The sequence below is a fragment of the Gracilinanus agilis genome, chromosome 1, assembly GCF_016433145.1.
Source record: "Gracilinanus agilis isolate LMUSP501 chromosome 1, AgileGrace, whole genome shotgun sequence".
Lineage (NCBI taxonomy): Eukaryota > Metazoa > Chordata > Mammalia > Didelphimorphia > Didelphidae > Gracilinanus > Gracilinanus agilis.
In genome coordinates this window covers 712202900-712264460 of record NC_058130.1, presented here as the reverse complement: position 1 = coordinate 712264460, position 61561 = coordinate 712202900, and the positions used below count along the sequence as shown (strand labels likewise).

Genomic DNA, 61561 nt, shown 5'->3' with positions numbered 1-61561 from the left:
CAAATTGATTATCAAACTAAATTCTGAGCCTATAATTTCTATTTTCAAAGAAATAAGTTCTCGCTACCATATGCAGACATATTTGAGATGAAACAGCATAGAGAATTAATCCCCTGATTTTCTATAGTTGAATGCCTAATGCAGCAAGGGACCTGCTCAGATGCCTTTTATTTCCCTCTAAGTTGTTGATACACGTCTAGAAGAAGAAGACCTCAGAGTTCTAATAGAGTCATTGCAAATGTGAGCCTTCTTCCTCCAGATGGTTCAGTAGATCTAATCATGTTTGGTAGAATAGGACAGGTTCACAAATTGAACTGTGAAGGGATCTCTAAAAGCTATGTTTTCTAAGGATTTAACAGCAAAGCAAATGCAGAATACATTGGGTCTTACCAAGTCAGTCCTTCTCAGCAAGCAAGACTTGTTCAACCACAGGAATGACATTTTATTCTAAGCAGATTTCTGATGCCTATTCATAAAATTTACATGAACCTGTCATATCTCCTTGGAGAAATTACAAAAGGATCCATGGCCAGTAACTCAAGGGATGAGACACTTGCAAATCATTAGTGTTGCTTTGTCTGTTGCTATTAGATTGCTGGAGCCAGAAGAGCTGGTATGATAGTCAGAGATGAATTAAACATTTCTTTTCATTCCTGGCATGACTTAGAGAAATAAAAAAAAAACTAACTTTTTATTTAAAAAAAATCAAAGGGACATCTGGATCAATGAATTGAGAGTCAGGCCTAGAGATGGGAGGACCTGGGTGTAAATCTGACCTGAGACTCTCCCTAGCTGTGTGATCCTGAGCAAGTCATTTAATCCTATTACCTAGCCTAGCTCTTACTACTCTTCTGCCTTGGAACTGATGCTTAGTTTTGATTCTAAGATAGAAAGTAAGGGGGAGAAAGAGATAGACTAGCAGGGACAGAGAGAATCTCATTTGATCCTCACAACAATCCTGTAAGGTAGATTATTATTTTTTCATTTTACAGAGGAAACAACTGAGGTAAACAGAGGTTAAGCGACTTACCAAGGATCGCATAGCTAGTATCTGAAACTGGATTTGAACTCAGATCTTCTTGTCTCTAAGCCCTCACCTCTATCTACTTCCCCACCTAGCTGCCCGAGCTTGTGACAAGTGATCTAAATTTTGTGGGAGAGTGGTGGAGAGTACCATTTCACCTGCAAGAGATAATGGAAGTATGGGATATAGTTGAAGATTTGATGAAATATGAATCTTGCCTCATGGGGAATAAAGGGAAAATGATGTTGTGGGGAGGTTTGAGGAGAGAAGAGATGGTCTGGAATCAGGACAGTGGGTAGTTGGATAATCAGTTAGAAAAGAGTAAAAAGACTTCCTTGGGAGGCAGCTGGATGGCTCAGTGGACTGAGAGCCAGGCCCAGAGATGGGAGGTTCTGGGTCCAAATCTGACCTCAGATACTTTCTAGCTATGTGACCCTGGGCAAGTCACTTAACCCCCATTTACCTAGCCCTTACCACTCTTCTGCCTAAGAACCAATACACAGTCTTGATTCCAAGACAGAAGGTAAGGGTTTAAAAAATTTTTTTAAAAAGACTGCCTTGGGTGGTGAAAATCCATTTATTGTTGACTCGGGCAGCAAGAGGTGCTATAACTTCTCTTGTTATGAGTAGGAGTAGATGAGGTGTATGATTCAGTATAATTCAGAAGTAGAGTTTGCCAAGGCATGAATGGAAGATAGCACAAGGGAACAAAGAACACAAGAGTAGGGATTGGTATAGAATTTCACCGATTTACTAAGGGGTCAAGACTATAAGGGAAAGAAATGAAAACTAGGGGAGATGAGATAACCTAGGGCAGAATTAAGAAGGGATAGAGAAATTTTAACTTTAATGACAATTGTTAAACACCAAAGAACCAAACACATATCCCTGGAGCACTATAGAGACTTCCCTCCAAGCTGTCATGGAACTATTAATAACTATTTTTTGTTCATTCAATTGGTTCCAAATATGTGTAATTGACCTAGGGTCTAATCCATATTCTTTCTTTTCCTTTTTTTTTTTACACTAGATTTCCATATCTTGCCCAAGTAGAAAAAATGTAGCAACAGTCACTCATAGGCCTTATTGCATTACTAATCAGCACATGAGCTTTGGTTTGCTCCATTCCTGACCTCGATTGGTTTACCTCCTCCTTAGGCAGCCTAATGTCCCTACTGTTCCCAAGGAACTCACCATATTGGTGCTAAACAGGACATATATCTAGTTGGCTTTTAATCCACTGCACCTCAGAACTTCCTAGCTCAAGAGACAAGACCACCTCAGTGTCTCCAATGGTAGGGTTAACATTATCTCTCAATTTTTTTCCAGCAGGAGAGCATGATTTTGTCAAATGCTTTGTTAAAATTAGGTACAGGTAAACCAACCCTAAAGCATATTCCAGTCTAGTAATGCTGCCAAAAAAGGAAATGAGGTTACCTTGGCTATGACCTGTTCTAGCTGAGCTATGCTGGCTCTTCGTGAAAGTCAATATGCAGGAATTCATGATTTATCTCACTAACTAACCCTTTACTTACATCTCCTACAAACGTTGCCAAGAATCAGAGAACATAGAGTTCATATTCTTTTCTCCTGCCTTTCTCAAAAACATTTATCCATCTCTAATTTTAGAATATCATCTAGTCCAACCTTGTAAATCTGAAGCTGAGATTCAAATTTCAATCTGAGTACTGAAACCCAAATCCAGGGCTGTTTCCACCATTAGTGTCTTTCTCCTTGTCTGAAATAATTTTTTCAAGCATCATAGGCACCATCTATGTAAAAATTTCTTCCTATAATTTTCTAGGTACATGTTATTTATTTTGTAAATATCTACTTTTGTACATCATGTCCCTCCCTAACTCCCACTACTCCATGAAAAGTAGCTATCTATCTGTGATGGTAGGAGTATAATAGCCAGCAACCCAGCTCTAATTGGTTCACAAAGGAATGTTAAATTTTCCTTTTTTTTCTCTTTGTACTACATGGGAATTACTTTTTAAATTTTTTTATTTGTTTGTTTGTTACATTAAAGTTCCCAGGTTTCTCCCTCCCTCCCTTCACTAAAGAAGGCATCGTTTGACGAAAAAAAAATTTATAAATAAAATTGTCTTGTTTGTATCAGTTCTGTCTTTTGAGGTGGACATATATAAATTATTTTTCAAGCAATATTTCTGTTGCTGTATATAATGATCTCTTGGTTCTGCTTGTTTTGCTCTTCATGATTTCATGTAGGTCTTTCCATGGTTTTATTTTTTCATTGTACCCTGCTAATCATTTTTCACTGCACAATATTATTACATCACAATCATATGCCATAGTTTGTTTAGCCATTCCCCAATTGATGGATGTCCTCTGTTTCCAGTTCTTTGCTTGCACAAATTTTCCAGTGTGAGCATTTTACTCCTTAGAAATCTACTCCTTAGAAATTGTAAAGACTAAACCATTATTAGCAAAGCAAGTCTCCAAGATAATCATAAGGGATTTCAAAAGAAACTGTTGGAGTCTGAATGCAGATCAAAGCTCTTTATTTTCTTCATGAGATATTTATTGTATGTGGGATAATGTCTTTCATGACACTCTACCTTACTCATGGTCTGGAAGAACTGAGATACACTTGGACACTGATAGGCCCATGAACAGTCCAGGGATGCCAATTCAGGCATTGGCAGTCCAACAAGCCATTTTTGAAGGAGACTTACCATCATTACACTCACAGAATCCTGGGCCAGCACAGACAGAAGTCCTAGAACAAGATCAATGGGATTTGGGGGACATAGAGATAGAAACACCTTTGGTACCTGTTGACCAGACAGCTAAAGACAGGGAACCTTTGGTTATGGCGACAATAGGAGATCAAATCTATCCTGCTCTTATTGATACTGGAGCAACCCGGTCTGTGTTGACATCAGCACCAGAAAATTGTGCACTAATGGGGTCTGTGAGAATAAAAGGAGCCACTGGGCAAATGGAGTTGGTGCCCAAGCTAAGATCTAAGATGGTGAAAATAGGCCCAATGACTTTAGATCATTCTTTTTTTGTTGATACCCGGTTGTCCATCCAATCTCCTGGGGAGGGAGGTTCTTTGTAAATTAGGTGCCACTATCCAGTGTGATAGGACAGATATTCCTACACTTACCCAAACGGTCACTCAAACACCATCCCTTGCTATTCCTAGGGCAAGTGGAGGGTGATGAGGAGGAACAACACATAGGGAGTATCTTTGAAATACCGGAAGATATCCCAGAGGCAGTTTGGGCTAAGCATTCAACTGATGTGGGAATTTTAAAATCTGCCACCCCAGTTAAGATCGAGGTGAAAGAGGGTACTCCACCTAGAATCCCTCAGTATAAGTTGAGCAAAGAGGCCACAGAGGGTATCTGTTCTGAAAGCCATCTGAAATGGGTACAAGCCCTCCCCATTGTTCTTTTTTATTTAAGAAGTCAACCCTGTAGTGACACAAGATTGTCACCGTATGAACTCCTGTATGGGCACGCTCCATGGCATAGTTCATCCCAGAAATCAGCTCTCTTGTCACACATTGGAGCTGAGTGTCAGTATATAGATATATAAAAGCTTTGAAAAAGAGACTGGATGAATTACACAAACTTGGTTTGTTAACCCAGAGAGTTCCTTTGGACTTTAGCTTACATCGGCTTAAACTGGGAGACATGGTCTATATAAGGGACTTTACAAGAAAATCTGTTCTAGACCCTAAATGGGTCGGGCCTTTCCAGATGCTGTTAACTAGCCCAATTTGTGTGAAAGTTGAGAATAGAGACCCGTGGTTCCACATCACACATGTGAAACCTGCTAAAGAACATCATGAAAAACCTCCTGACTTAGAGCAAAATGAAATGAATGCACTGCCAGATCCACAGCAAACAGACAGTTATGATGAAAATGAATGAACTGCTTGAAATTCTAAAAAGGAAAAAACAAGAAGAAAAAACTGCAAAAAATTTTTTGCAACACAAAACAACACAAAGTTAACACAATTATATCACAACAACTAATGTTCCTGATTAAGAAGGTGACAAGTCAACCATCAGACAAGACGATAGATGGCAGACAAGTATGCATGCAGTACAGAGGAAGAAATGAAGAACACAGAAGCTGGAAGCTGCAGAAATTTACAGCAGAGGTGGCAACAAGGAATGGACAGAGTGTTGTAATCTTTATTAAGTATTGTTCAGGAAGAGGACTGGAAGGAAGAAATACGTGGAGCAGCAATATTATGTTATTCACATTGCACATATGAAACATCACACAGTAGTTGCATGCCACACCACATATGGCCACACAAGGAGGATTATGATTCTCCAGTGGGCCAGGAGATCCTTGCAGTAGGGGTAAGTATGTGCATACATCAGTATTCTTTAGTTCATTGGATACAACACAAACTGTTCATTTTTTGATATAGACCTCATGTAGATAAATGAGAGTCTCTTCTGTATATATGTATTATATGTACATATGTATTATATATAAGGGAAGGGTATTATCCTAGGATCTCTAACATATCAAAAGATCCATTGTTTGTTTTTTGATTTGGTAAACATCAAGGTAACTTCCATCTGTAAATAGGCATTGTGGATAGCCTGAATTATAATTACTAACCCATAGAATAGAATTACTAACATCGTAGGGAAAGATAGCTTTAGGGATCTTTGAAATACAAGAGTTAGTCAGGGAGAGTCACTATAGTCTATAAGAATAGGTAATGTATATAGTGTACATATATTAATGACTAACAAAATGAAATTAATATATTAACAATTTAGAATTTAGGATTATTAATACCATTAACTTAGCTTAAGAAAGGTACTAACATGGAAACTTAGTTCTATGACATTTTGCATATAGAGTTTTACCATATTTCTTTTGTTATGAGTTAGGAGCAAGTTTTAGAAGATCTGTAGGTTCTTACATTTTTGCTTTGGATGTGTTTCAAAGATGTTTGCATTGCATGCTTTAGGGATAGTGCTTGCAACTTATAATTGTTGCAGTTTTGGAATTTCTGTTTGTGATAATTTGTTGCATGTGTTATGATGCTTGTATTTTATTCCAAAACCTGTTTTTTCCCTTGTTTATACTTTCCTTTTTCCCTCCTTAGATAGGGGTAGATAGTATAGAAAGCAATAGCATAGCAAGACTGTTAAGGGGTTTGGAATAGGACATTTAGGAAGTGATTTAGGTTTAGTGTAGACAGGGTAATCTAGGCTACAATATCTTAAGCCTGCAGAATTTCCAGTGGAAATTCTAACTAGAAGAGGGGGAAATTACTGTTGTGTGGAGATGGAAAGCATGGAATCCCTGCAAAGATACAGGGACAGCCTCACCCAGGATTCCAGGGGACCCCCCTGGAGAACTTTGGGTGAGGGGGCAGTTGAGAGGAATTGGCAGTTACTTGGTGGAGGTTGAAGTGAGCAGACACCCTGCTTACTACTCCACACTTGGGGGTTCACTTGAGAGGCCATAGTGGCATAGCCAGTGTGGTTACTACATAAGGATTAACCTGTTTAGTAGGGTTAGTTTATATCAACTTCAGTACAACAAATATTTATTGATTAGAGAGTAAAGATATTCATTAATAGCAAGAGAGCCAATTTTAGTTAAGTGCCTCATCCCCTCCTGTGAGGAGGGAAGGGCAGCTTCAAACTAACAGTTCAGGGTCACCTTTCATTATCCTAAAACCCTCATTAACCTCTCTAGTTTACCTTGTTATTTCCTAATATAACCTTTACCTTCAATATCTGTGCCTGGTAATTATTTGGGGGAATACTCACAACTCAGTCTGGACATCTAGTTTGAATCCTGTCTGCTGCCAGTTTTAAGGAAGATCATCTCTGTCCTCAACAGTTATATAGCTAGCTTCCATTTACTCATCTAACTGACCTGTGAGGAATATAAATTAAAGAAAAAGGAACATCATTGGAGTTTCAGCCATAACAGAAACTTACCAGAATCTGATCCTGTCTCTATACCCAACTGAAGCAGCAACTGTTAGAGGGGGAGGGGTTTGAGATCCAGGAGTGTTTAGCCCCTTCCTTTCCTCACTGAAGCCTGTCAATCTGTGACTCTTGACTTGAAACTTTATTTGGCCCTGACACATTTATCTGCTTCTCCAAATTATCTGTTATCATCATAACATAGCACATCTCTATATTATTCTATAAACATCATTTGGGTTCCCCAAGAGTGCAGTAGAATGCTCAGAGAATGAATTCAACGTCAGACTGGAGGCTAATAAAAATAGCGACATTTACTGCTTTAAGGTTTGCAAAGTGCCTGCCATCTATTACTCATTTGAGTTTTACAAAGCCCTTGATAATAACCATCATTTGGTCTCTCCTGGCAGAATGTAAGCTCCGTGAGGGGGGGACTATTTCATTTTTATCTGTATCCTCGACACCTGGCATAGTGCCCAGGCTATACAGAGTATACTACTTCATATGTTCGATGATTTATTGATGACTTGTGTGCATGCACGCTGATCGCAAGCAGTAATTGTTTCCGTTTTGCCCAACCCCAGCAGCTTACACAAAGGCTTGAACACAGTGGGCACTTAATGTTTGTTAGGCGGTCTCGCTGTCTGTCTCAGTCCAACCCCATAAAGAAGAAAGGAAGAGTGTGGTATGATATATGATATGATATGATGTGATGTGATGTGTGTGACGTGATGTGACGGAACGCGATGCGATGTTCTCCAACCCGGCTACAACAGAGCCTACTGACCACCTCTTATATAACTAGGTTTGCGCACGCGCCTGCACTAATGCCTGTCCTGGGCCCCGCCTCTCTCCCAAAATTTTCAACTGATTGCTTCCAACGTATTCCGCAAGAGGGCGCAAGCGAAAAATCTTCCAGTCCTCACACCTCTATAGTCGGTAACGAACAAAGCTGTCCCGGAAGTGGTTGGGCTCCCAGCCACTGAGCTTCCGGGGTAGGAGGGGGAGGCTGAGGTGACCCCGGGAGCCGACGCCGAGGCCGAGGCCCGGGCTTCGGAGGCAGCAGTCAAAAATGGGTGCGCACCTTGCTCGGCGCTATTTCTGGGACGCGGAGGTGGAGCCCGACCCGTTGAAGATGCCCACCTTTCCTCCGGATTATGGCTTCTCGGGACGCAAGGAGCGAGGTGAGGGCACTCGCTGAGGCTAGGGGAAACCGAGGGACGGCGACGAGGGAAAAAATCTCCCGAGAACGGGCCCAAGATGCTGCCGGGGGTGTGGTGCCTCCCGCGGCTGATAGGGGAGGATCTGGGACCCCTCCCCAGGTTGGGGGAGCCTGGAGGCGGCGCGAAATGCCGGCTCTGCCACTTCTACCTCTGTGACCTTGGGCAAGTCTCTCTACTTAATTAGTGATCAGTTACCTCCCCTCCTGTAAAATGAGGGACTTGGACCAGATTACCTCCGAGTCCTCCTCTTGTCCCTATTTGCCTTCCTTTCTTTGGACAGCCCTGAGCGTAGTTTTAATGGGTGCTAACGTGTACCCATTGCTTCTGGCTCAAAAACAAGACCACCCTACTCTTGCCTATGACAGCTATTTCCTGAGTGTTTACTATGTGCCAGGCATTTTAGGAATAGAAGGGGACTGGAATAGCACCTACTATGTGCCAGGCTTATGAAGCCCTTTTAACAGTTATCTTAAATAAGCTTTACAGCCCGGGGAGGTGAGTTCCTTTTTTTTATCATTGAGGAAACTAAGCAGGCCAGAGGTTTATGTGATTAGTCCATAATCATACTGCCTGCCAAATATTTAATTGCTATCCCGTATGAACTTTCTCTTTTTCAAGCTAAACAGCCACTGTTCCTTCTACTAGTCTGAATCACTTTACCTGGCTTGGTTACCTGGCTTGGTTGCCCTCTAGCTTCTGTCTTTCCTAAAGTGTGCCCAGAATAGTTTTGATAATTCATACATATGTATATATGAGGCTTTTATATAAATTATTTCATTTATCCTCACACTAATCTTGTGGAAAAGTCACTCGGTGTTATTGTTCTCATTTCAGATGAGGAAATTTAAGATTATAAATTAAGTGGCTTGCCCCATAACACAGAAGGACAGAAGTAATAATAGTCAGTCCCATTCTTCCTGACTGAATACAGACCACTGAAGTGATCTGTCCAGAATATAAATCAGTGTAACTGTGATATCCCCAGCTACTTCTCTTAATTCAACCTAATATTGCATGTTCTTTTGGCTTTCCTATTACTCCTGATTTGTATTGATTTTGCAACCCCCTAAGACATTTCCCCCCCCCAGTTCTCACCTGACTGAAGTATGAAAGTGTAGTGGCTTTTTTTAGTCTTCAAGTGTAAAGCTTTTGCATTTCTTTTTTTTTTTTAAACCTTTACCTGTATTGATTCCAAGGCAACAAGGGCAAGACAGAGGAGGTTAAGTGACTTGCCCAGGGTCACACAGCTAGGAAGTGTGAGGCCAAATCTGAACCCAGGACCTCCCATCTTTCCACCAAGCCACCTAGTTGTCCCCTTACATTTATTATTATTAAATTCCATCTTACTATTTGTAGCCTAACCTAGCTCGAAAAGATCTTTTTGGACATTGTTATCCAACATCTTAGTTCTATTAGTTGTATATCATTCACATATTTAATAAAAAATGCCTCCATCCAAGTTACTGATAAAAAGTGTTGAATGAGGACAGATTTCTTTGAGCATTCACCCTACAAGTTTATATCAACTCCTTAAATACAATTTCAAGTGGACCTAAGTGCCTGCTGCCACCTAACATCTCATCCACAGGGATGGTGTCAGAGGTGCTATCAGATGCTCAGCTCACATCTGACTAGACTTCATTAAAAGCTTTGCCAGCCCTTCCTATTTTTAATTCATTTCCTTTAATATAATATGTTCCAGATTTTTTACTCTACCCTCAGTTTACAGGTTTTGTACTTTTTCCTTTTTTGGAAAATTATGATATTTGCTCTTCTTCACACCTATAGCACTTCTCCTATCCTCCAAGATCTTTTAAATTTCACTAACAGTAGCTCCGAAATTTAACTAGCAGTTTTGTGTATCCAGGATAGCCATGTCTGATGTCATGAACTTGTTGAGGGCAATCAGTAGCTCTCCTGTCTTGTGTTTCAAATCCCTTTTAGCCATTTGGGGTCTCTTCTAAGCCTGAAAATCAACCAGGCACAACTTAGGAGCTTTCTTTGATACTCCTCTCCACTGATATAACTTCTTGAAAGCCTTCTTTTGCTATCTTTACTATCCATCACCAGCCTCAGTATATTCTGGGCTTTGGCACTTCTGACACTCTTCTTAAAGAGTATTATAGCATTTTCTTTATTCATCCATCCTCTGTCCTTGGTTCTGTTTCCTATACATACTTTTTTTTCTTTTTTATAATTCCCAGGTATCTCATCCCCTCCTTCCCTCCCTCCCTCCCTGAATGAGAAAAGGCATCCCCTGATAAAACAAATATATATATATATATCTTTTGTGTTTCTTTTTTATCAGTTCGTTCTTTGGAGGTGGACATTCACAAACAAGTATTAATAAAGTTCTCTGGGTTCTACTCATTTCACTCTTCACTACTTCATGTAGATCTTTTCAAGTTTTTAATTATACATGCCTTTTTGAAAAAAGAAAAATCCTAAGTCCATAGTGGTCTCTTCAGACAGCTCCTCCTTTCTTCTCCCCTCAGAATTGTTTATGTTTTAACACTGAAATACTGTCCTTCCCCAGATCTCTTTTAAAATATGCTCTTCCAGGGGGCAGCTGGGTGGCTCAGTGGATTGAGAGTCAGGCCTAGAAGGAGGTCCTAGGTTTGAATCTGGCCTCAGACACTTCCTAGCTGTGTGACTCTGGACAAGTCACTTGACGCCCATTGCCTAGCCCTTACCACCCTTCTGCCTTAGAACCAATACACAGTATGGATTCCAAGTTGGAAGGCAAAGGTTTAAAAAAATCTGCTCTTCCAGCATCTAGAGAACATGTTTTTTTCTGGTTTTTCTGTTTTTTGATTGTTTTATAAAGAAGTCACTTCCTCAACAAAGTTCCCATCATTTCTGTTTCCACAGCCTGTGCCTCTGTGTTATTCAGTTGGGTCTAGTTCAGTTCTCCTGATCATTTTCTTTGCAGGGGATGCAGATTCCAGTTTGCTATACCCAGTAAGAGAGGAGTAGTGTACAGAGTGGTAGTCAAGGAGGCTCCCTGAAGGAAATGAGGGAAGAGGGCCTAGTAAGGCAATGAGAGATAGTGGCAAGACCCCAGCCTATTTTTGTCTTTATCCTGGTTTTCCAATGAGTGCAGAGATGGTGGCCACACAGCAAGAAATGAATGATGCACAGCTGATGCTGAAACATCGGGATTACTGCGCACACCATCTCATCCGACTACTCAAGTGTAAGCGGGATACCTTTCCCAACTTCCTGGCCTGTGGCCATGAGAAGCACGTCTGGGACCTCTGCGAGCACCAGGAGTAAGCTTCATCTCTATTATACCCCAAGCCCATCCCATTCATATGCTTTCCACAGCTTTTCCTTCTCAGTCCAACCCATTCCAACCCCATGCTTGAAACAAAGGGTCAGCTCACACCCCCACACCCCCAGGATCAGGAGTAAAGCCTCATTCCACCCATCACATCACTAAGCACAAACAATTCTCATCCCTCCTTCCTACTTCTTTTCCCTGCCTCCCCCCTCAAAAAACCCTGATGTTCTGCACTGAGCACCAGGAATAATTCCCTGGCTACCCCACACCCACCACTCCTGAGAAAGGATATCATGAATCATGATATTTATGGGGAGAAGGGAATCAATAAAATCAACTTGACAAGCACAGAAGGATCAGTAGAATATGAAGTTGAAAAGGAAATTTGGGACCAAACTGTGAAGGATTTCAGTTGTCAGGCTTATTGGTTTGAATTTGATCCTTTGAACCAACAGGAGCTATTTTCTGCCCAGACGAGTGGTGTAATCAGAGATATGCTTTAGGAAGGTGCCTGGTGGACTGTGTTGAAGAGGCACTGGAGGTGGGGAAACCAGTTATAATGTAGACTTTGTCAGTAACCCAGGTGAGAGGGATGAAGTCTGAGCTAGAGAGGTTAGTAGTGCAGATGAATATTAGTGAATACAGATAAATCTGAAATAACCGATAATTCAAATCCTAGGGTAGAAACCTGCTAATTGATTATCGTTGGGAGGAAGATGAGGAACTCAGCTTTGCCCATGCTTGGCAAAATGCCCTGGCAGAATTCTAGGAGAAGTCCAAGAAATAACAAGATGCAAGTCCCAAGCATGAGGAAGTCAAGGCTAGAGATGAGATTAGGAAAGCCTTGGGACAACGGTATAACTCCTAGCACCTATCCATCATTCACAATTCCTAGCAAATCCAGCTTTGCAAGTGACATGATTCCCCTCCCCCAACACATGATCAGGAATAAATAGGAAGACGCTGCCAAACTAAGGAAAGCCCAGAACAACACTTGGGAGGTGAGGTTAGACCCAGTAAGAAAGAGAGCGTGTCATCTTAGAGATGGGAGAGGTTGCTTTAAATTGGACCTTTGGGCCTTAGGCTTCTAACTCCTAGGGATTCTCTCATCCATGAGCTAGGGGCGGTAAGCTGGGCTTAAAACATTGTTTATCCTTGACAGCCTTTTCTGGTTTCAACACCAGCTCCCCGCACCCCACATCCCCAACTCTAAAGAGAGCTAGTTGATTGGTTCCCAAGTTATCCCACATACCACAGACTGGCTATTTTATAAGAGAGAGCTGCTGCTGCCATCTTAGTAGGCCCCAAAGAGACCTTTTACCCTGTGGGAGAAGGTGTATTACAGATCAGTAGGGGGCATTGGCAATTTATGGGCTTGAGGGTGGAGGTTACCTTAGTGATGACTAGACTGACCCATTCCCATCTTTCTCCTAGCTATGTGGGCCGAATGAAAGAGTTTGAGCGGGAACGGCGTTTATTGGCACGACAGAAGCGTCGGGCAAAGAGTGAATCTTCAGCATCACAGTAGCCACAACCATACTAGGACCCCAGCTCTATCCCCATAACTATGTACCAACTGAATAAACATTTTTTGGCCTTCGAAGTCCACTCAAAGGCCTATGTTTGCCATTATAAGAACCACCCATCTACATAGTGGGGGCCTCAGGTATTCCCTGCCTAGCCCCTACCCCAACCAGGCTCTCTGGTTTCTGAGATCTTTTCAGAGGATAACCACATTGGGTATGGATGGCTCCCAAATCCTGAGCTCTCCCTAAGGACTGCCCTGAACTTTACAGGTTTCTCTGCTTTCAGGTACACCATGATTAGAGAGCCCTCCAGCCAGCACCCATGTTTATACTTATAACATTGATGTTTCCTTTTAAACTTCCTCAAGCTGGGTAGGCATTTTCATGCTTATTTTCCATGATATACCATGTAAACACCTTCCTTGGGGAAAGCTTTATTTGAGAAAGGAGAATAAAACAGGACCAGAGTTTTTGTTTTTGTTTTTGTTTTAAGAAGTGCTGGATGAGGCTTGTGTGTTAACCTTATGTAAAGATACAGACAGCAGTCACACAAGATGAGGTATATGTGAGTGTCCACAACAAGTTTGGGCTTATGCCTGCCTCAACACTAGGGCTCCTTTTTAAGCCTCCTATTTACCCCCTTCCACAGTATATGCCACCAAAGAATCACTCAGAACTGCTGGAATTAGGATGTCTTTTATTCCTGTAGCCAGAAAACAAGACCTGCATCCCTCCTACGGAGCCCATGTTATGTTTCAGTCAGAAAAATGTGAGGGCCAAGCCCTCTGCCCAGGCAACAGCTGAACTGGCCCTTGGGTCAGTGGGGGAGTAGGGAAGGGGAAGGGGTCCTGGGCACCCCTGGGGCACAAAAAGCTGAGGCTGAGAAGCTGCCCAATAATAATAATCACCAAGGGAAGAAGCCACTCCAAGAGATCAGTTTAGAGAATAAAGGGGATAATGGGAGAGCGTAGTGGGGGATAATCCCGGAACTCTTTCAGGTAGCTCCGATGCTTTCCTTTGGCCCAGATGGTCATTTGGATGAAGCCCACGAGGGTGAAGAGAGCCACTGTGGAGAAAAGGAAGAAAAGAGTGAAATCCCTGCTTGTGGTACTTCAGGAAGGCCCTTTTAGGTATCTTAAGATTTAGAATTGGGAGGGTTTTTAGTTCTTCCATTCTGGTCCTGTCCTTTCATTTTACAGTTGAAGAAACAGGTTAAGAGAAAGTGACTACCAGTGACAGAAAGGCAATAACAGGACTCAAAACCCAGAGTTTTGACTCCTAAATCTAGTACTTTCTACCATGCTGGTGAAGAAAGACCAAATGCCAAGGTTTCCTTTGTTCCCCAGGCCCAGCTTAAGTTTATCCAAGAGGTAAAGAAAGGAAGTTAGAAGTCTCACCTGGGAGGCACTGGGTCATGATGGCAAACCCAATCCAGGACCCCACCTATGGAAGAAAAAGGTTAGAGTACAATTAAGGACTGGTATACCTGGCCAACACAAACTTCTCCAGATGTAGGCAGGCTGAAACAAGACAGTGACTCTTATACCTGCCTACCCTCCAAGGTAACTGGAACTTCTGATCTGGGTGATAAAATAACATAGAGCTCTTGGTTTCTGATGCAGGCCAGGAAATCATGGCCTGATTAAGGCCAAGGCAAGAAAGGGAATGGACACTGTTTGGTCCTGGTTTAGAATTAAATATCTACTTGTTCTTGGAACCCATAGGATTTCCCCCATTCTACTGTCCAGGGCCTGGGGCTCCACAAAGGAAGTATAATGCAAGCAGAAGATAACCCTAAATCCAACAAATCACAGAGAAAGCAAATACAGAAGCTAAAAAGGAGAGGCTCTTACCTCATATGTGTAATTGGGACATGACACCAACAGAAAGAGCCATGTGAAGGGGTTCTTGGTTGGGTAAGGTATCTTCCGGGTCTTGGAACCTGTAAATGAGTAGATGAATAACATCAGTATTGTACACCCTCAGCTCTAGAGATTTAGAACTTGAAGGGTCATTGGAGAACATCTAGTCCAGTCGTGCTTATTTTACAGATGTGGGAACAAGCCCCACAGAGGTTATAAGATTTGTCAAAGGACACAAAGATAGTAGCAAGTGTCACATACTTTCTCTTAACTATGCTCACAGTCCCAACAAACCTAATCTGACCTTAGCAAGCCCACCTACTACTGTGTGCAGACCAGCACATACCTATTTGCTATGAATCCTATCACTCACCTGCTGGCCGCAGATTCCGAAGAGCGATGTGAATGGAGAAGTTACCTAGCTGACAGAGCTGGGAAAGGGCCATAATTAGAAAAGGTCTTAGCCTCCAAACTACCCTCTCCAGATGGATTCCATCCCAACCCACCACCACCACACACAATCCCCTAGACCAGTGATGGGCAAACTTTTTAAAGAGGGGGCCAAAGGAAAAGAAATGCTCATCTGTCAGTCTGTTTCTAAGGCAACTCTTTCGAAGTTTCATTGTATTGTATCCTACTCACTATATTCATCAGATTAGGAATAATGTCAAATGGCTGAATAGAACATTTCAGGGGGCCGCATCCGCAGGCCTTTAGTCAAAGATCAACTTTATTTATTATCCAGAGACCAGCTCACTCTGACCCAGGGCTACCTGCCCTGGGTCAGCAGAAGAGCATCCAGACAGACCTATTAGCAACCCGAGTCAGATAAACCTTTCACCCTTAGTTTTCAGTATGGGAACATTTCAGGGGGCCGCATCTGGCCCACAGGCCATAGTTGGCTCATCACTGCCCTAGACCACCATCCATTCCCAGGGGCCCCCTTACCGCAAAAATGGCAAGTGCTAGTTTCACCTGCTGTCCACCATATGCTATGGAGGGAAGAAGAGTAGAAGAAACAGGATGAATGTCAGCTTAAGGTACCAGCAGATCCCCGAGGGTGCCCGGGGCAGAGCAGAGACTGGGTCACTCACTTGGAGGAGTATACAGAGGGTGGTTGATATAATAGGCCATCCAGGCAGCAAAGCCCCAGTAATAGGTGCAGTTCTGAAAACAGGAAAAGGCAGAGAAATTAGTGTAAACATTTGGAATCTCAATCCTATAACTCTCAATTCATCTATAAAGATAATTATTCTTGCACTATGGGAAAATTGTCATACAATTACTACGTATCTGAGTTGCCCCTTGAACCCAGAAATCACTTGGCTAGTCCAACCCATTCACAAAAAAGAATTTCCATCCCCACAGACAATGTGCACAACAGCTACTTATGGGAAGATATTCCCACACCCCCAGAGGCAGCCCACTCCTCCAACTATCCAGAAGCTCTCTCTGACATCATGTCCAAAACGGCCCCTTTGCAACTTCCCCCATCGCTCCTAGTTCTTCCCTATGAGGCTAAACAGAACAGATCTAATTCCTCTTCTACGTGACAGCCCTTCAAATATGTGAAGGCAGTTAGCATGTACCACTTAAGTCTTCTCTCCTCCCATCTAAACAACCTCAGTTCCTTCAACTCATTTTCATATTCAGGGCCCTTTGGCAATACTAGTTGCACTATTCTGGCACACACCAAAGGGAGTCAATGTCCTTCCAAAACTACACAATATTCCAGATGGTGTGACCAGTGGGTGTATAAATGAGACTATCACCTCATTATTGCAAGTTATGCTTCTGTAAAAGCTATCCAAGATTACAATAGCTTTTGACTACCACGCCAAACTCAGATCAGCTCATATTGAGCTTATAGTCCACTAAATCCTCTGATTTTTTTCAGAAAGACTCAACCAAACATGCCTCCTATCTCGTACTTGTAAATTATGCCACACTGCTTCTTTCTCAAAAAATGAAAATACAACTAGTTGCATTTTAAGATTTTAAAAATATTTTCCTCACAATACTCCTGTGGGGTGGACAGTTCAAGTATTACTGATATTTTATGGATAAGAAAGCCAAGCACTAAAGAGGCTATAACTTCCTGAGGGTCGGGTCATACAGCTAGTTATATGTCAGAGCCAGGACTAAAACTACATCTCTCAGGTTCAAATCTGACCTCAAACACTTCTAGCTGTTTGACCCTGGACAAGTCTCTTAACCCTATTTGCCTAGCCCTTGCCCTCCTGTCTTAAGAGTTGTTACTAGGATAGAAAAAAAAGATTAAAAAAAAAAAAAGGTACATTTTGACTCAACTACCTTATGTCAAATTAATGCTGCCCCTCTTAATAAATCCCACACTGGCCTAGAGCCAGGGAAGTCAGAATAACAGTGGGAAGAGAAGGAAGCAGGCAGAATGACTAATGGCTTCATCAGTCTCCAACAATAGGATCCAAGGGATCAGCAAAACAATGGCACTTCAGGTCTGGGGAAGGGAGAGCAGACTTTTCCTAGAGACTCATGCCAAGTCTACCATGAAATCTCAACCTTTGATGAACAGGATCATCATCGTCCCAAGAAATCTCTGGGAGCTTCAGGACAATAACTGGGTCACCGAATTGAGTAAGACCAATTAACAGGATATCCTTCAACATGGCAGAGCCCTAATAAAGTCCCCTGCTGCAGGGCCAACAGATTACTATTTATCCAACTAAAAATGTGAAGCCCTCTCACACCAGAAAATCAAGACACAGCACAGTACCTACCCCCTTCCCTCTTTCCTCTACCCACCAAGGGCTAACCTTGAAAATGTTACGTAGGGGCATTGTCCCATGAGAGAATCGGTGAACAAACAGTGTCTCCAGTAAGCGCTTGATGTAGTGGAATGAGTGACAGATACAGGCAAGACTGGGAGGAGAGGAAGAAAGAGAACTGCTCAGAACTCTGGCCTCCTATACCTCACCCCACTCCTATACACCACCCCTGGCCCCTGCCAATCACAATAGGGAGGGAAATCTTAGAACTGGAAGTAAGCTCTGAAGTCCTAAGAATCATAAGATCAGAGCTGAAGAAAATTTCAAGAGATTATCTTATCCCATCCCCTCATTTTACAGATGATGAACTGAGGACAAAGTGAATAAAGGACTTGCCCAAAGTACCAAAAGTGGAAATAAGTAGAAGAGCTGGGATTAGAACTCAAACCTAAATCCAAATCCATTCCACTGTATGACCTCTCCAATTACATCATCCGGACTAACCTATTAACTGAGCAGGAACCCCTTTCTCCAGCTGCCCTGACAAACACTCATCCAGACCCTTTCCTGCAGCTCTCCAGTGATGATGGCATGGGAAACAGGGGACAAGGGGGGAATGTGGCAGGGCTGGAAATGTGTCCAAGTTTGCCCATTCCCATGCCCAAAGGCCATACTCACTGAACCACAGTGTGCCGACTAGATGTGAAGTCATACTTGTGACCATAGATGAAGGGTACTCGGAAATAAAATAGCAGGTAAATGAGTAGAGGGCCAGCATACTCTGTCAGGAATACCTGAGTGGCGAGGAAAGTAAGTGAAGGGAGGGAAGGGAAGAAGGCCACACATTGGGGCAGGGGCTCTAGGGAGAAAGAGTATGGATCTCACCGTCACCCAGCTGATTTGGGCTCCCAAATCTCGGAAGTAAAGTGTAGCTGTGGTCCCCACTGGTAGGTTCTGCAGAATGTCCTCATCCTTCAAGGACTTGCCCTCTACATATGAGAAAAGGGGGAAGAAAGGGCAAGGAAAGAAGGAAAGAGAGAAACCCACAAAGATGAGTCCTGGTGAATACCAGATGAATCCTCTGTCCCAAAGTTACTGTGTGAAGAAGTTAGAGCACTCAGTTTCTGGGTCCTCTATCAAAGTGTTTACTCACTAGGATCCAGCCGCAAAGACTGCCGGGCAGCATACCACTGGGGATCTAGGAAGAGAGAAACAGAGAAGATAGAAGACCCTATCTTTGTAATCTCTCACCTCAGGGAACATGGCCTTAAGATGGCCCACCAAAACTCATCATAACACCACACATCCCACCCCAACCAACTGGTCAAACTCTCTCCCCTCTGTTGCTTAAACTCCAGAGACAGCATCATATCTGAACACATTCATTCCCTGTCTAATAGGGGGGAAAATTATTCTTTTTTTTGTTGTTGTTCAGTTCCCAGTGCTTCTCCCATCAACGATTTATCCCTTTGCTTAAATGTGGAATATTTCAAATCAACCCACTATATATTTTGAGGGTTCTTAGATTCAATTTCTGTATTTACTTCATGAATATCCTTCCATCACACTACACTAACTATCATGAAAGTAAAAATTGTCTTTAAAATAACTGCTATGTTACTAACAACACAGGAGGGAGCTCCCATCAACCAACAGTGAAAATCCATTTTCACAGCAAGGGTAGGACTTGGTTTGGTTGTTTCTTTCATTACTGTGCTCTTTCTCTATGACACTGGTATATTCTGACTCTTGCTCTTGGTTAGACTACCTATCCCAGCATAAGCCTGAATGTCCCAAGGCTGCCATTATTTAGCCCAACACAACCAGCAAAGGAGAGAAAGGCCAAGAGAGCTCATACTCAGTGCCTCCCATCTTTTCCCCTTCTCTGGAGTCAGACATCAGCAGAAGGGAAGGAGTAGCCTCTTAGTTTCCTCATCTGTAAAATGGGTCCCATCCAGCTCTGAGAGACATTCTGTGAGATTCCTGAGAGGCCCAGTGCCCCCCACTAGGGCCAAGATACATACGTGATTTTGTGAAGAGGTTCTTGATCTCGGCAATGGTGGCATTGGGTTCCACCTGAGAAGAAGTGTACCAGGGGAAGTGTTAGCTCTAGCAGGAGGATAGTCCTAGGAGCCAGGATCTCTTACTTCTTCTTAGGTTGGAGGTTGTGGGTAGGGGTAGAGGAAAGGGGAAATAAAAGGGTTTCTTTATGCAGGAGGATGGAAGCAGAGAGCCAGAAAAAGGGAATGTCTCCTGGTAGGAGGGTGCAGCTCAAGCCACTACCACCACCCCAGCCCATCCCAGGGAATTGCTAACCAGGAAGGTATCCTACAGCAGAACATAAGAGTATCTCGCCCTCATCGAGGAAGCCAAATCTGAATGGAAGGAATCTTAAGCCTCAAAACAAAAACTCATTAGGAGATGAAGTTTATAAGATACCGACAGTCCTAAGTCAAGGTCAGCAGACAGGTGGGAACCCCACAGTATGTGGCCCTCAAAGAAAATTTGATCTAATTCTTCTATTTCCTATCCCAGTCCCTCTAGTACTGGAGTCATCTTAAGAAGACGTCACACATCAGCTTCCTTTCACAAAATCCTAAGAAGTGCAGCAAATCTTATTCTTCCCAAACTGGAAGCTTGGCAGGGAAAGAGAAATAGAAGGAAGATTATGCCTTTCTTGCCTGAGGTGAGGTTATGCTCACTATTACTACCATAAAAAAAGAGAAAAATCTGCCCTCCAAGGGCACAGACACTCAAAAGATATAAGAAATAGGCAAAGTAGCCAGGCAAACACCTGCAGGTGGCAGACTTGCCATAGACAGAGGAGTGAGTTTGGCAAAAAAGCTCCAAACTCATCAACCCAATAGGGGAGAATCTGTCCAATTTATAGCTGTTAAAGGGATTTAAAGGTGAAAGCTCTCGGTAAAGACTGATAGAGGGGACTAAACACCTCAGGAAACATGGGACCTCCTTAGGTCTGACATAAAAGTAGAAAATGGACTTTGAGATTCTGACAATGAAACCTTCAAAAAGCTGGGTTTTCCTTGAGAAAATGTAGATTATTGTGTAAAAGTCTTTAACCTATACTCAAACCACTTCCTCTTCCTCCTGACAAGCTATGGATCTCAGCCAAACCAAATCCTCACTCAAGGCTTAAATAAAGGAAAAGATGTAACTGAGTACCTGTATTTTCATGCTCATCCACCTCTTTCCCAGAGTTCAAGAGAGCTCCAGGGGTAGGTCATACACCATCATACCTAGGGATTTAGACCTGTCCCATTTTCAGATGTGAAAACAGGAGACAGAGAACCTACTAAGCAGGTCCTCATTTACCCATCACTGAGAATGGCCAAACCTACCAAATACTCCCTAGTGAGAGACTATGAAGTCAATAAACATTTAGTAAGTACCTACAATATGAAAAACCCACAGCAGAAGAAGGAAGGAGAGTCAGTCTGGAAAGATGATATAGGATTTTGGGTCAGAGGACCAGGATTCAAATTCTGGCTCTGCTATATAACACCTATGACCTTGGAAAAATCACTTATCTAGTTTCCTCAGCTGTAAAACAAAGGGTTTGGATTAGATGGTCCATGAAATTCTCTAGCTTTAAATTCTATGGCTTATCTATTTCCAAATTTCCCCACCCCCACTTCTTGTGGCCAGGCACACAGCTCAATGAAGCACCACTTTCTCTATACCTAGGGGTGTGGAATGACTTTTACAAATGAGGTAAGAATGAGAACTCATGCATTTACATTTCTATTTAAATTGTACTCCAAAATATTCTCCCCTCCCCCTGCCCCACTCACTGCCCTGGGAGATTGTCCTGTTACTTTGCAAGAGTCCACATTTTGAAATATGGATTGGGCAGAGGGTGGGGGAAGGTAGTCTCAAGGGGATGATATAAGAGAAACAAGAAAAGGTGCTGAGGAACTATGCTGCAGCCAAGTCTGGGCCAGACTTTCCAAGACTTCTGGGCCAGGGTTCCCAAGACACCCACCAAATGAGCAAGACTCAAGAAAATAAGTCTTTACCTTATCCAGGAAACACAGCTTCTCCCGTGTCTTGGCATCCAGAATCTCCACCTCAAAGAAGAGAACAGCTTTTTTGGGTTTCTTGGTGGCTTTTGGTGGAACAGGTCGGGGGAGACTGTTTATGCTGGGGACCATCACCTGACTGGCCTCTCGGGCCACCATGTTCATATCCATGCTGTCAAGCCTCTCCACTCTCTGCCACTGGGGAGTGCTCTAAGGCAGAACTATTCCCAAAAGTATTGGGGGGAATTGAGGTGTGGCTAAACCCGGACACCAATGAGCTTTTCAAATCAGCCCCCCAAACCAATCTTCCCTGCTCGGAAATGCCTCTTGTATGACCTAGCCCCTAGAGTCCGATCAAATTCTGCCACGGTGCTGGGAAGAGAGCTGGTCCCTGATCCCAGCACTGCCAACTCTCCTCCCAGATGTAACCTGATCACACTTAGACATGGACCATTACTGTTTTCAGCTAAATATAAAATGAAGCCCTGATAAGTTCCAGGGACCTCTTTTTGAGGGAACCCCCAAAAGGATACACATGGTGGGACAGTTTCTATGTTTTCCATGGGCATCAGAGTAAGCAGCCTTTGGACCTCGGGAAGGAACATGTTGGGGGGGGTGGGGAAAGTACCAGTGTACTACAGAGACCTGAATAAGTCATAAATTTTCTCCTTTTTGGATTGCCAAGGCAGATCCTATTGTGTTCAGGTTGAGATGTCAGGTATAATTTATAAAATACTATCCGTGCCTTGCCAATAGTAGCTATCACAGCACAGCTAAATGTGAGAATGAAGGTTAAGGAGCACAAGCAGAACATCTTTGGGTCAGTAGAAAGAATACTATATGTGGAGTAGGACCCACCACCTCTGATACTTCCTAGCTATATATATCCTAAACGAATCAATTTATGTCTTAGTTTCTTCATCCCTAAAGAGTTGGACAAGATCTTTAAATCTATTATATCTGAATCACTTATCACATTCCCAACTCTGGACCCCCAAGACTCTTTGCCAACCTCACACCCCAGGCTCTTCTTCCTCGTGACTACTTGTGGAATCAAGACTCAATCATACTGCAGGCCCAGACAGGGGGTGGGAGGCTGCAGCACGAGCCAAGGCTCTCCCAGCTGCTGAGAAATCCCAGCTATTCTGAGAATCTTTGAGATGACAGCATCCATTTCCCCTTCAGAGCTCCAACAGACACTTTGGATTACTTTACTTTAGCATTATGTTCCCAAGAAGGTGACAGATTCCTGCAATTACAGGTCAGAAACACTCTTTACATATAAGGAAGAACTAGGAAATATCATATAGAGACCAACTCTTTGCAGGAAGGTTTAACTAAAAATCAACCTCATTCCTTTAAAGACATCCCAAGCAAGTCCAAAGTCAAAGTCAACCTGAATTTAGCAAAATGTATCTTGTAGTAAGAAGACACCTGAGTTTGAATCCCACCTCTGACATTACTAGTTGTGGGGTTGTAGTCAAAGTCACTTGACCTCTTCGAGGCTGTACTATCTGAAAAATGGCAATTACATTAATTTTGCACTACTTAATCTCATAAGATTAGGTAGTTAGCCCTTTTGTTAACTCTTAAAACACTACATATGTGAGCTTATAATTACTATAAAGACCACTTTTATCCAAAACTATTAACAAAACTCACCAATGCATATGGGAAAAGGCCCAACTCTATCCAAGCATCAAGGCTTGGCACCATTTCACATTTACTGTCTCCTAATTATTGATCCAAACACAGGATCAATAAAAAACAGACTTTTCAAGGGCAGCTAGGTGGCTCAGTGGATTGAGAGCCAGGTCTAGAGGCAGGAGGTCCTAGGTTCAAATTTGACCTCAGCTAGCTGTGTGACCCTGGGCAAGTCACCCTTACCACCCTTACCACGCCTTGGAAACAATATACAGTATTGATTATAAGACAGAAGGTAAAGGTTAAAAAGAGGGGGGATAGTATGTATTGGGGAGTTATATTTAAGAAGATTCTAAAGAGAGTGGGGAGAAAGCTGGGTTATACAGGGCTCTGAATGCTAAAACAGAGCATTCTGTATTTGATCTTGGAGGCAATAGAAAGTCTCTAGACTTTACTAGAGAACGGTCAGCAGGATTTGACTTGCTATTTAGGAAAATCATTATAGTGGCTGAATGGAGGATGGACTGGAGCTGAGAAAAACTTCAGGCAGGAAGATCCCCAGCAGGTTATTACAATAATCCAAGCAGAAGTTGATGAAGCCCTATACCAGAGTGATGGCTAGACTGGATATTAGATATATAAATGTTTATTAATTGATTAACAAGTTCTTAGTGAATAGAGTGATAGCTAGGGCTGGAGGATTTATAAGAGAGACAGATGGATGACTTAAGATGAGGTCTCCCTGAAAGAGAACAAATTTGAGCTTTACCTTGAAGGACTTCAAGAATTTTGAAAGGAGATGAAGGGGAGAGTCTATCAGGTTGAGACATGGAGGCAACAAAGTGCAAGATTTTTTGAAAAGGCAGTAAAAAGATAATAAAGACTCCAGAATGACTCCTAGGTTGAGGGACTGGGAGATGGTATTGTCTTCAACAGTAATAGGGGAAGGAAAGAGGGTTTAGGAAAAAGATAATGAGTTCTACTTTGGACATAATGAGTCTACTTTTATCCTTCATAGGTTTTTTATTTTATTTTATTTTATTAAATTTTCTTTTTTTACAATTACATTAGAAATAATTTTTGACAATTGTTTTCTAACATTTTGCAAATGGGATTCTCTCTCTGTCTCCCAGAGACAGTAAATAATCTAATATAGGTTTTACCAGTGCTTTCACACAATATGACATACTGATGAGTTTAAGATGTCTACTAGATATCCAATTTGGAAAGCCTGGAAGGCAGTTGGAGATGTGAGCTCGGGAGTCAGCTGAGAGATCAGGGAAGGAAAGATATATATATTTAAGAATCATCAGTATAGAAAAAAATGTTTTTAATTAAAAAAAGAATCATCAACATAAAGATGGTAGTTAAATTCATGGAAGCTGATGAGATCACCAAGTGAAGTAGCATAAAGGAAAAAGAGAACCCGAGACAGAATCCTGAGAGACACCTACCAGTTAAAAGGTGTGATTTGGAAGAGAATCCCAAAAGCCTGGAGTAAAAAGTATATAAAGGAGGAAAAAATGTTCAACAGAGTCAAAGGCTTCAAAGAGGTCAAGAAGAACAAAGACTGAGAAAAAAAGTCACAGATTTGTCAACTAAGAGATCATTAGTAACTTTGGTCTAGTATGGCTAGTAGCCATGTGTATATGTCTTAATATCCCAACTCTGTAGAAAGCTCTATGCCTTATATAACTTTGCACCCATCTTGTACAAATAAGATGCCCAAGAGATAATTACTGATTGCTTTTTTTTTTTAAATCAGTACTCTGAGACACTAAGACAAAGGAGGGTCAAAACAAAGTCATCTAAACTCATACAGCTTGTTCCCATGCTGAGGGTTTCTTAGGGCCTGACACTTCCCAAAAAGTACTTGCATAATAGGCTGAACCCTGTGTGAAGAAACCTTGAATGCTCAAGTAAGGCTTTTCCTTCTCGCAATAAGGACACTATAGATCCTCCCTTAAAGTTTAGATTGACAACCTGACACTTCCCAAAAGGCAATGAATCATGAAACCTACAGAAAAAGAGAGTCTCAACAAGGCCCTATATATAATAGCATAGTGAATGCCACACATTCCTACATCTAGGCCTGGCATTCACTTCTGGAGGAGGGCTGGGGAAAAGTATCATGCTTATAGAATCACAGAATCTTGGAATTAGAAAGGAGGTCCAAAGGTATCTTAATCCAACTAATATTTTAATAAGAATCTTCTTCTAAAATACCCCCAATAAATGATCATTCGGCCCTTACCACTAGAGATGAAGTCATCTAAAGTGGGTCCTTCCAAAATAGGACTATGTAAGTCAGTGGTTTCCAAACTTTTTTGGCCGCCCGCCCCCTTTCCAGAAAAAAATATTACTTAGTGCCCCCTGTCACATACTATCACCGCCCCCTTACAGTTATTCACCACCCCCAAATGCACCTGTGGCCATCACCACAGGATCGCTGCAGCACCACCAGGGGGCTGCGGCACCCACTTTGGAAATCACTAATGTGAGTGTTGAAAATTTTTTCTTTAAATCTGTCTCTCTGTAATTTTCATGTACTGCAACTTGTTCTACCCTCTGAACCCAAGCAAAAAAGGTTGCCCCCATAGGGGGCAGCTGGATAGCTCAGTGGATTGAGAGTCAGGCCTAGAGACAAAGGGAAGTACTAGGTTCAAATCCAGCCTCAGACACTTCCCAGCTGTGTGACCCTGGGCAAGTCACTTGACCCCCACTGCCCACCCTTACCACTCTTCCACCAAGGAGCCAATACACAGAAGTTAAGGGTTAAAAAAAAAAAAAAAAAAAAAAAGGTTGCCCCTTCTATCTCAGATTAAAAATCTTGAGTCAGAAAAGATCTCAGAAACTAGCTATCTGGACCATCCCCTCATTTAACAAAAAGTCATAGAACTAAAAGCTATTAAAGATATCATCTAAGTTTAACCTCCCCATATTTTCCAAATGTGGAAACCAAGAAACAGAAAAGGGTAATTCACATACGTAAATAAGCAGCAAAACCAAGACTTAAATCCAGTTCTTTAGACACCAAAGTTAGTGCTTTTTCTGCCATATTACATTTTTTAGCCAAATAAAGCAGAAATTCTGTTTTCCCTCCTCCTCTCCTTCCCACCTTCACCACAACAAAATGCATGGTACCCTGACATTGTTGCCCCTCTATAAAGGAGGGTCTATTGTGTCCCTATTCTCATAGGGGAAAGTCCTGCCTGGGCAGTCGAGGTTTCTTCACACAAGATTTAGCCTATGTGCAAATCCCTTGCAGCCCCTTTCAACAAAAAGGCCAGACTTAACCAGGAGATATATTAATAGTTCCTGGACTCCTGGGAGGGCTGTGACCACAGGACACAACAACCTCTCCCCAGAAAAAGGAGGGCTCTGAGTTCCTGCTGAGACACTCAATGGCTTAAAATACAATCAGACCCTCTGCCCAGCCAGCTGCTAGGGTGAAATTCAACCCATGCCCTTGGCATGGTACCCTGGCGCCAGGTGGGAGATCATAGGACAGCCAAAACCCAGGCTTGTAAGGAGGAGCCCAGCACACAGGAAACAGAGCTTGCTAGACCACTCACTCATAGTTTCTACCATCCAGCAGGGAGGGAGCAGTCCTGTAGGAAGCCCCAGATCACAGAAAAAGACGTCAAGAACCCTGAGAGCAGCAGAACAGCTCAATGACAACATGAGGTAAGGAAGACATCATGGCATGGTGGAAAATATTGAATTTGGAGTCAGAAAACCTGGGTTCAAATCCTGGCTCAGCTACTTACTACTCATAACTCAGCTACTCATTATTCATAATAAATGTTTCTTGACTAATTGATATGACTTTAGACAAAACACAATCTTTCTGGGCCTCTGTTTATTCTCTAAGATGAAGGAGTTGAACTAGGTAACCTCTAAGAGATCATAAAATTGTAAGATTTAGAGTTAGAAAGAACCTTAGAGATGAGCTAATCTAATCCTTTCATAATCCAACATGGTCTATCCATTTGTCAGATAGGGAAACTGAGGGCCAGAGAGAAGAGACTCTTCCAAAAATCACACAGCTAACAAGTAGTTGCCTTTCCATTTATAAAGTCCTATGATCCTAAGTCCCGATGACACTTCTGCCCGATGTCCTAGTGATTTGGCTGCTACAGACCTCCTAGAGGCATCTCCATTCAGTTGTATTCCCACTCAGGGATGGAAATAACATGGGGGTTGCTTATCTTTGGGGCAGTGATGGGGGAGGGTTACTTCTCAAGAGCCCTCATTTTCCAAGTCCAAATTCTCAAAGTAAATTCTTTCTTTCTGGGGAAGACAGACAGACTCCATGACTTAAGAGACGAAATGTAAAAAGGTGCTCCCCACCCCACCAAGTCCATTTAACAATGAAAGTACAAAGCACTGCTACAATCCCACCCACTTGACCCCGCTACAGTCCAAGAACTGCAAACAGAACAGTGTATTATATGACATTCTAGAAAAAGAAAAAATAAAGAGAATCTTTGGGATATCTAGAAAATACAGACCTACTATGTCCCAGAAAAAATGTGAGAATGTCTACAGATAGCCCCTTTGCTGCTCTGAAGGCTTCAGTGTGCCTATTATAAGATAAAAGTATATCTCAGACTCCCAGGGGACTGAGACAGGGCCAACCCAGAAGAAAATTCATACAATCTCAGCATCCCTCAATTAGCTAAGCAGTCAAAGTGAAGAAACACAAAGCAAAAGAATGAGAGAAAGCATGCTGTAACAAAACAAACCCAGGAGGCAAATAACTGGTGTTAGTCTATTATTAATATGGCACCTTCCCTCTCTAAGCCTAAGGGGTTTGGTCTAGAGAGTTCCAGAAGTCCTTTCCAGCTCCAGTAATCTGTTACTCTGTGGCTTAAAAAGGTTTTGTCTTCCTATGAAAGACCTGAAGGGGGAGAGGTAACTGCAGATGAATAAGGAATAAACTAGAATTCCAAAATAGTATTAAACTAAGGCCACCAATGAGTTCTGTACAGAAGAATGATCTATCAGACACAACTAGGGTTCAGAAGAGAGAATGACCAGAAGGAAGGCTAATAGACAGAAGGATATTCATGGGCAAGACCCCATATAAGCAAAGCAGGGAAAGAAGGTTGAAAGATACAATCACTCCTCCTTTTGGCTCCTGTAAGGTATATCAGCTAGCCCTTTGCTGGATGAGATGGAGAAAGAAGGGACAAGGACAGCCCTGCAACAATCTTGGCCAGAGAGTAAGGAGTGCCTACTCGATGACAGTTCCAGTAGTCTTGGAGGAATTCTCACTTGAAAAGTCTGACATTCCGGTGTGTAGCCAAAATGAACTCGTGTTAGCACAGAACTCCAGGCAATATTTAAATTTATGGGATTGCTAGCAGCTGATCTTCTGTGTGAACCCCAAGCAAAAAAATTCATCTCTATGATAGAACTTTCTATGCCCATAAGCTTATTAAAGTCAAAAATTCACATCACTAACCCCACCTCCCACAATGTTTCATTAACAACAGTAACTTCTAGTCATGGCTGAATATACCTGGATCTCAGAGCTGTGCCTTGATCTGCCCCATACCCCCAAAAGGGCTAGAGAGGGTGAAGAAGGAAAAATAGCAGAGTATGGCAGGGCAAAGAGGTGTGGTCATCTTGCAATTCATGGTTGATAACAACTGTAGCACTCCAAGAAGGTCCTGGCAGGGATGAATACCTAACTCAAATTACCCTGTGATCCTTGGCAAGATGTTCACACAACCCTCCCCAGGACCTTCTCCCTAGACTCTGGAGTGACACAATACAAGGGAAAATAGACCAGGCCAGGGAAAGGGATAAAGCTCACAACAGCTGATCTGAAGGTGATGACAACTTCCCAAACCCACCGGCTGCCTCAAGTTAGCAATGAATCCTCTCTGAAGGCCAAAGGTAATCTATGTCACCATGAGACAGCTTATTCTCTTTCCCTCTGCTGCCATCTACAGTTCTGAACCAGGCTATACACCCCTTTAAGGAAGTAAAGACAAGAGTAAAGCCAATGAGAATTAGGTACAGTCAGGTTTTCATACTACCTAAGGGGGGGAAGGGGAGGGGAATAGAGGGGCAGCTAGATGGCACAGTGGATAGAGTGCCAGGCCTGGAATAAGGAAGGATTATGTTCCTGACCTCAAAGTCTGGTCTCAGATACTTAGAAGCTGTGTGACCCTGGGAAAATCACTTAACCTTGTTTGCTTCAATTTCCTCATATGAGCTAGAGAAGAAAATGGCAAACTACTCCTGTATATTTGCCAAGAAAACTTCAAAATGAAGAGTTGAACACATCTAAAAAATGACAACAAAAAAATGAGATTACAAGTCAAGATGCCATCTCAATTTTATATATACATATAAAAAACTTTAAAAAGTTTGCAAAGTTCCCACAACAATTAATTTTTGCATCTCTATTTTGCAGAAAACAAAAATGCATCTCAGGGACTCAAATGACTTGCCTAAGGTCACACAGCTAGCAAACATTAAAAACAGAAAGTGGAATCCAGGTCTTCGGACTCTTAAACTAGTGAACAGTGGCTATAAAGTCTTCTACGAGTATAGAGTTTAAAAAAGATCGGGCTTAGGGCAGCTGGGTAGCTCAGTGGATTGAGAGTCAGGCCTAAAGACAGGAGGTCCTAGGTTCAAATCTGGCCTCAGACACTTCCCAGCTGTGTGACGCTGGGCAAGTCATTTGACCCCCATTGCCCACCCTTACCACTCTTCCACCAAGGAGCCAATACACAGAAGTTAAGGGTTAAAAAAAAAAAAAAAAAAAAAAAAAAAAAAGATCAGGCTTAGCAGATTTTGACTCTTTTATAAGACAGTCACAATAGCTCAGGAAACTCCTTCCCAGCACCTCTAGGTTTATTGTAGCTATGGCCTTACAATTTGCCCCTTTACTTTACTATGGAACAACTTCACTGTAGGACGACTTTTTAAAAACACAACCAAATACAAAACATTGATAGATCCTTGGATGAAGAAGGTAGCCATCAAGAAATCATGCCATCTCAGAACTGAATGGGGCCTCAAAGGTGGGGCCTCAAAGGTCATTTAATTAAATCCACACTACAGTCCAAAACCCCACTACAATATTGCCGTGTCAAGTGGTTATCCAGCTTCCAGATGAAGATCTGTCAGTTGGTCAACAAACATCAAGCACCTACACACCTACTTGGTATTCTGCCAAGCACTGGGGATACAAAAAAAGGCAAAGAATAGTCCCTGCCCTCAACAAGCTAATGAGGGAGAAAGACCACAAGGAAATGAATACATACAAACAAGTTAAATACAGGATAGACAGTAAGTAATTAACAGAGGGAAGTTTATTAGAACAAAGAAGGGTTGGGAAAGAGTTCTAATAGAAGATGAGATTTTAGTTGGGACTTGAAGGATGCCAGAGAAGTTAGTAGTCAGAGACGAGGAGAGAGAATTTTAGGCATAGAGAATGGCCAAAGAAAACACCTGACGCTAAGAAATGGAGTGTCATTTTCAAGGAACAGCAGGGAGGCCAGTGTCACTGGACCAAAGTGACAGAGAGTAAGGAAGAAGACTGGACAAGATTAGGGGGAGGTAGTAGGATACAAAAGGCTTTTAAAGTCAGAAATGGATTTGTACTTGATGCTAGAGATAATGGGGAGGCAATTTAGTTTACTGAATAGATAGGTTACACAGTCAGATCTGCATTTCTAGTGATAAAAACGCACTATCTCTAGAAACAGCCCGATCTACTTAGAACCATCCTCTACCTGGTAGGAAGCTATTCTATTACAAGGCAAAGTGAGCCTCTTCACAGTTACCAACTATTGTTTCAAGTTCAGCTTTCAAAGGCAAAGAACAAGAAGTTTAATTCTTCTCTGTAACAGTCCTTTAAAAGCTTGAAGACATCTAAGGCCTAACTCTTCAACCAATCTTTGTATGACATAATCTACAGTGCTTCCACAATCTGATTACCATCCTCTTGAGCTGTTCAATTTTATCAAAATCCATCCCAAAACATAACATCTAGAACTAAAAGTAGTTCTGACAAGTTTAGAATTTTTTTTAAAAAAGCAACTGATCCCTCCTCTCAAAATATATGCATAGAGAGTTAACTAGGACAAGCCCTGTGGCCAGGAATCAGAAGGCTGCCTTTCCTTAGGTCTTATTAGACCCTCTAATCTGTTAAAAAGGCTATCACATCTTTATCTCCCCATCAAAGCAGACTGAGCAGTCAGACTTGTCCAAAAGTCTCTTTGGAGCCTGGTACCTCAAAGCAAAGTGAAGTATTTAGAAATGGCTAACTATTGAGAGTAACCTGGTGGACAATCACCTGCTAAAGCCATGGGCCCACTACTTTACAATATAAACCTAGCCTGCTTGGACCATGGAATGACCAATTTGATAAAGTTCCCAAACACCCCGATGAGGCAGAGAGGATAATTACTCTAAACATCACCAAATGAAATAAATGAGAAGTGTGGTGTCATAGAAAGATAACTTGAAAGACTTGGGTTCTAATTCAAGGTCTGCTACTAATGTTAGGGCCATTTATGACCAAACTGCCTCTCCTCTGTCTAGGCCTCAGTTTCTTCACCTTGAGAATAATGTAATTGAACTAGATGATATAGAAGATCCCTTCCAACTCAAAAATACTGTAGTTCTGAGTAATCTTATTCTAAACCCAAACTCTTTTTTATCATAGGATCCTAACCCGCATTTTGGTATTGAACTTCAAAGGTATACAAAAATTGAAGGATTTGAAGGTGGGACCTTAATTAGACATTATCTAGACCAGCCCTTTCATTTTATAGAAAAGAAAATTAAAATACAGAATGTTAAGTGTATAAGGACACAGAGCAAAGATCAAGTAGCAGAGGTAAGACCTGAATCCAGTTTTTCTGACAAGGCCAGCACTCTCACAATATCACAATGCCCACACCTTTCAGGTGAATGAATGCAAGATTAGTTGTTATATGAAGGTTTCAAACCCTTCTTGCCCAGATCCTAGAGCTGAAAGGGAGATCTGGGTATCCTGACTCTAAGGCTAACATTCTTCCTACAAAAATGTAGAATTTCTGCATTGATATAACCTCTATACCCCTAAATCAAACGGTAGTCACCTCTGCCAACCAAACAGAATTCTAGTTTGTGAATCTACACTATATGAATTCCCCATGGGCACCATGTTCTTTGTCAAAAGTTATACAAAGTTCTTTGCCAATACCTACATTGCAAATAGTCAGCTGACAATTAAAAAAAATCTCAGTCTTTGCATGTATATTTCCCTAACCAACCTTGAAACAAGGGAAGTAATGTAAACCAGACTGCCTCAACTTAGGAAGTTAGAAAAACTTTGCTGAGGAAACACTACAGTACACCTTTTCCTCTAGTTATTCCTACAAAAGGTGGCTCTAATTCACATGAATTAGACATGGTGAGAATATCACCCAAGAATAGGGGCAAACTTCACAGAAAACAAAAAGTAACTGTGCATTGAGTGACTGACTCGAAAATACCAACAGAGGGCCCAGGAAGTTAAGACTCAGAGCCTGCTCCCTGCCAAAGGGCTGCAACATCCAGTTATCTTTCTGGCTCCAAGCAAACTGCTCCAGTGAAGTTGAGGCACTCTAGGTTACAATGAAGGGCAAACCAGAAATTCAGGCCCATACTAAGGAAAAAGGGGCATAATTAGCTGGGATCATTAGTGTCAAAGCCACAACTTATGTGTTTATTATAGGATTATATATATAGCATTGGAAAAGGTTGAGAAAATGGACCTCTCACCCTTTCCTGAAGGTAGGGGATTATAGGTGTGGAGCACTGCATAAAGTATATGCAATTAGACATTATCAACAAGTTGTTTGCTTTCACTGAATTGCCTTTTTTTTCTTTCATTTTTAATGTTTGTTACAAGAGTTGGCTTTCAGAGGAGCAAATATTTAGAAATAAGTGTACTACCAATTAAAAAAAAAAAAAGAAAGAATCCAAAACCTGGCCCTAAATAAAACTTGGGGTAGTAGGAACCCCATCATGGAAGGGCTGTCAGTTAACTATGTTGTGGAAGGGATTCTTGCTTAGTGTGTGCAGTGAATCTGTCAGTAGACCTAGAGTCAAAACACCTTCAATCAAGATACTAACTAAAGAGGCAGTTAGGTGATGCAGTGAATAGAATGCCAGAACTAGAATCAGGAAGACCTGAGTTCAAATCCAAACTCATGTGACCCTGGTCTAATCACTTAACCTTATTTGCCTTAAAAAAAAAAAAAAAAGATATTAGCCAGGTATAGCCAAGAGCAAATCACTTTAACTCTGAGCTCCAACAAGTCCAACATGTTCAAAACAAAATCCATTACCTTTTCCCATAAACCTACCCCACCTCCAACATGTTTCTATCAATGGTCACCAAAGCTTCCTGTCACCCAGTTTCAAAACCTAGGAGTTATCCCAATCAGCTTCAGAGTTAGGAATGGCAGTGTGGTACAAGAGAAAGAATACTGGCGGTGGGGTCAGAAGTCTTGGCTTTACATCCTTCTCAGAGACATAGTATCCATGTGATATTGGGCAAGTCACCCTTCCTGGCTTCAGTTTCCTCATCCATAAAATGAAGGAGATGGATCAGATAACCTCTAAAGTCCCTTCCAGCTAATCCTATGATCCTCTACGAATGCTTTCCACAATATGATTGATTCTACAAGGATCTTCCACCAGGGTTATGTGCTTGGTCAGCAGGAGCAACAAAGACCTCTCCAATTCCAAAGAACAAAAATCAGCTCCATATAAAAAATAAAAAAATAAAAAGACCAAACACCTCAGGCTCAGAGCTATCCAGTTACAAATGGTGTTTCCTCTGTGTTAACAGCTTTGAAAAGGCCCAACTTTGCCAGGAGTTAGAATGCAGAGTTAGTCTTCAAGCTGTTCCCATTTCCATTCATTAGTTCCTTTCTCTGCCTTGGAACCTTCCAGACACCAAAGAAATGAGAACACCTACTTACCGAGTCCTCAGCTACTTTTCCTGAAAGACTTGATTTCTCCATCATCCCCTGAAGTGCAGTTGCAACAGAATTAAAGAGGTGCTTTACTGGGAACTGAGTGTTACTATGGCTAGAGGGAAGGGTTTGGGAAAGTCTCTAACTACCCACACCAAACACTCCCATTCCCAGGATCTGGGCAAGTCTAGTTTTGTATACGACCATAAATCATAAAATGTAGGTTAATGGATTCAAATACTAATTCACAATGCAGGGGTATAATCAAGGCCTGGATCACTGATCCATGAAAATTACAGCAAAATTCCAACTACAATACAGCAAGACCCATCCATTTTTTTTTCCTACTTGAGATCTCTGGTTTTTAGAAAAGTTATCTTCCATCTAAGACTTGTCAGTTAAGTACAGTTTATAGTCATGGTAAGTGATCCTTCCTCCACACTAAAGTCCTGTTCAGAGATCCCTTATTCTAGTGAAGCACAAGCTCTTGAAGATCCTACCAAATTAAAGGCTGAGGATGGGGCCAACAGAAACTATATATCTTACATTCAACTCTAGAAGACTGGCTACTAGCAAGAGCATTTCTGAGCACAGCAACTCAGTTTTTTTGGCTCCTAAGGCCAGTTCTTTATCCACTTTGCCATACTGCCTCTCCAGTAAACCACAACAAAAAAAATTCCAGACCTTTTCAGTAAACTGGGTATGGATTAAAAGTGCAAAGGAAAAAACACTAGACTTGGACCTCAAGAGGCTTTGGTTTTAATGTGCCTGCTCTGACAATAACTAGCTATCCAATCCTGGAGCTCAATTTCCCTAACTAAAATGCAAAGGTAAGGTAGTATTTTAACATTTTTTATCAATGCCTTGGATCTTTAGCATATCTAGTATTTGTACCATATTTGTCCAGATGACACAGGCTGAAGAGATAACTAATAGCTAAAAGATCCAAAAAAGATCTTAATAAGCTGAAGCATTTGGCCGATCTAAGATTAAATTAAATTCAATGGAGATAAATGCAAAATCTTACACTTGGGTTCAAGAAATAAACTTTACAAACATAAGAAGAGAGACATTATTAGACAGTAGCATGTTAAGAGCTGGGGATTTTAGTCAACTATCAACCAACAAGCATTTATTAACAGCTTACTAAATGTCACACACTACATGAAGTCCTAAGGATTCAAAGAAATTTGAGAATAGTTCTTGCATTCAAGGAGTTCACATCTAATGGAGTAGACTATATAAAATATACATGTATGCATGTATATATAAAACATATATAACTATAAAGTAGTATATATATATATATTTGCATATATAAATATATATATTAACTACAGAGTAGTAGATATAAGGTAACCTTAGAGGAAGACTCACTAATGTGATGGGGGAAGAGACAAGAAGAATGAGCTCCCTCAGAAAGTAGAAATTAAGCAAAATGTTCAAGGAACTCAACAACTCTAAGAGGCTAAGGAGGAAGCAGAGCATTCTAGGCATGAAGGAGAGTAAGTACAAAGGTACAGAGATGGGAAATGGAATATCATGGGCAAGAACACCAAGAAGGAGAGTATAGCTAGATCAGCAGTTCATAGAAAGAAAGACAACAATTAAATGATTAGACACATAGAAAGAAGACAGGCTCTAAAGAGCTTTAAATGTCAAAGAACTTAACATTGGAATATATTATACAGGGGGGTAAACAAACACAGTCAGGTCTATGCTTTAGGAGAATCATTTTGGCAAGTGAGTGACACATGGAGTGGAAAGGACAGGGTAGAAAAACCAATTAAAAGGCATTTATTCTAAGGTAATAGCCCAGAGATGATAAGGACTTGAACTAGGGTAGTGAATGGGTGATTACATGAAGGGAATACACACAAGAGATGATGGAAAGATAGAAATTACAAGATTTGGCAACTGAATAGGTGTGAGATGAGTGAAAAATTTGAGAATTAACACTAAGATACTCAACAAAAATCGGGAAATTCCAAAAAAAGAAAAGCTAGAAGAAGGAAGAAAAGTTAAGAGTTCTGTTCTGTTGAAAAACTAACAAAAGACATCCAGTTATAAATGTCCAACAGAAGGTGGTGATGCAGAGCTAGAACTCAGGAGAGAGTCTAGAGCTGCATATAGGGATCTTGGAATCATCTGCAAAGAGATGATAACTGAAGAAAGAGTATAAAGAGGAAAAAGGAAAAGGCCTTAGGGCAGAGCCTTGGGGGACATTCATATCCGGTAGGTGGTCAGATAATGAATAGCCAGTAAAGCAGATTAAGAAAGAACAGTTAGACAGGAATAACTAGTCAGCCCTCATCTAGAGTACTGTGTTTTAAATTCTGTGTGCCATAGTTTATCAAAAGACATTAATAAGCAAGAGAAGATCCAGGGAGACTCGACCAGCCATGTTATATACAAGAGCTCTTAGGCCATGTTATATACAAGGATTGATTGAAGAACTTGGGGATGATTGGCCTGGAGAATAGAAATCTAAGAAAAGTCTTTACCTGTTTTTAAGTATCTATAAAGCTATTATGTAGAATAGAAACTAAATTTGTTCTATTAGGCCTGAGGGGGCAGGATCAGGAGCAATAGATAGAAGGTGCAAAGAAATAAATTTAACTTTGATTTCAGGAAGAATTTCTTAATTATTATAATTTCTATATTATTTCTATAAGTAGAAAGAGAATGCCTCAAGAGGTAACTCATTGCCTTTCATCAAAAGGCTTCAATCAAGAGTCTGAATGACCAGTTATCAGATATGTTATTGTAGAGATTTCTTTTGCAAATATGGGTTAGGGTAAATGGCCACTAAAAGACCACTGCAGAATCCACTAAGAGACTTCAAATTTTCCCTGTGATTCAGTGGCCTCTAAATCTATGCTTCATGGTATTTAATAAATCCAAAGACTCAAATTCCTAAGACAAAGTCTGTACATAAAATTTTAAAAGTTTTGCAAGAAAAACCAATGTAACAAAAGTTAAAAGCAGGCAAGTGGGGAAAAAAATTGCTGCAAGTTTCTTTGACAAAGGCTTAACATCCAAAATGTATAAAGAAATTACACAAATTTAAGTTTAAGATATATCTGCTGGACATGCAGTTTGAGATCATCTATTACAAGGGATCTTAACCTGGTATGATCCTATTTTTTAATGTTTACATAATTGTATTTCAATAGAATTGGTTTCCTTTATAATCCTATATGCTTGTATTAGATACATTTAAAATATTATGTTGGTTTTGTTATTGTTGTTTTTATAAAAACCCTTACCTTCCATCTTAGAATCAATACTATCTAGGGCTAGGCAATGGAGGTTAAGTGACTTGCCCAGGGTCACACAACTAGGAAGTGTCTGAGGCCAGATTTGGACCTAGGACCTCCCATCTCTAGGCCTGGCTCTCAATCCACTGAGCTGCCCCCTAAAATGTTATGTTTTAAAGGGGTTCATGATTTTTCAGACTGCAAAAGGGGATGTCCATGACATACAAAAAAGGTTAAAAATATCTAATGTAGTCCAATCCTCATCCTATTCTGAAATGAACAGTTAAGGAAAATTAATTTCAAAGTAGGATAGTTACTTTCCCAAGGTCACACAAATAGTAAAATAGCAGTAAAACTCAAGTCTTCTTACTCCAATCCAGTGCTCACACCACTACACTATAAAGATTTTCAGAGTTCCATTTTATCAAACTATACAACTGATGTTGGCTTCCCCCTCTATGAGGATTATTATCCCCATTTTACAGAATAAACTGAGGCTCAAAGAAGTAAAGTGACTTGCCCTGGGTCACAACTATTAAGTAACATGATCATGCCATCTCTTCAAGCTACTATATTTCTCCTCACTTTCATAGACAATCATTTAGAAAATTGCCTAAAAAAATTGCCTCTACTATTTTTTACCTCAAACTCACTTCTCACCTCTTTGCAATTTGGCTTCTGACCTCATCACTCAACTATACTGTCTCCAAGGTTATTAATCATCTCTTAATTGCCATACCCAATGTCTTTTTTTTTTCAGTCCTTATCCTTTTTGACCTCTGCAACATTTTAAAGTGTTGGTCATCCTCTCCTTCTAAAACACTCTCCTGGTTCTCCTTCTACATATGTCTACTCCTTAATTTCCTTTGCTAAGATTATCATCTTTGTCCTACCCCCTTATGTCTGGGTGTATCCCACAAATCTTATACCCACTTGCTAACTCATTTCATTACTTTCCATGAATTCAATCATCTCTATGTAGACAACTCCCAGATCTTTATATCGAATCCTAGTTTTTTTTCCTAAACTTAAGGTCCACATTTACAAATATCTATTGGTTATCTCCATTTGAATATTCTAGTGGCATCTCAAAAGAATGAATGAAAACATAAAAAAAAAACATTTTATTAAGCACTTTCTATGTTATGTTCAAAAGACTAGAGATATGTGCTATACAAACTGAAAAGGAAGTTCTTCTCAAAGAGTCCACTTTCTAATAGAAGGAAACAACATTTTAGATTTTAGGTACAAGTCAACCAGCAGTCTTTAGGTGAAGTGGCAAAGCAGTTAATAATGCATCTCTTTCACTTTGTTCCCATTGATAAAGAGTGTCCATTTCTGAAGCTAAGCCATTTCAAAGTGTCAAGGACTTTTATGGCTAGAATGTTCTTTTGTTCAACATCTGTGAAAATTGACAGAACTCAACTCCAAAAGAATTGTTTCCCTGGATAATGGCTGTCAGGGCCAATCAGGTTAAGTATGCTGAGAGGTTTGAGAAGGACTACTATTCCCTAGGTTCTTGGGCATGCATGTCCATAGATGGTAGTTGCTTGGTGATAAGGATTTGTGGACTCATGGTTTCAGAGATGACAGGGTTGCTCTCCTTCATAATGGCTGTGGGAGGCATTTCCATGGTTCTTAAGCTCTGGATCCTGGCCTTTGTCCAAGAAGAGGTGGGAGTCAGAGCAGTAGTAGTGGTGGTTTGATATTTCAAACTTAACATGACCAAAGCTACTCATTATCTTTCCCTAACAAAGTATTCTCTTCCTAATTTCCCTATTTCTATTGAGGGCACCATCTTTCCAGTCACCTAGATTCACAATCTTGGTGTGATCCTCTACTCACCTTCATTCTTCACATTCAAACAGCTATCAAATCTTGTTCATCGTTCTTTCACAATATAGTTCTCATCTATCCCCTTTCTCTGTACCCACAAAGCCATCACACTAGTTGGAACCCTCATCAGCGCCCACCTAAAATACCCTCCGGCATCTATCTCCAAACCATCCACCCACTGCTGCCAAATTGATATTCTTAAAGCACAGATCTTGCCATATCACTACCCTACTCAAGAAGCTCACCTAGCTTTTTTTATAAATACAATATAAATTTCACTATTTGGCTTTTAAAACCTTCACAATCTGACTTTGGCCTACATTTCTAAGCTTAATGTACATTACTTTCTTCCTTCACATACAGTGCATTCTAGCCAAACTGGTCTGCTTGCTGTTCATCATCCATAATATTCATCTCCTATCTCCATTCCACATGCCTGAAAGGTATGTACTCCTTATTACATTCTGTATATATTTTGTACTTAATGTTCTATTTGCATATTGTTTTCTTCCAATAGAAGGAAGGGCAGAGACATTAATGTTTTTGTATTCCCAGTGGGCAGCACAATGGTGTACGTTAAATGTCAAGAGTCAAGACCTATACCAGTTATTTTAACTCCAAGTTCAGTGTCCTTTCAACTATAGCATCCATCCCCTTCCTATGCCATACTGGCTCCGAAGAAGTGATAAGATCCTTATACTCCTGTCCAAAACCTCACTAATTAACAACAGTGAAACCTTAGATACCTCATTTTCCAAATCCAAGGTATTATCACTAGTTAATTCTATGTAAGAAAAACATGCTCAACATCAAGAGGAATTATTTAAAATCCACAAATGATCCAATTAAAGTCTGAAAGCTCGAGGAGAGAAGCATGCCTAGGAGATCCTGACTAAGGTAGCTTTCCAAGCTGATAACCTAACCCACCTCATTCCTCTTTTCCTTTAGAGGCACAGGAAGCTGCCTTAGTCAAAGTTTCCACATCAAAAGCTATATAATATTATCTTTAAGACAGATGATTTCGGGGGCAGCTTGGTAGCTCAGTGGATTGAGAGCCAGGCCTAGAGACGGGAGGTCCTAGGTTCAAATGTGGCCTCAGACACTTCCCAGCTGTGTGACCCTGGGCAAGCCACTTAACCCCGACTGCCTTGCCCTTAACACTCTTCTGCCTGGGAGTCAATACACTGTATTGATTATAAGCCGGAAGATAAGGGTTCATTTTTAAAAAAAAATAGATGCTTTCAAGCCAAGTGAAATAGCTGGCAAAAATGAGGGAACTGAGAAGCATCAACAGCTAAGCTTATGCAAACCTAGTCTCAAATCTGAGAAACTTCCAGGGTGGATTCAATAATTTTACTGAAATAACTGAGGGAAAAAGTAAGAGGTTTAACTTCAATTATGCATGAACCAAATTTCTATTGCCTTAAAGAAGCAAAGATAGGAGAAAACTGGACTTCATTCACAAATCCAGTTTTAATCAAATAACCTTGAGTATAAAGCTCCAATTAATGATGATAATAATCATTCAAGGCATCTCAACTTTCCTTGGCTTTCTATCCTATCTAAAATTCCACCTTCCGCAAGGAGCCCTTCCCAGTCTTTCTTTTTCTACTTTAAACCTAGGGACTTGGAATCATTTCAAATATCCCTAGCAAGGCAGAAGAATGGTTCATTGAATCACAAATCAACCTAGACCAGAGAAGGCAATGCTCTCTACACCATACCTGAGTATATACACAACGGTAATAGTTCTAATTGTTAGAATGCCTTTACAGAAAGGAGAAATATCCATGAATACCTTTCTGCAACAGTAAGCTGATTTCCATATTTGTCTTCAGAAGTCAAGCAGAAAACAAATCCAGGGGGCAATCTTAAATATCTGAAGACAGTTAAGTCTTCTTTCCAGATTAAATATCCTTGATTCCTTCAATCAATACTACAAGGCATAATTCCAATTCTCTCACCATCCTGATCACCCTCCTCAGTACAAACTTCAGTTTGCCAGTGTCAACCCTAAAATGTGGAAACCAGAAGTGATTACAACAATCTAGATGTAGAGAAGAGAAAACATAACTATCTCAAAGTGAAAAAGCTAATAAGTGGGAAAATTTGTGAATGAACCAAGACCCTCTGACACAAAACTATAGGATTATAGCCATGAATTAGAAGAGACCTTAAAATCAAATCTAAAGACCTTTTCCACACTTTCCACTTCAATTAAAAAGCATTTAATTTAATAGTTTTTAACAATCTAATTTATCCCCTACTACTCTAGGCAAGGTGTTCCACCTACCTGAATAAATTGCCTTAAGGAATCACTTACTGGCTAAAGACTTTAGCAGAAACTGATGAAAAAGGTTGCTAATACTATACTCCAAATATAATTTAATAAGGGGGAGCTGGACTAGACAACTTTAAAGGTCCTTTCCAGTTTTAACATTCTATGACAATGATCTGACAAAGGCCTTCATGAATGTGGTAAAAATATTAGGATTCTTGAGGCTGTGACATAACCTGCAAGAGTTGAAATCCTTAACCCTGAAAACACAACATACTCATGTATCATTCTTCTATCTCTGATATTTTGATAGGAACTGAAAATGTTATTTCCTGAGATAGGCTGCTGAGCTTGCTGGTACAGCAAGTCTGGAGATTGCAATATTAATATCCCAGCATATATCTTCTTACAGTCAGTGACAGGTGCAAATGTTCCTGCAGTGTGTGTTCTAAGCAGTACCTTCACTTCTACCAGATCCCCTGAGCTGCCTACAAGCAATAGAACCCATCTTTCTCAACCTTAGAGATGTCCCTAGATGAGCACACACAACCTTTCCCATTCCAAGGGGGTCTCTAGCACTACACACACTGTTCCTAAAACAGTAAGATTTTTAGAAATAACAGTAAGATTTTTAGAAATAGAAGGATTTTAAAGGTTGTACAGACCAATTATTTTATTTTGAGAGAACACTGAGGCCCAAGAAGTGAAGAGACTTGCTCTACAATCACTTCATAAAAAAAAAAAAAACCCTGATTCCTCCTCCTTCCTGCCCCAACAATATAATTCTACACTCAGCCATCTGCCAAAAAAAAAAAAAAAAACAGAATTGACACATCACTTGCCCTCCCTGAGCCTCAGTTTCCTCCTATGCTAAATCGCCTCCTTTCTGCTCTAACAGTGAAATTCCAAGTACCTACACACTAAGAGGCTGACTTGCTGAGTGGCTAGCTTCAAAACTAACAATCCTAGACTTCCAGAAAGAAAGCCTCCTCTTTAAGAGGAGTGCAACTTTAAGAAGTACAACTCCTAAAACAAAATGTCACACACATTGGGTGAATCACTGTATCAGATATCTTTACAGGAGACAGGGAGAGTTAGGTAGATAGTAGAGGGGAAGTTTCTGGTTTTTTCCCCTCAGAAATAATTTACGTAAAAACAAAAAAGCAGTAATAAAACATTTACTTAAAAAAAGAATAAGGAATTTAGAGAAGTTGAATCTGCTTCCTCCCTCCAAAACCTTGTAGGGTTATTACAGAAACAAGAGTCCTCCTACTAAATGTATAATAATGTAAGGAACACTTTTTAAAACCCTTTACAGTTTAGTAAAGATTAGAGGGTAGAGGATATACATAAAAAACCAAAATATGATGGTACCTTTTCAACTTCAGTTGATAGAGCCTGCTGCTATACAAAGTAGCAAGGAATAAAGATCCACAGTTTGGGCTAGAGAAAGCAGAGAAGAGTTGAGTTCCCAAAATTGTTTAAAGATGATTATAGGCTCATTTACAAAATATAGCAAGCTTTTCTCCAATTATTAGTAAAAGTTTTCTTCTCCATCTGTAGGGAGGAAAAGCAATTTCTTAAAGCTAGTTTCTTTCATAATGAGAATCTTTAACAATTTCACTCTATATTTATCCAAAGATGATCCTAAACTCAGCTTTACTTCCAAGGAGTTCACTCTCAAGCAGATACACACAAAGATCAAAAAGCATGTCCAAATCTAGTCCATATATTTTATTATGCAATAATAATAAAAATAGAAGGAAGGAAATACAGAACACTTATATAGCACTTCAAGGCATATAAAACATTTTTTTCAAAACAACCATGAGGTAGGCAGTGCAGGAATTATTAGCCCCATTTTAGAGATAGGATACCAAGGTACCCAGAATCACACAGCTCGTGTCAAAACTGGCAACATGTATACAGAATCTTCTGACTCCAATTGACGCACTCTTTCTACCACACACAAAGCAGGACCTAACATTTGGTTTGTGATACTGAACAATTAATGAAGCTTCCTTGGCCCAGTATAGGTCTGCATGATCAACTACATTTAAGGCAACAATAAGTGTCCTTACTAGTTCTTACTATAACCACCATAAATAGCATGAATTAGGAAACCTGTCTTCTAGTTCTGAAACTCCTAATATATAGTCATGGGACTAAATATTATAGTCCCAGGTAAGCCATTTTTCATTCTCCAGTTTCTTCATATATAAAATGAAGAGTGGACCTAAGTTGTAACTTTCCAAATGTGATCTTTAGAACCTTGGTGTTCCATACAGTGTAACAGGTATCTGTGAGAGAATGTTTGTTCTCCACAATGTCAATTATTAAATATTAAATCATTTACATCAAAGATCTGCAATTTCACCAGTATATTCCTCTATTCGCCAGCATATTCCCCAATATATATATTCCTCTAACATAGATCAGAACCCTTCAAAATGTCTACCCGGTAACTATTTTTGTGAACTACTTTGGCTGAAAGAATTAATCCCCTTCTGGTAGAAAGAATCTCTCCATTTTTAGCTACATTGGTCCTCAGACCACACGACACACTTTTGCACAATTACTAGAGGCATACCCAAACCCATTAACTATTCCCAACACCTGCCAGAACCTCATGGAACCCCAAGTTCCCCATCTCCTCCATCCAGTTCCAAACCAAGACTCTCTTCTATAGCATCCCTGGCAAGTGGTCATCCAGCTCTTGCCTAAAGGCATTAGCCACTACTGCCAAAGGATAGTCATATGATTTTTCAACCCTTCTATTCAAAAGTTTTCTTTACATAAAGATGAAATCTAACTCTCAAAAATATCACCCTATTTCTGCTATTTCTGCCCTCCCAAGCAAAACAAATCCAATAACTCTTCCACTCAATAGCCCTTCAAAACTTAAAGAGGGAAGTTCCCTGGCCAAGTTTTCTCTTCTTTTCTCTAGAACAAACATCCCTAGTACCTCCAACATTTTTTTCCATAATATGGTCTCTATTCACCTCAAAGCATCATAATAGTACTTTCATATTAACAGTCACTCCTTCAACAAGCATGTATTAAGCTCCTGCTCTGTTAGGGACTAGAAATATAAGGTGGGTAAAAAAAAAGATTTTTTTGTAGCAATTTTTCTGTGTGAAAATAGGCTTAATTTCCCCTCGTTTGCTCCAAAATCTCCTCAATCCCTTCTTCATCCCAGGGATAAAAGTGTGATAGACAAAATGAAGACAAAGGACCAAGGTGTTCTTTCCAGCTCTGTTTCTTACTAGCTGTGTGACCTTAGGAGACTTACTTAACCTCTTGAGCCTGCAGTTTCTTCAACTGTAAAATAAGGGGAAAGGGGAGTGAGGGAAGGATTCTAAAATTCCATTCAACTTTAAAAGCTATGAAAAGCTGCATGTCCAGTCAACTATGATCCTTTGGATTAATGTATTACAATCAAGAGTTCACCCTGAATTGTTCCACAGCCAAATCTAACTGGAAAAGCCTACCATTGACATTCTGGTTCTAGAGTTGCCAACTTGAGGGGCTGATGACTCAAACAAAGGCCCCTCTATAAACTACAGAACCTAAATATGCTATCCCTCTCAGTAGGCAAGAACACATTAGCAGATGCTGTTGAACAATCAACAAATAAACATTAATATATTTTTCCACATAGGTCCTGTCAAGGTTCAGTCACTATGAACAATGGGTACAAAACAACCTCTTTCTTAAAAGGAACAAGTGATCTCTCATTGTTAGAAAACAGAAATGAAGTAAGTGCAGGTGAGTACAATGACTTCTAGTGATAGACCTTGGGTGGAGAAAACTTTTAATTTCAATGGTACCAAATACAACAAAACCCAAAAGCAGCCTAACTTTATTTAGCAATATGCTGAATTCTACATGTCAAATAAAACTAATTTTTCTAATAATGTTATAACAAGGACAAGGAAAAGAGGAAAGAGACTATTTTAGGAGGATAAAAGAATGATAAAGTTAGAAGTGAACTTAGATATCTGATCCAGCTCCCCTTAATCTTAGCAACGAATTAAAAAAATGGCCTATAAGAGAAATTATCATAAAACTGTTTCAAAGGGGAAGGAAGAATAGCAATCATCACATTTCCCAAAAAACACAAGGCAAAATATAGTATAGTCCTGGACTGAAGGAAAGACTCAGGTTCAAATCCTGCCTCGGTGGCTTGAGAGCCAAGCCTAGAGATGGGAGGTCTGGCCTCAGACATTTCCTAGCTGTGTGACTCTGGGCAAGTCACTTAACCCCCACTGCATAGCCCTTACCACTCTTCTGCCTTGGAACCAATACACTGTATAGATTCTAAGACAGAAAGTAAGGGTTAAAAAAAAAATCCTGCTTCAGACTTACTGGTAGTGTAGCTTAACTACTTCTGCCTCATTTTCTTTAGCTATAAAATGAAACGGGTTAAATGCATGTAGTTCATAAAAGAAGCCTGAAAGGCTTGGATTTAGCTCTGCTACTTACTACCTGGATGAACTTGGGCTTCAGTTTCCCATAAAATGAGGGAATTAGATGATCTCTAGGGTCCCTTCTTGTTTTAATACCCATAATCATATGAACTAGGAAAGGTCTAAGTCCTGATGGCATCACCTGGAGTAACTTCAATCTGATAAGACTGTCACTAACAAAAGACAAACTACTTCCCATTATAGGCTACATTTTTACCAATTTCGAAATGGGCAGATTGGCCAGGCTGACATCCTGAGATTTTAAGATCCCCAAGAAGGCTTATCAGATGTACCCATCAGCTGGGACAAGTCCGGAGATGCTGCTAGAAAGGTTTCCCCGACTTGGAAGTTACTCAAAGATGTACACACATCTCAGGAGTAGGAGTTAAGAAAAGACGAACGAAGGTCAAACAGGTGAAAGTTGATAAGGAAAGCCCTTCCAGCAACAGCAGAAAATCATGTGCTGCAAGGTGATGCAAGTTCTCCTCCTTCCCACCCCCCAATCAGGATCTGGAGACTGGTACAAGGTTCCTGCAGGCCTCCTCCTAATCCGTAATAAACTCGATCAACACGTATGATGAGATGTGCTAACCAGAGTAGCATGGCACACGAGGTAAAGTGGGTTCAGAACACTTGGATCCAAACCCTAGGTTCTCCATTCATTAGCAGTGTGACCTGGAGTGAGTCATTCCCTTCTCTGGGCCTCAGTTTCTCCTTCGGTACCAGGAAAGACCCTTTCCGTTGTGAGAACTAGAGGGGCCTATAACCTACTCCTTGCACCCCAACGGCCAACAGCCTGCGCGGGGTACGGACGCCTGCGCCACCCCCCTAACCACCACCACCCCCGCCCCCGCCAGCTCCACTTCCAGGTCATAAATACCGCCCCACACTTTCCTGCACATGCGCTAGCAGTGACCCGAGGCAGTTCGAGTGCAAAGTGCGCCTGCGTGTCTCTTTCCACTTCAGGGCATGGGACTGTTTGGGGTAATGGGGCCGTTTGAGGATTGAGCCAGGGGGTTTTTATAGGACAAAGTCTTTTCCTTAAATCCTGAGGAGAGTCCCCGCGGCGCCCCTCCCCGGGCCCATGCCCCACTGCGACCAGATGGGTATGTTTCTCCTTACCTCATAGTGCTTCATGGCTCCTTCTCATCCACGGGCCGCTGCCGCCTCCAAGCTCGCGACAACCTCAGCCCAGAGCCTCACTCTCCGACTCGCGCCCAGCCCAGGCTACCAACGACGCCCGCCCACCAGCCCCCTGCCCCTCCCCCTCCCACCTCGTGCGCGCGCCCCGCTGGCCAATCAGCGCCGGGCGGGGAGAGGAGGGAGGAGGAGGGGGAGGGAGAGCGGAGGAGGGTAGCTCTCTCACCTTTGACCTAGCCCCGCGGCGAGAGACTTCCCTGGACCCCAGCCGGCTACCTCCTCGCGCCACCGAGCGGACCAATGAGCTTGTGGAACAAGCGGGCGGCTGAGAGGTGGTGGGACCGGAGAGGGGCAACCCTCGTAGCCAATCAGGAAAGGGAGTAAGCTCTACCCTTGCCCCACCCCCACGCTTCCCTATGGAAACCGGAGGTAGCGACAGTTATTGGGGGCGGGGGAAGGAGCGGTTGAGTGACAGGAGGGAGGGAGGAGTCGAAGGAGGAGCAAACATGGAGGGGTGGGAGATCCTAGGTGCGGGAATAATAGGTGGGCATCTCCCAACCCCAAACCCCCAACTGGGGGATGTTCTCCTGACTGAGATATCTGCCCCAGCAGGATAGGGATGGCCTGGCCCGGCGGGCTGGAGGGACTCAGGGAAGCGGGCTGTGGCGTCCACTAGGCCGCAAGGGAAGGGGTGGTAAGGGGGCGATTGAGGCCTCCCCATCTCTTGGGGGTGGGGGAAGGAGCTGCATGGCCCCGACCTCCCGCAGGTTAACGTTTACATATATACGTAAAATATATAAAAATATATCATTACTTTATTCGATTGTTTCCGTATTCCCCAGTACAACTGGAAGCCCCCTGAGGCCAGGGGGTGGTATTGGAGTATCCAAAATTACCGGACCAAATTTACAGATGAGGAAGCTTGGTAAAAAGATATTTGTTGCATGAGATTGAATGAAACCTAGGGTCTTCCTTACTTGAACAGTCCTACTTTGGGCGATAATAGCAAGATTTGTCCCCAACTAGAAAGCAATCCAGCAAAGATAGCTAGCCTCTCTGCAGCAGTTTTTAAGCCATAGGAGAAAGTTGGATCAGAAAGGAAAGGACACTGAATAGGGAATCAAAGCCTTGGGTTCCAGCCTGCTTATCAGTGACGTGATTTTAAACTTGTCACTTTCTCTTTCTAGGCCTTAAACTTTCTCGTCTATAATTTGAAGGAGGGGTTGAACCAAATCTTTAAGGTCTCTTCTAAATGCTAAATTCTAGCAACCCATTCTAGACTGGGTTCTCACCCTTTCCGTTCTCAATAGCCTATGGGAATTAGCTAACTTCTACAAAGAATAGAGCCCGATTCCTGGCAGAGTATATTGTGGCAAGATCCAGGGTAAAGAGCACTAGCTTGGAATAATGAGATTTCAATTCATATACTATGCCCACTGTTTATTAGAATCTCTCTGAACCTCCATTTCCTTGTCTATAAAAATGAGTGTATTGAGATTAGGATTAGATGGGTCTCTAAAAGTGCTTACCATCTCATAGCATGTGATTCTGAGATTATATAACCTGGTATGGGGCTTGGAGAGCTGAGATTGACACCAATTTCCTCCTAGGTTTAACCAGGTAGGGTCTACTTTTTCACCATTTTTCCTTTGTTCTGCCTACCCAATGACAGGTATCCAGCTACCAGTCGTCCTCTGGTAGCTGGTTCAGACTGTTGCATCCAACCAAAAGCTTCTGAGACCTGGACTAAAGCCACAAGCAGACACTGGAACCAGCAAAGGTAGTCTACTGACTAATATGGAAACAGGAAAGGTTTCAGGCATATTCTAAGGCAGTGAATCATCCTAGTTTGGTCTTCTGAAAACCATGACTTTCCATTACCTTTGAGTTTGTTCCTATTGGGGAACTGTTTGCCCTATATCAATTTGTTAACTTTTTGTTTATTTGCCAGGGAAAAAAGAACCAATAAGTTTTCTGGGGTCATATCCTAGTCTCACAAAGCAGTCACTAATATCAAACAGAGGGGGAAGCAATGCAGTGTTGTAGAGAACTTGCCTTGGAGCCCAGAAAACTGAGTTCAAAGTCTACCTGTGACACTTACTAGATGTGAGAACCTGAACAAATCACTTAACCTCTTAGTGCTCTAGGAAACCCTCTAAGACAGTAAATTGGGAAGAAGGTGCTATCCCTACAGAAGTAGAAAAAGTTTCCTCAGCTAGGAATTTCCTATACCAGTGAAACCACAGGTCTAGTCCCTTATTCCTATCAAGTAGAAAGCACTAGATTAAGAGTGATCAAAAGCAATGTAATTAATTTTGCTAAGCCTCAGTTTTCTCATATGTCTTCCATCAATATTTCAAAAGATATACAATTCCAATGGTGGTAAGGGTAAAGACCTATCTTATCAAAACATTCTAACCTCTCTTAGTTTGTTTCAGAGTAGGCATTTAGTAAATGTTTCTTGAATTAAATTTACTCTTAACCCTTCCATGTCTTAATCTTTGGCTTAATGAACTGGTTTAAAAAAAAAACTATCACCAAATGCTCAGGATCTCTAAATTTAGGTAGGCCATTGGTGTGATAATCATACAACAGGGAACCTTTCCAGCTTAGTGGGATTTGTCAGTTTGTGCTTCCTGATAGAAGCATTGAGACCCGAGAATGAGACATGATGGAAGATTTTAGTGAAAATTTGAATCTGTAAAAAGAGTTAAGTCAAGTCCTTCATATTATAGTGGAAAGAGCACAAGATTTGGAGTCAAGAAACCTATCAGAGCAGCTAGGTGGCATAGTGGATAAAGCATCAGGCCTCGAGTCAAGAGGATCTGGGTTCAAATATGACTCAGACACTTCATAGCTGTGTAACCCTGGACAAGTAGCTTAACACTATTTGCCTAGCCCTTGCCCTTCTGACTTAGAGTTGTTACTAAGATAGAAAGTAAAGGTTTAAAAAGAAAAAAACCTGACTATCCTTGACTTCATGACTTTTTTGGCAAGTCATTTAATTTCTCTGAACTTCTTTCTTCATCTGTAGAATGGCAATAACAATATGCTATCTACATGACAGGGGTATCTTAGAGCTTTAAGTACTAATCTTTTTTAAAATTCACTGATAAATTTCATTTTTGCTTCACCTACATTTCTTAATATATCCCTCCCTACCTAAACTCCCAAAGAGCAAAATATTTGAGAGGGAAAAACAGTTCAGCAAAACTAACATATTGAAAAATCTAACATTATATGCAACATTCCAAAGTTACACATCTCTTTACAGAAGGGCAAAGGTGCTTTCCTCTCCTTGAGGACCACATTTGGGCAATATAATTTCCCAGTGTTTTCAGTGGTTTTGTTGTTTTTATTTATATTATTTTAGTCAATATGTGTGTGTTTTTTCTGTTGTGCCTACTTTGCATCCATTCACATGTCTTTCTTTCCATGCTTCTTTGTACATCATTTCTCATAATATTACTCTACATTCCAGAATGATAATTTGTTTGACCATTCCCCAGGCACTCTACAAAAAGGCCTGCAATAAATATTTTGGTATAGATGGAATCTTTCTTTTTGTTATTGACCTCTCTGTTAAATGCCTTAAGGGAATTATTGGCCAGGGGAAAGGGGAAAAATGGGAGGGAGGAAGCCATTAGGTGAAGAAATGAATAGACAGACTGCTAAGCCTGGAATCAGGAACACCAGAGCTCAAATTTAGCCTCAGATGCTTACTTGCTTTGTGACCCTGGGCAAGTCTCCATCTTTGTTTGCCTTAGTTTCCTCATCTATAAAATAGAGATAATAATAACAACTACCTCCCAGGAATTTGTAAGGATCAAATGAGATCATCATAAAACACTTAGCACAGTGCCTGGCATATAATGAGCACTATATATATGTTATTGTTATTTATTTCTTGCAGCAAAATCTCTGGGTCAGAGTAACATTCTAGTTACTTTCTTTGCATAATTCAAAATTGCTTTTCAGATTGTTTAAACCTATTCACACCTCCACCAGCAGTACAACATGGACTGCCTTCTTTCAACAACCTCTTTAACACTGACTTTTCCTCTTGTCATCTTTACTAATTGCTGGGTGTGAGATAAAACTTCAGAGCTGTTTAATTCACATTTCTCTTATTACTGATCTGGAACATTGTTTCATATGGCTATTAATGGTTTGCAGTTCTTTTGAGAACAATTTGTTAATATCTTTCCACCACTTATCAGGTTTTTTAAAAAGATATTTTGGGTGGGAGTAAAAATACAAAAGAAAAACATGACTTATCAATTGTTCATATAGGTATATGATTTGGAGTTTGGGTTTTAAAAGATTGCTCTATTGCAAAAATGAAAAATATGGAAATATAGACATCAAGTGAAAACATTTTTATAATCCAGTGGAATTGCTTGTCACCTTTGGGAGGGGGAAGGAAAGAAAATTAATCACGTAAACATGGAAAAATATTTTTAAAATAAAAAAAATTCAATTTTAAAAAAATATACATTTTAGTTGCCTATACAACATATCCCAAAAATCTTGGTGCAGTTTTAAACTAAGCTGCACTAAGACTTTTACAGATGATCCTGTCTATCTTGGATATCAGTCCTTTTTCAGAGATATTTAATATAAAAATTTTCCCCAATCAATCACTTTTATTCTAGTTACACTAATTTTGTTTATAACTTTTTCAATTTTGTGTCATTAAAATTATTTTATATTTTAGCTATTAACTATTTTTATATTTGCATGTGATTGTTTCTATGCCTCATTAAAATGAACCCAGTAGCCATTGCTGAGAAAGTTTTCAATCTGGTTCTTTCATTTTTTTATGGTATAGCCTTTAACAGTCAAGTCATACATCCATTTTAAATTTATTGTGGAATATGGAATAAGATGCTGGTCTAAATGTAATTTCTTTCAGTTTCTTCCAGTTTTCCCAGCAATTCCTGTTAAACAGAGATTTTTCCAGATAATTTAGGTTTATTAAACACCAGATTGAGTTCAATTGTTTTATATTCTTCTTTGTTTTACCTTCCATTAATGGATTTTTCTATTTTGTTTTTTTTTTATTTTTTTTTTTTTTAAACCCTTGTACTTCGGTGTATTGTCTCATAGGTGGAAGATTGGTAAGGGTGGGCAATGGGGGTCAAGTGACTTGCCCAGGGTCACACAGCTGGGAAGTGGCTGAGGCCGGGTTTGAACCTAGGGCCTCCTGTCTCTAGGCCTGACTCTCACTCCACTGAGCTACCCAGCTGCCCTCTATTTTGTTTTTTAACCAGAATCAAGTAGTTTTTTATGATTAGTGCTTTATATAATTTGAGGTCTGTTGGTCAGTCAATCAACATTTGTCAAGCACTTACTTTTGTGCTAAACACTGGTGATACAAAGAAAGGCAAAAGACAGGCTCTTGCTTTCCTGGAGCTCATGGTCTAATGCAAACAACTACATAGAAATAAGCTTTATACAGGATAAAATGTAGATAATCATTAGAGAAAGGATACTATAAGTGGAAGGGTTTGGAAAAGACTTCCTGTAAAAGGTCTGATTCTAGCTGGAACTTGTAGGGGACACCAAGAGGAAGAGATGAAGGAGAGAGATATCTCTCTATCAGGCCTGGGGGACAGCCAATAAAAATGCCTGGAGTCAGGAAATGGTGGTAGGAAGCTAGTATCAGTGATTCAAAGAGTATGTAGAAGATGGAGAGTGTAAAAAGAATTAAAATAGGGACTAAGGGAGAAGGATATGAAGGTCTTTGAACTCCAAACAAGATTTTATATTTAGTCCTGGAGGTCACTGGGAGTCACTGGAGTTTGCTGAATAAAGAAGTGATATAAGGGGCAGCTGGGTAGCTCAGTGGATTGAGAGCCAGGCCTAGAGACAGGAGGTCCTAGGTTCAAATCCAGCCTCAGACACTTCCCAGCTCTGTGACCCTGGGCAAGTCACTTGACCCCCATTGCCTACCCTTACCAATCTTCCACCTATAAGTCAATACACAGAAGTTAAGGGTTTAAAAATAAAAAAAAAAAAAAAAAAAAAAAGAAGTGATATAGTCAGACTTGTGCACTCTGGCAGGTGAGTAAGAATGGTCTGTAGCAGCAATTCCCAAAGTGGGTGCTACTGCCCCCTGGTGGGTGCTGCAGCAGTCCAGGAGAGTGGTGATGGCCACAGGTGCATTTATCTTTCCTATTAATTGCTATTAAAATTTTAAAAAAATTAATTTCCAGGGGGCTAAGAAATATTTTTTCTGGAAAGGGGGTAGTAGGCCAAAAAAGTTTGGGAACCACTGATCTGGAGTGAGGAAAGACTTGAGATAGGGAGACCAAACAGGCTATTGAAATTGTCCTGGTGTAAAGTGATGAAAACCTGTACCAAAGAGGACAATGTCAAAGGAGAGGAGAGGATATATATAAGATGCATTAGGAAGGCAAGATCAGCAAGCCTTTGAAACAAATTGGATATGGGGGGATGAGAGAAAGAATGAGGAGCGGTATATGATTCCTAGCCAGTGACTGGAAGAATGATGATGCCCTCAACAATAAGCAAAAAGACCATCATAAACAGATGCAGAATGAAGTAAACAGAACCAGGAGAACATTGCACACAGTAAAAGTAATATTGTATGATCAACTGTGAAAGACTTAGCTATTCTGGGCAATGCAATGATCCAAGACAATTCTGAAGGACTTTTGACAAAGCATGCTATTCACCTCTAGAGAAAGAACTGATGGAATCAGAATGAAGATCTAAACGTATTATTTTTCACATTGACTTATTGATGTGTGTTTTTATTTTTGAATTTTTTATTTTATATGAGTATTCTCTCACAACTTGATCAATATGGAAATATGTTTTGCAAGATCATACATGTATAACCTAGATTGAATTGCTTCTCATCCCAGGGAAAGAAGGGAGGGAGGGAGGGAGACAATGTGGATATTATAATTTCAGAAAATATATGAAGAATTCGGGGAAATAAAAATGTTAATTTTAAAATAAAAAAACAATAATAGAGAAGTTAGGGCAAGGGGAAGGTTTGGAAGGAAAGTTAATGAGTTCTGCTTTGTATATGTTGAGTTTAAGATGCCTATGTTAAAGTTAAAGATATCTAGTAGGCAGACTGGAGGTGATATAGAAGTTAGGACTGGATAAGTGAACATAAGAATCATCAGTAAAGAGATGATAATTAAATCCATAAGTGATGATGAGATCACCAAATGAAATAATTTAGAAGAAGGACCAGAACAGAACCCTATAGAATACATATAACTAGTAGGAATGATGTATATAGGAAACTGAGATAGGTCAATTAAATATTAAGAGAACCAGGAAAAAAGAATATCATGAAAAGAAAGACTATCAAGGAGAAGAAATGACTGACAGTGTGGAAGGTTGCAGAGTGGTCAAGGAGGATGAGGATTAAGAAAGGACCATAAGATTTGGCAATTAAAAGATTATTAGTTGACACATGTTAAAACCAGTGGAAATGTGCATCAGCCATGGGTGAGGGGAGTGCGGGGGGGGGGGGGTGAAGGAGAAAGTAGGAGCATGAATCATGTAACCATGTTAAAAATGAATATTAATAAATGTTTTAAAAATAAATAAAACAAAAAAGATATACCTATAAAAAAAAGATTGTTAGTAACTTTGAAGAGAGTAGTTGAGCTATTTCCCTATTCTTACTTTCTTCATCGTTTCACTTGATAGTCTAGATCTTTTGTCAGTCAAAAAACAATTTTTAAGGCTTACTATATACTAGGAATGCTAATTATTTCAGATTTAAAAATAGGCAAAAAAAACATTACCCTCAAGATGCTCATATTCTGTGTGAAATATGAAATGAAATATGAAAATAGGGTCAAAAAAAGATATCTACAGAGTAGATTGAAGGTAACCTTAGAGAAAAAGGCAATAGCAGCTTGTGAACTTCCTGAAAAAGGTGACACTTCAGCTGTGTCAGAAAGGAAGCTAGGAAAATTGAGACATTAATGCATTGCTGATGGAGTTGTGAATTGATCCAACCATTCTGGATGGCAATTTGGAACTATGCCCAAAGAGCACTAAAAGACTGCCTTCCCTTTGATCCAGCCAAACCACTGCTGGGTTTATACTCCAAAGACATCATAAGGGAAAAGAATTTGTACAAAAATAGTTATAGCTGCACTCTTTGTGGTGGCAAAAAAACTGGAAAACGAGAATATGCCCTTCTATTGGGGAATGGCTGAACAAATTGTGGTGTCTGTTGGTGATGGAATACTATTAGGCTCAAAGGAATAATGAACTGGAGGAATTCCTTGTGAACTGGACTGACCTCCAGGAATTGATGCAGAGTGAAAGGAGCAGAACCAGGAGAACATTAAACACAGAGACTGATACACTGTGGTAAAATGGAATGTAATGGACTTCTCTACTAGCAACAATGCGATGACCCAGGACACTATGAGGGACCTATGAGAAAGAAGACTGGCCACATTCAGAGGAAGAACTGTGGGAGGAGAAACACAGAAGAAAAACAACTACCTGATTATATGAGAGGATGGGGATATAATTAGGGATATTGACTCAAAATGAGCTCCTTAGCTCAAATATCAATAATATGGAAATAGGTCTTAATCAATGACACATGTAAAACCCAGTGGGATTGTGCTTTGGCTATGGGAGGGGATGGGAGAAGGGGAGGAATAGAACATGAATCCTATAACCATGGAAAAATGTTCTAAATTAATTAAATAAAAACTTTGAATTAAAAAAAAAAACACTTAACACACACAAAAAAAGGAAACTAGGGATTCTAAAAAGAAGAGGTGAGGAGAGGGAGCATTTCAGGCAGAAGGTACCACAAAAGCAAAGGCACAGAGATGGGAGAAAAGAGTGTTTTATGCTAGGAACAGAAAGAGTATGTGAAGGGGAGTCAAGTGTAAGAAGCCTAGAAAGATAGCAAGGGCCAGGTTACAAAAGCACTTTAAGTTCTAAACAGAGGACTTTATATTTGATGCTGGAGGTAACAAAGAGCTATCAGAACATATCAAATAGGTGGGGATAACATGGTCAGAAAAAAGGGATATTTTTACATGTTGAGTTTGAAATGACTGTGGATATCCATTTCAAGTTACCCAAAAGGCTTGTAATGCAGGTTTGAATTTAATTAAAACTGCCCTGCCTCTAACACTTACTATCACTGTATAGTTCTGGGGATCTCTGCTGAAAGTTGTTAAAAAAAAAAAAAACCACCTCTTGTAGTTTGATATAACACTAAATCTGTAAGTTAACATAGTATCATCATTTTTAATTGTATTGACATGGATTTTGTACCGATGAATGACAACCATCATTATAATCTTCAACTATGTGACTATGGGAAAATGACAGCTTCTCTTTGGTTTAATTTGGTGTTCCCAATTGAAATAATTTCAAAAAACTTTTCAAACCTTAAAGTTCCATAAAATGTTTTTGATTTTTTTAAAACCCTTACCTTCCATCTTGGAGTCAATACTGTGTGTTGGCTCCAAGGCAGAAGAGTGGTAAGGGTAGGCAATGGGGGTCAAGTGACTTGATAAAGATAAAGGTCAAAGCATTTTGAAGAATATAAACAGTATAAAAGTAAGAAGAAAATAGAAAGTGTGGCAGAATGGATTGCAAGAGGTCTTGAACTCATAAAAACCAACATTCAAGTTCTGTTTCTTCACATATTATTATTGATATTGAGCAAGTTACCCAACCTTTTAGAGGACCCCCCTGTGATATGTATTCAAGGAGTAAAATCACAGGTAATATAAATATAGTTAATATTATATAATGCTCCCATGGAGTAAGCAACTCTCAACTAAGTTTGCTTTATATCCACAGCTTAAATTACTTTTGTTCTGTAGCTCCTCTGGAATTCCTCTTGGCCTCAGGTGCTCTGGATAGTTCCTCCCATTCATTCCATAATCATTTAATAAGCACTTACTATGTGCCAGACCCTGTTGGTTACTAGGGATACAAATACAAAAAAGAAAAAACCTCTGCCCCAAGTAGCTTAAAATTTGCTAGAAGGATACAATAGAGTCAGAAATAAGTACATACAAGATATATATCAAACAAAATCATAGTGGGAATGGAAAGAAGCTAAGCCACTCTAAGGCTTTAAGGGGTTCTAAGGTGAAAGTAAGGAGGAAGAGGTTCCCTCTCCTGGCATGAGGAAGAAGCTGTAAAAGCACTGAGAACATCAAGTAAGCTATTCTGGTTGGAAGAAGAGTAATGAGTTATCAGCCTAGAAAGAGAGACCTGAGCTAGCTGTGAAGGGCTTTAAATGCTGAACAGAGAAGTGTGCATTTTGTCCTAAAAACAATGAAGAGAAGCAAAGAGTAGCATAGGCAGACCTGTACTTTAGGAATAACAGCCTGGTAGGTGTGTGGAAGATGGATTACCAAGGCAGATAAACTGTGAGGAGGCTATTGCAACAGTCCATACTAGAGATGATTGAGGAACTAATCCAGGATGATAGCTATTTGAATAGAGAAAAAAAGTCAATAGTGCCATGCTTGTAAAGTCATGAAGGATGATAAATGAGAAAAGGATATCAGATTCAGAAGAGATCTTTACTACATTTGGAGAGAACAATTTCAGTTGAATAATGAGAGAAGAGGGAGCTCATCTTTTTTTGTTTGTTTGCTTTTTTCAGTCACATATAAAAGCAATTTTTGACAATTGTTTTCTGACATTTTAGGATTCAGATTTTCTCCCTCTTTCCCCCTTCCCAAAGCAGTACAGGTTATACCAGTCTTTTCATACAATACATATTTCCATATTGCTTATGTCTTGATAGAAGTCACATATCACACATACAATAAGAAACTCATGAAGGAAATAAAGTGGAAAATGGTATGCTTTGATCTTCCATCAGACTCCAACAATTCTTTCTTTGACCAAAGATAACATTTTTCATCACGAGCCCCTTATTATTATCTTGGAAACTTGCTTTGCAAATAATAGTTTAACCTAGTGATGACAAACCTTTTAGAGACTGAGTGCCCAAACTGCAAACTGTGTGGGGAGTGGGAGGGGAGCAACCCTGCCCTGCATCCCTCTGGCTTTCTAGTAATGAACTCTGGCAGACTCTGTGCTGGGACAACCGTAGATGTATCCACAGAGAGGGCTCTGAGTGCCCCACCCTGGCATGCATGCCATAGGTTCTCCAACATGGGTTTAGTCCTTCACTGTTGATCATCTAATGTTGATCTTGTAATGAGAGAACTCTTCTCCCTGCAAACACTGGGAATGGTCAATAGCTGAGAGAGTAGAAGGTAGAAGGAAAGTGATGCTCTGGAAAGCTTGAAAAAGAGTTTAGAATAGGCACTATAGGAAGTGAGATAGAGATTTAATTAGGAAGGAGTAAAAGGATGATTATACTACAGTGAGAAGCTAGTTGAGACTGGATAGCATAAATTTAAAGTAGACCAAGTCAACACATTTGCATGACTTTCTCCTATTTCATTCAGCAGCCTATGGTATGAGAGGGATAGTGGGAGGAATAATCTAGAATTAAGTGTTTAGTAAGGCATAAACAATCAAAACAACAAAGGGTGAGGGATTCAAGAATACAGGAAAGGGTAATAATACTGAACTGGTTAAAGTGAAACCAAGTAAAGGTAATGGATTGAGTGAATCCTGAGGGAAATGAAGGTTTGGGGATCATGATGAAAACAAAGCCTAGGAGTGACACCTAAGTAGATAGGAAGTTAAGTTTGGATAAAAGAATTTCTAGATTCTTGATTATGAAAGTGAAAAAGTGTGGGTGATAGCCAGATAAAGGGATTGCCCATCTATATTTGTAACTGAATTGGGATGGCATTGTAAATCTTGGGATTTGAGATGAAGAACTGGAAAGGTAGGGTGTTCGAGAGAAATTGATGTGCATGTTGAAATAGCTCAATATAAATGAAGGACTTGAGGTGGAAAGGGATACAGTGAAAACAGATACTGAACTCCTTGGAAAGCAGAGAGAATGACCTGGAACTTCATAGACAACTACCTCTCAGTTGGGTGATGTATTTGGATAGAGTGATCCTTGATGAATCAGCAGAAGGAAAGGTTATCAAGGGATGGCAGCAGAGAAGGAGTCCAAAAGCGGTCATTAGAAGGAAATCTCATTCTAATAGCCCTCCAAGATAGTTGTATAAGGAATATGAATTGAAGACAGAACTAATGCTATAAAGGATAGCCAAGAATACAATATCTTCCAGAGGAAGCTAAGTCTCACAAATGCTAGAGATAAAAGATATATGATTGTATATTTATAGTATATATACACACACACATATATATGGGGTAGGGTATATATAAAGATATATATGTGTGTATGATATAAAAAGATGGAACTTTGCTATAAATCACTACAGGGCACTTTTGATAACCCATTTTTTAAAAAATATGTGAAGATTGAAAGGTCATAAAAATAATGAAAAAAAAAATTTTAACAAACAGAACAGTCAAAGCCAGAAAGTGACATCTTTTCCAATACATTTTTTTTTTGTGTAACTATTTTCTTTACCAGAACACATAGTTTTTGAAGTTTCTGTTACCAAAAAATAATCCCTTGGAAGCCAGCCTGATGAATGACTCTAAACCAGTCCCATAATAACAGTCATTCAAATTGCTCAGGATATGAAAGAGATAATGATCCACGAGCATTGCCTTGAAGAATCTAGGATCAAAACCACAATACCAAAGGACCAGTGATAAAGCATGCTACCCGCTTCTTAACAGAGAGGAGTTAGACTTCAGATGCAGAATGGGACATCTTTTGAGGCAGATACTTTGCCATTTTAGTCTTGACCAATGTGGACATTTGTTTTATTTGACTATGCATATTTATTCAAAAGGGTTTGTTTGTATGTTCTCAATTGGTTTGGGTGGAGAAAGAACAGTGGAAAGGAGTAGGAGACTTAACTACATAGAATTCTCACACATTTTTTAAAAAGAGAGAAGAAAACAAAGAAAACCAGAAGGAATCACCATCAAGCAAGATAGCTTTGAAAGTTATAACTTGAACATACTAATATATTGAAAAACAAGATGGGTCTACTAATAGAGATTCATATTTCTAGGCTACAGTTATGGAATTGTTCATTTTTTTATGTTTGTTCAGAATAAAAACTAAAATGCAGGGTCATTTCCATGCCACAGTGACTTGTCAAAAGAATGTATTTAGTAAATGTTAAATTTAAAAGAGTGGTGTTTAGTACAATGAAACCTTTTTTATTTTTATCATTTTGGTTGAAAAACCTTTGGGAAATGTATCACATGGTCTTTGTTTTTGTAGATAGAATATGCCAAACATAATTTAACCTTTTCTCAATGACTCAAAATCTGGTTATGAACATAAATTATTACACTTTAGTGATGGAAAGCCATCAGAGCTTATTTAGACATATAGGGCTTTTGCAGATACATTATATGGCCCCAAATTGCTATGCTTTTTAAGTAATCATGCCTGTTTTCTGGTCCTTATAATGGACAAATTTTGATTACAGCTATTCTCAAGGATTGTTTGATAAGTCATAGAGAGGTTTTAATCTGTTTTAGTACAGGCAGAACACATATGATCAATTTGCAGATCCTTGAAATACTGAAGGAGAATCTGCTTTTTACATATTTTCTGTCTTTTGTCTATTAGCTATTTCTTCTTATTCTTATTGTTAGCAAAATGCTTAACTCTCATAGTTTCCCTTCCTTTCCTACTTGTAATTTATTATAGATTTTATTCAGTCAGTGAGTATTTATTGAATGCTTGCTCTGTGCCAGAAATACAAAGAAAAAGCTAAAACAGTCTCTGTGTCTAAGGAGCTTATATTCTAATATAGGAGACAATATGTTCATAAACAAGTATATATGACACAGTGTAGGTGAAAAGTGACTTTGGGAAAATACATGCAAGGAGATAAGGAATGGCCTCCTAAAGAAGGTGGTAGTTAGGCTGAATCTTGAAGAAAGCCAGGGATTCCAAGAAACTGAGGAGGGGAAGAATATGGAAGCACAAAGGCAGGGAGACAGAAGATATAGCATCCATGTGAGGAATAACAGCTAGGTCAATATGATTAAATGTGGGTAGAGGGAAGTAATAAGACTAGAAGGATATAAGGAATATGAGGATCTAATAGAACTATAATAATACTGGAAAGATTAAAAAAGGGTCAAGATTTGAAATTGAATGCCAACAGAAAGTTTATATTTGAACCTAGAGGAAATAAGGAACCACTGAAGTTTATTGAGCAGAAAATGGAGCAGACGGCTTACACTTTACAAAAATTGCTTTGACAGCTGAGTGGAAAAT

The 61561-nt window shown here is 40.2% G+C and overlaps 2 protein-coding genes across 3 annotated transcripts; one reads left to right on the top strand and one right to left on the bottom strand.

Annotated features, from left to right (window-relative positions):
• The first annotated feature begins 7959 nt into the window (after positions 1-7959).
• Positions 7960-13081, top strand: NDUFB7 (NADH:ubiquinone oxidoreductase subunit B7). Its single transcript, XM_044670597.1, has 3 exons — positions 7960-8156; positions 11299-11467; positions 12913-13081. Exons 1-3 carry the CDS (start codon positions 8045-8047, stop codon positions 13004-13006), a joined length of 375 nt encoding a protein of 124 aa, XP_044526532.1. The 5' UTR covers positions 7960-8044; the 3' UTR covers positions 13007-13081.
• A 603-nt stretch (positions 13082-13684) lies between these two features.
• Positions 13685-47330, bottom strand: TECR (trans-2,3-enoyl-CoA reductase). Of its 2 annotated transcripts, XM_044670536.1 has the most exons (13): positions 47239-47330; positions 21651-21701; positions 19638-19689; positions 18767-18811; positions 18499-18602; positions 18292-18407; positions 17662-17767; positions 15961-16033; positions 15815-15858; positions 15240-15297; positions 14858-14946; positions 14402-14447; positions 13685-14070 (listed from the first exon to the last, which is right to left on the bottom strand). In XM_044670536.1, exons 1-13 carry the CDS (start codon positions 47251-47253, stop codon positions 13943-13945), a joined length of 927 nt encoding a protein of 308 aa, XP_044526471.1. In that variant the 5' UTR covers positions 47254-47330; the 3' UTR covers positions 13685-13942. The 2 variants fall into 2 exon arrangements, with proteins under 2 accessions (XP_044526471.1, XP_044526464.1); XM_044670529.1 differs by lacking the exon at positions 47239-47330 and having other exon boundaries at positions 21651-21939.
• Between the last annotated feature and the right edge of the window lie 14231 nt (positions 47331-61561).

Bases quoted from the DNA above. Each gene is read 5' to 3' on its own strand.
- NDUFB7 (XM_044670597.1), top strand. From the start codon at position 8,045: ATGGGTGCGCACCTTGCTCGGCGCTATTTCTGGGACGCGGAGGTGGAG. The intron at 8,157-11,298 runs GTGAGGGCACTC...CAATGAGTGCAG, and splicing joins CTCGGGACGCAAGGAGCGAG to AGATGGTGGCCACACAGCAA. The intron at 11,468-12,912 runs GTAAGCTTCATC...TCTTTCTCCTAG, and splicing joins GACCTCTGCGAGCACCAGGA to CTATGTGGGCCGAATGAAAG.
- TECR (XM_044670529.1), bottom strand. From the start codon at position 21,824: ATGGATATGAACATGGTGGCCCGAGAGGCCAGTCAGGTGATGGTCCCC. The intron at 19,690-21,650 runs GTAAAGACTTAT...ACTTCTTCTCAG, and splicing joins AGCTGTGTTTCCTGGATAAG to GTGGAACCCAATGCCACCAT. The intron at 16,034-17,661 runs GTTAGCCCTTGG...TCCTGTTTTCAG, and splicing joins CCCTACGTAACATTTTCAAG to AACTGCACCTATTACTGGGG.